Consider the following 71,152-nt stretch of genomic DNA (forward strand, 5'->3'; position numbering starts at 1 on the left):
CAGTGAGGAACCAGCTCAACAAGAGCAGGATAGTGATGTCACCAAGAAACATAGGACACTGAAGCATCAAAGCCATGAGTTGTTCTTATACACCTGTGCCCTAATTGTGTCCCCTCTTTCCACTGATGCTATGTATATTTGTGGGAGAATGTGTCCTAAATTTATGGGGAAAATATTCTATTGATATTTTCTTTCCTTTCCCTTCCCCTATCTCTTTTCCCCTTCTTTCACTTTCCCAATTATTGTTACTTCAGTCATTTCTTCATACTTCCACCTCCACCAAATAAGCTTTCTCTTGTAACAAAGAATAACAGCTACAGTACTATTTTTTTTACTATGTGACTTCATTAAATGCCTTTGCTTTGAACTAATTATGTTCTTTGAGTTGCTAGGAATAGTAAACACATCAATGGGGGTTCACGAGCTATGGTTTTGAATAGATGTGGAACCACAGAATACCTTGAATCTATGAATCTATGGCAGCTTTGGAGACTGGAGTGGGCATTGAGGGGGGTACACTCACATGGTACAAGAATAATACATACATGATCTGCTTACATTGTTGTGTTAGAACAGGTAGGAGGGTCAGATTGAAGAGTGTAATCACTGAGAAGCCTCAATCTTACAATTTCTGGGCTTGGGTGAGCAGATTGTGGTACATCTTGGTCACCAGATCTAGCATTAAGGTTCTCTAGACTATGAGAGTGGAATGTGACCCCTGTTTCTCAGGGTCAACATGGAAGTAAACTGACTCTAACCTCTTTTTTTTTTTTTAACCTCTTCTTTTTTAAAAAAATCATTTTTGGCAGCTAGGTGGCGCAGTGGATAGAGCACCGGCCCTGGAGTCAGGAGTACCTGAGTTCAAATCCGGCCTCAGACACTTAACACTTACTAGCTGTGTGACCCTGGGCAAGTCACTTAACCTCAATTGCCTCACTTAAAAAAAAATCATTTTTACAAAGAAGTGAGATCTTCTCCCTTTCCCTAAGACCTAGCTCATCTAACTCTTAGAATCTTTAGAATCCTTCAAAGTTCAGTTTCCATAAATTCTTCCCTGATTCTTTACTCTTTCCCACTATCCAGTCATTAGTGTTTTCTTTTTCCAAAGCTTACCTTGTATCATAGGCAGACAAACCAATAGATAGATAAAAAATATTAAACACTGTGCTAAATGCTTTGGGATGCAAATACAATTTTTAAAAAGCCCCTACCCTCAAAGAGCTTACATTCTAATAAGGAAAGACAAAACATAAAGAGGAGCTGGAAAGCAGCATGAGAGGATGCTCATGGGACCAAAGCTGCTGCTGAGGTGGTGGTAGAGAAACCCAGAAAGTGAGGAGTGGCCTGGGTACCTTATAAAATGGTAATCTGGGTGGAAGATTTACCAATCAGAATTAAAGGCTGGGGGCTGCTAGATGGTGCAGTGGATAAAGCACCTGCCCTGGATTCAGAGGGACCTGAGTTCAAATCCAGCCTCAAACACTTAATACTTACTAGCTGTGTGACCCTGGGCTAGTCATTTAACCCTCATTGCCCTGTCAAAAAAAAAAAAAAAGAATTAAAGGCTATAGTGTGGCAGTATTTCCGGGTTGATGGAGAAGCAACAGTAGAGCTGGGAGTGAAGATTATGTTTTATTATATTATCTTTGTGCATGTTGTATTCTTCCCTAAGAGCAGGGACTGTTTCATTTTTTATCTTTATATTCCCAGTGCTAAGCATAGTACCTTGTACTTTTTTTTTTTTTTTTTGCTGTTGTTGAACCTATGATTTTATTGGTATAAAGAATGTTCGGTCAAACTGCTACTGTACAGTTCCATCAGTTTCCTACTATGCTGTTCATTAGGAAGACCTCACTCATCTCTGTCTTTGCCTGTTGAAATCCTATCCATCCTTCAAGTCAGTGTTCAGCAGTGAAGAGAGGCTAGGACCTGGCATCAGAAGAGTTGGAATATTGACTCAGACACTTAATAAGTTTAAGATCCTAGAAGGACAGGTCACTTAATCTCCCCAAGCCTGTTTCCTCAGTTGTTAAATCAGGATAAAAGTTGTTAGTACAACTTTTTCTGATTCAGACAGTTGAGGGAAGTACTTTGCAAATACCATATGAATGTAGTTATTATTAATATGAAATCTTAACTCAAATGCTACCTCCTTCATGAAGCTTTCCTGGGTTCCCCCATTTCCCTCATCCTCACTGGTCAATAAGGAGCTTTTCTTTCCTTAGACCTCAAAAAGCACTTTGTTAATATTTCTCTAATGCACGTGTGTATTTTGTGTAAGAGTTCTCCTCTTGTATAAATAGATCCTGAGCTTAATGAGGGGAGATTTTGTCTTCTTTCATTTCTATATCCCATTAGAGGCCAGCCCAGGGCTCTGCTCCACAGTAGGTGCTTAATAAAGGCTGAAGTGAATTGAATCGAGGCAGTTAGGGTCCCTCATGGCAGACATCTGGTAAAGCACGGGTCAGCACACTGCCAAGAGAAGGAGTGATTGGGAGTTCTGTTTCAGATACGTGAAGGACAGTGGAGATTAAGGTGGACGTGAAAGTGCTTTCTTGGCGCACGGGAGGCAGGTGTTCCCACGGGTACCATTGGCTCAATGTCTAAAGCACAGCCTGGGACCAGACCAAAGGCACTGTGACCTAGACGCCTTCCCCAACCACACCAAAGGACACCCACTGTAATTGCCTCGGAGTGCCTCCCTGTGGGTTGGGATAGGGGAAGGCTCAGGCCACCCCCCCCCCAATAATACTGGTTGACCTTTAGGCTGCTCCCAATGTGATTAATCCCCCCCACCCCAATCCTTCTAAAATAGCACGAGTATTATCATTGCCGTAGATATCATTGCCGAAGGGTCAGTGTGACTCCAGGGCCAAGGGTCTTTTCACTATGTGCGTTACCTCTCAGCCTACCGGGCCCGCATCGGGCGCTGACTTGACTGGGGGAGATCTCTGGGTAGTGTCGGGTCACCGGCGCATCCACCCACGCGGTGGGAGGACCAGAGGATCAAGGAACAATGGTTCCTGCTCGCAGCTACCTTAGACAGGGACTCAGGTGTCCTGACCCTGGCCAGCGTGTCCGAGCGCGCACGCGTGCGTGAGTGTGTGTGTGTGTGTGTGTGTGTGTGTGTAGGTGTGAGTGCTCCCGAAGCTTTGGGCAGCCAAGGTCCCACAGGTGACCGGCCCCCACGGTGCGCGCTCCCGGACTGCCAGTTTCCCAGCGCGCAGCCCCGCTCCCGGGCGCGCGCGCGCGGACACGCACGTACCGAGGCACCGCCTTCCCTGCTCGCGCTCCTCGCCGGCTCTTGGAGAGGGAGAGACCTCCGCGGGGCGCGCGCGCGCTCTCTCCGCCGCTGCCTAGCGAGGAGCCGCGCGCTTCTTCTTTAACCAAGGGCACTCCCGCGCACCTTTCGCCCCTCCCTTCGGGGGTGGTGGTGGGGAGGGGGGGGGGGGCGCCAGCTCTCTCCTCACGCACGCGCGCCGCGGGAGGGCCCGGCGCGGCTGCCGGGACAGCACGTGCGGGGAGGAGGCGGAGGCGGCGGCGGGCGGGCGCGCGCGCGGGGCGGGCGCGGACGCGCGCCGGGAGCTGCTGGGCTGCGGCGGCGGCGGCGGCGGCGGCGGCGGCAGCGGCGACGGTTACTATGGCGGAGTCGTTCGGAGCCTCCTTCCTCCTCCTGGTCTTCCTCCTGCTGGAGGGCGGCGGCGGCGCCGGGCCCCGGGGAACCCAGGGTGAGTCCCGGGGAGAGTGGGGAGGGAGAGTGGCGAGAACGGGCGGAAGCCGGGGCGAGGCCTGGAACCGAGGCACCCCCTCCCTCCCTCTCTCCTCCGCCCGCCGGGCCGTCAGCGGGCTCGGCTCGGCTCGGCCCGGCCCCGGCGGTCCGGGGAGCTCTGCTCCGCCTGCCCGACGAGGCGTGGCCGCCGCCCTCCGGGCCGGACCCGGGGAGGGGAGGGGGCGCCAACCCTGCCCCCCGCCCCCAGGGTCCGGGGGCCGCTGCCCTCTCCCCCAAATTTCCCGGGGCTAGGGTCTCCATCGTCTTCTCTACCTGCCTATGTCTTAGGGAGGGGAATAGCTTTGATGCCCTCCCCCATTCACCAGGAACCCCCCCCCAAATTACACACACACATACATACATACATACATACATACATACATACATACATACATACATACATACATATATACATATCCAGGAGATGATGTTTGGGAGGACTGGGGAGGGTGAACCCAAGGCTGGAAACTGAGAAATGCTTCGCATCCCACAATAGGGAAACGAATTGACGTGTGTTCGAGTTGCTCTCCCCCCCATTCATTTAATTACTTTGTGGATTCCTTTTGTGCAAAATCTTGATAAAAATCTAAGATCTACCTTTAGCCTCCAAGATTACATAAAGATCCTAAGGGAGGAAGTTCTCCCACTGCCCTTGGCCAAAATTTCCCTCCTCCTCCCCAAGAAAAAAAAATTAACAAACAAAAAACTTACCTTCGATCCCAAACAACCTTATGCCTTCTTGACAGACATCCCCTTCCGCCACAACAGGAGATGGGCATGTTTCAGCAGCACTATCTCTTGTTTGTGAAAACCTTCGGGTTTGAGAGGCGCCATTGAAATCCTAAAATATTGTTTAATTTAAGGGATAATCGATTCAAATGGGGTTTGCCATAGGGATGGTAGGTGAAGATTCTGTCTGAATTGAAATGATTATTGACCTGCATATTTATCTGGGAGGGAATGATCAGGACTCCAGGCTAATAACATAGAATCTACTGCTTTGAATTCTCAGCAACCACCTAACCTTTCAACAATGGAAGATAAAGTGTGTGTGTGTGTGTGTGTGTGTGTGTGTGTGTGTGTAATACATTTGCTATTTTCCCACTAAAGATGACAGTTGTGGCTTTCTTAAATAACCCAATCAAACAGGAAAGGGAGTCTGAAAAACAATTTTGTTATCTTTAGCTTTGATATTTGGTCTTGCTGGTAGCTGGTGTGTGCATTTGGTCTTTGTTCATTTCCCTAGTGCTTCTGTTCAGTGTTTGTTTCAGTGTTCTGTGTTTTCTTCCTTATTGCTGTATTGTATAGGCAACTACTCTGTGTATTTGAATTCTTGAACACAGTGTAAAGGTGTGTGAACAGAAACTGACAGCATTCGTGGTGAAATGATGACTTCCATGAATAAGGAGATTTTGTGGGGGTGGGGTGGGAGGTAGTTACAATGGACCATGTTTCTGGAAGATATATTGTTATTAAGAAAAGGAGCTTGATTTAACCTCTGGTTTGCTTGTTGAGATATTATGAATAACTCCTTAAATTTTTTTCATAAGGATTTTTATTGTATTCCTAATGTGTCGAAGATTGTAACAAGCCTTTCCCTAATATCTTTTTAATGTCTGTTTTGCAAAGCCTGAGTATCTACCTAAAATGTTTAATTGATAATCCACCTTGTTCTGAATGAAACAATTCGGTTTCCTTACTCTTTCCTAAAAAGAATGTCCGATAAGAGAGGGGGTTGGGCGGGATTTAGTTTCTTCTACCCCCCCTCCCCCATTTCTTTTTTAAATTAGAAAATGGGTTGTATGTCCAGCAGATATTCTCCAAGGCCTTAAAACTTCTTGGCCAGACACTACAATTTTTTCCGGGACACATCTAGTTGCCCGCAGTGAATGCACCGGAAACCACTGTTGCAAAAGGATTAGAGTAGAACGTCAGTTCTGGGAAAGCAAACTATGGGCCATGGGGTGACAACTAGTTGAATGTTTTCTCCTATGTATGTCAATCATACATTTGTTTTATCTGTATTGAATGGACTAGAAATAGAGCCGGGTAGTTCTAAAGCATTTCAAACCTTGCCTAGGACCCTGTAACAGAAGAATGAGCAGTGTGGGAGGATGTCTATTTAATAAAGAGAAGCTGGCAGGACACTGGGACCTTTGCACCTTAATAAAATGCTGACGGTGGAAAGAGGAAGGAGTTTGTGCCCTGATAAAGTTGTGGTACAGAACCCATTTGATTAGGAACAGCATCCTTTTTTCAGATTCATCTGTGGAGTTCATATTTCAGTGCTGTAGTATTTAAAAATAAGAAATTATTTGATTTAGGAGAGGCAATAGAAAATTACACTCATTTTTCAAGATCAGCAGAAACCTTGGTAGTAAAAATACTGGAAATTCTGATAGGAAGATAATGAAATTTAGGAAACATACTTAAGACCTCATTCGAATCCAGATGTCCACTTAGCAAAATAATACATCCAAGTAAAAGTGGATTCTTAGATCAGAGAATAAATCAATCCTTCGTCTGGCCATGACTTTTACCTGTCCAGAAAGGCTTATGGGAAACATGTATTAGTTGGAACTTGGAGTGGAAAGACATTTGCAATACCAGAACTTTGCTCCCTCACAGGTTGTCCTTGAACAAGTTTAACCTCTGTGGACCTCAGTTTTTCTTTCTGTATTGTAAAGGAAATGATACATGCTGTTCTTTTGGGGGCATTTGTGAGACTGAATTGATATCCAGTTGGCTGAGTATTTTTAGATACAGTTTCTGTACTTATGTGAATAAGCAATGTTGGATTACTTTTTATCTTATCAGGGCAGAATAACTGCTTTGTGATTGAAGGAAATACCATTTGTCACAGCGTTATTTCTTTTTATTTATGCATTTTGGCAGGCTGCTTTCAGATTCTTTCAAGTCAATCTCTGCCTTATAGAGAGGACAGGTCTTTAACATTTGTACAACTAGCAGTGTGCCTGGGCCATCTGAGATTCTGGAGGGAGTGACCTGCTTAGCTTTATTGGTTTGGCACCATATTATTTATTATGCAACTCTGGGTATGTTTATGGCACTATGTAAATGTTACATAAGAACATACAGCCATAGATTTGGGCCAGTTGGTAACTGAACAAGAGGAGGTTAGACTGAGAACTTCATCTTAAAAGGTTCCTTGGAATGTCAGAGACAAGGGCGTGATTAAAATTACTCCTTTCATGGGAATTTTTATTATGTCTTTACTGTGTCAGAGATTTTAACAAAACTAGAAGGGACTTTAGGGGACATCTGGTCCAATCCCTTCATTTTACTGCAAGAAATTGAAGCCTAGAGAGTAGTGCCCAAATTTACATGGGGAGTAAGGGACAGAGCAAGAATTTGTCTCACTTTTCCTCATTTTCAGTCTTGGCACTCTATTTAACCAGTTCAACTTTACACTGTTTTCCATCCTTGAATTCCTTACCCCATTGTCCTATTTTGCTGCTTATCCTTCTCCAAACCCCAAACCTGGATTTCCATCACCATTTCTCATCTTTAGTCCTACCTGGTGCTGCTGATCACTGCTGGAGGAAATCACACATCCTGGATGCCTGAATCCACTACAAGTTTATTTTATCTTATCTCACTTGGGCCCTCACTGCCTAAAGGGCAAAGCTTTAAATTATCTCTGATTCACCTTTTATCATACTCTCCACAAGATCTGTCCCAGATCTTTCCTTCTTCCCTCAAACTATTTACATCATCCCTCTCCACTTCATTCTCCAGGGAAGACCTCATACTTAACCAAAAAAATTGAGGCTATCCTTCATGAGCTCCCACTTGTTATGAGTTCTACATCTTTATCTTCTCATCATTCCCCATTGTCTCTGAGAAAGAGATGGATCTTCTGCTTGCCAACACCAAATTCTTCTTATTCCCTAGATTCTTATTCCTTCCTTTCTCCTCCAGGAACTTGCTCTGTCAATCATCTCTTCCACTCTCCAGTCTTCAATCACTCTTTCTTTATCCACTGACTCCTTAACTACTTTGTTTGTTTGGGTTTTTTTAGTGAGGCAATTGGGGTAAAGTGACAGGGTCACACAGCTAGTAAGTATTAAGTGTCTGAGGCTGGATTTGAACTCAGGTCCTCCTGACTCCAGGGCCGGTGCTCTATCCACTGTGCCACCTAGCTGCCCCAACTCCTTAACTATTACCAATAAACATGCCCAGATCTCCCCATCATAGAAGAACAACCCTTCATTTGATCCTGCTATCCCTTCAGGCTTCTAGTCCTATGTATCCTCCTTTTCCCTGTCAAGTTTCTTGCAAAAGCTATCTTTACCCTTTGCCTTTACATTCTTACCTCCCTCTTTCTTGTCATTTTCTAAGCTGACTTCTGACCCTATCTTATCACTTGACTGAAATTGCGCTTTCCAAAAATCTCTTAATTGCTAAATCCAGTGACTTTTTCTTAGACTGTTCTGCTGACCCACCCTGTGCTCATAGATACTCTCTGTTCCCTGGATTTTCATGACATTTCACTCTCCTGTTTCTCCTCATACATATTTGACTACTCTGTAGTCTCCTTTGCTGGATCATCATTATCTATGTTCTATCCTCTATTTCTTTGGTATATCCTGGGCCTTTGTGCTGGATTTTCTCTAATCTCTGGGTAATCTTTATTATTCCCTTGGATTAGGTTTTTTGGGGTTTTTTTGGTGAGGCAATTGGGGTTAAGTGACTTGCCCAGGGTCACACAGTTAGTAAGTGTCAAGTGTCTGAGGCCAGATTTGAACTCAGATCCTCCTGAATCCAGAGCCTATGCTTTATCCTGGAGTAGTTAGCTTTATGCAGATGACCAGTTCTATATATCCAGCCCTCATCTCTCTTCTGAGCTCCAACTAACCAACCTGTTGGGCATCTAACTGAATGACCCATAGACATTGTAAGTTCAGTTTGTCCAGAAAACAAACAAACAAACTTTCATTACCTTTCCCTTTAAACACATTCCTCCTTACTAACTCCTTGTGTCTACCAAGGGCAGCACCATCCTTGCAGTCACCCAGCTTCATAAACTTAAGCATTGCCCTTGATTCTTCCATTCCCACCCACCCCTTTCTCCCATAGCCAGTCAGATGTAAAGCCTGTTTTTTTACCTCCACAACTTCACCCCCATTTGTCTCCTCTAACACTTGTGTACAAACTCTCTGGTTTAGGTCCTTCATCTCTGCCTGACTGCTGCAGTAGTTTCCCACTGTCTCCATTTTCTGCCTTCTTCAGTCTGATATTTTCAGGAGCTGCCCCTCAGTGCCAGGAGGGAACACTCTCCCTCTCCTCCTCTCTGATTGCCAGCTTCCATGGATTCCTTCAAATTTCAGCTAAAGTCCCACTTTCTGCAAGAGGCCCTTCCCAGTCCCCTTTAATCCCTCTGTTGATTATTTGCAATTTATCTTATGTGTGTGTGTAATGTATTATATTTATTTATTTGTATCTAGTTATTGCATATTGTTTCCCCATTGCATTGTGAACCCCTTGAGAGCAGGGGCTATTTTTTTTGCCTTTCTTTGTATCTTTAGTGCTTAGCACAGTGCCTAGAACATAGTAGGTGCTTCATAAATGCTAGTTGAAAAGACAGCTTCCAAAAGATATTCCTGTTTGACCATTGCTTCCCAGCTCATTAAGCCTAAGTGGCCTCTGCCATAAAATACAAACTCACAATCTGCCTCCATCCTCTTTTTCACATTATTCCCCTCACATATTTTGTTCCAGCCAAACTGGTCAACTGGTTCCCCATACATGACATTCCATCTCTTGCCTCTGTGCCCTTCACCTAGTGGAATTCCTGGCTCCAGGCTAGGCTCAGCTGGAGAGCAACCTCTGACAGGAGGCCTTTTCTGGATGCAGCCAGGGCTTCCTGCCTTCCTTTTCCATCCCTGAAATTACTTTGTATTTACTTCATGTACATTTTGAATTTGTCTCTGTATATGTTGTTTCCCCAGGAGAATGTAAGTTTCCTAGGGAAAGAGATTGTCTCTGCACCTGGTCCAGTATTTGAGTCTCTTAATAAATGCTCAATGACTTGAAATTGAATGATATTCTTATGAAAATCCTGTTTGAGTGACTGTGACTTTTGGTGGGCTGTGTTGTTATAGCCAAGCTAATTCCATCCCAGGGAGCTCATTGCAACCCTTATTGCCACCACATAAATCAGTGAATTGGTGAGATCTGCTGCGCCGGCGCCACCACCACCACCACCACCACCACCACCACCTAAGCCTGCTGGAGAGGCTTGTCACCTTGAATTGCATTGCATTGCAGTCTGTTCTCAGGAGTACCTGTAGTTCATGCTTCTTTCTATGGACTTTATTCAGTCCAAAGGTGCAGCAGAAGTCAAGCCAACATTAAGGTTCATCTTTGTGTTGTGAAGGTTTTCATTTTTCACATATGTCCTTTACTGCTTATGGATAAAATCTTTACTTGGAATATTCATCTTGGAATCCTACCCTTGTTTGGACTCCTTGTGCATTTTTTTGGTAAGCTGGAATTTTTTTGTAAGATGATCTTATCTCATTTTATTTTTGTATTTATTTTTGGTTTTTTGTTTTGTTTTGTGGGGCAGTGGGGGTCAAGTGACTTGCCCAAGGTCACACAGCTAGTAAGCGTCAAGGGTCTGAGGCTGGATTTGAACTCAGGCACTCCTGAATCCAGGGCTGGTGCTTTATCCACTGTGCCACCTAGCTGCCCCTTGTATTTTTTAAAAGTATCCTAAGCCTTTCTTTCCATGAGTCTCATTGACAGTGATAGTGCTGCAGGCATCTTAACCCAGTCTAAGCAGAAGTAATGGGGAACAGTGAAACCTTTAAAATAGTACCTCCAAAGAGAGAAGAGTAGATTTCACTCCCAGCCACTCCATGAAATCTCCCAGGGTCTTCTTCATGGCGCGGTGCTAATGTCTTTTCTTAATTTTTGCTTTCCTCAATATGTTTACTGAAGACATAGTTTACTAAAATGTTCTTGAGATCTCTTCTAATTTAAGTTTGTTCCGACTTGCTGTATGACCTCAGACAATTCCTTTTTTTTAAGTGAGGCAATTGGGGTTAAGTGACTTGCCCAGGGCCACACAGCTAGTAAGTGTTAAGTGTCTGAGGCCAGATTTGAACTCAGGTACTCCTAACTCCAGGGCTGGTGCTCTATCCACTGCGCCACCTAGCTGCCCCCAGACAATTCCTTCTTATTGGGACTAAATGAAGATTTTGGGCTAGATGGCCTCTAAGGTTCTTTTCAACCTTAATATTCCATGAACCTATGGGCTTGTGCATACCCTTAGACCCAGTAATACCACCACTAGGTCTGTATCCCAAAGAGATCATAAAAAAGGAAAAAGGATCCACATGTACAAAAACATTTATAGCTGGTCTCTTTGTGGTGGGAAAGAATTGGAAATCGAGGGGATGCTCATCAATTGGGGCATGGCTAAACAAGTTGTGGTATATAAATGTAAGGGAATACTGTTGTGCTATAAGAAAGGATGAGCAGGCAGATTTCAGAAAAACCTGGAAAGACTTAAGTAGACTGATACTGAGTAAAGTGAGCAGAACCAGGAGAACATTGTATGTAGTAACAGCAACATTGTACAGTGATCAGCTGTGATAGACTTAGCTCCTCTCAGCAATACAGTGATCCAAGACACTTTCCAAAGGACTCATAATGGAAAATGTTCTCCACATCCAGAAAAAAGAACTGTGGAATCTGGATGCAGATTGAACCATACTGTTTCTACTCTTTTTTGTTTTTTGAGGTTTCTCCTTTTGTTCTGATTCTTCTTTCACAACATGACTAATGCAGAAATGTTTAATGTGATTGTACATATATAACCTATATCAGATTGCTTTCTCTCTTGGGGAGGGGAGAGGGAAGGGAGGGAGAGAGAAAAATTTGGAACTTAAAATCTTATAAAAACAAATGTTAAAAACTATCTTTACATGTAACTGGAAAAAACACTATTAAGATTGAAAAAAAATTCCATGAGCCTTGTAAATGCCATCTTTCCAATTTTCTCAATACCTGAAGATTCCTCCATACTTCTCCCTTGATCTTTTATAAACAAAAAGTACAGCAAAAGAGCTTGCTGATCTTCTTGTGCAGAAACATTAGCCAGTTTGACTTAGCCCTGAAATACCATCTTGGTGTGTTGTTCTAGAATCTACACATTTACTTATGCATTTTTTTCTCCTGGTCAGTCTCTTTGGGTTTGTCTCTTTCTGCCTCTCTCACCACCACTTGTTTTATGGAAGCTTAGAGCTTCACATAGTGAAAAATGCTTAACCCTTTGCTTGCATCATCAAACAAAACCTCATTCAATCTGAAGTCACAGATAAGCCAGTCCTCCTGTTTACTTAGCTCCTCTGTACCTGTTCCCTCATCTGTAAAATAGGAGTCATAACACCTCTCCTACCAGCCTCTAAGGATTGTAGGAGCTACAGAAAAGTGGAACTGAATCCCATTCTCTCTGTATGAATTAATAAGTGAAAAGAAGTCATTTGAATCCAGGTTTTATATATTTATCATTCTCATCCTTTTCCTTTTCCATTACTCTAAATCTTTTGGGGATCCTTTGAGGGGAGGATTATGTGGATAGTTAGGGAGTAAATATTTTAAGTTGAGAGGAAGGTTGGCATAATGGACTTGAGTCAGGAATACCTGAGCTTGAACCAGAAATTTATTAACTGTCAAGTCAATGAGCATTTATTCAGCACTTACTGTTGCACTATAGGGCAGCTAGGTGGCACAGTGGATAGAGCTTGGAGTCAGGAAAACTCTTTTTCATGAGTTCAAATCCATCCTCAAGCAGAGTCACTAGTTATGTGACCTTGGACAGGTCACTTAATCCTGTTTGCCTCAGTTCCTCATCTGCAAAATGAGCAATCAGGAGAAGGAAATAGCAACCTGCTCCAGTATCTTTGCCAAGAGAACCCCAAAATGTGGTCATAAAGAGTCAGACACATCTGAAATGATTGAACAACAACAAAAATGGCAGTGTGCTAAATCTGGGGATACAAAGAGAAGCAAAAACTGTTCCTACCCTCAAGGAACTTACATTCTAATGGGGGAGATGGTCTTCAACCAATCATTTGTGGGCTCCAGAGGTCATATTTCAGAGAGGCTACACAACTGATCTGACCCTGGGCAAACCATTTAATATCTCTAAGCCTGTTTCCACTTCTTTAAAATGGGAATAACTATTTACTTCACAGACTTGTTGTAAGGATTAAATAAGATGATATACATAGTACATAAAGCACGAAGTGTTACATAAATATGACCTAAGATTCTTTGGCTTAAATTTTTTTTTTTTTGTGAGGCAATTGGGGTTAAGTGACTTGCCTAGGGTCACACAGCTAGTAAGTGTTAAGTGTCTGAGGCCAGATTTGAACTCAGGTACTCCTGACTCCAGGGCCGGTGCTTTATCCACTGTGCCACCTAGCTGCCCCTTTGGCTTAAATTTTTAAATGACTAATGGTCAAGGAAGCCAAAGGGTATTTTAGCTAATATCTATGGTATACCTAGGTACTAAGTTTCCAGTGAGCACTTATTAATTATCTGTGCATATATTTGCATATTTTAGGCCGGAGGTTTTTAATGGTAGATTGTTGTTGTTTAGTCCAGTCCAACCCTTTATGACTCCATGGACCATTGTGTGGCAGGCCCTTCTGTCCTCCACTGTCTTCTGAAGTTTGTCAAAGTTTACGTTCATTGAGGGGCGGCTAGGTGGCGCAGTGGATTAAGCACCGGCCCTGGATTCAGGAGTACCTGAGTTCAAATCCAGCCTCAGACACTTGACACTTACTAGCTGTGTGACCCTGGGCAAGTCACTTAACCCCCATTGCCCCGCGAAAAACAAAAACAAAAACAAAGTTTACATTCATTGTTTCCATGACACGATCCATCTCATCCTCTGTGTCTCCTTTCCTTTTGCCTTCAAACTTTCCCAGCAGTAGGGTCTTTTCCAATAAGCCCTGTCTTCTCATTATGTGGCCAAAGTATTTAAGCTCCAGTTTCAGTAGTTGACCTTCTGGTGAATAGTCTGAATTAATTTATTTGAGTATTGACTGATTTGATCTCCTTGCTGTCCAAGGGACTCTCAAAAGTCTTCTCTATCCCCACAATGTGAAAGCATCGATTCTTCAGTGCTCAGCTTTCCTTATAGAACAAGCAGTTAATGGAGGTTACCCTATGATGCAGAATTCCTTCTATAAAAGAACCATGAGTTGTCCCTGCCCACCAAGGGCTTGCAGTCAGCTTGTTTTTCTGCTTTTTAGTTGGTGAAAAAACTAAAGAAATCTTAATGGTTCAGTTACAGCTTAGTATTCTTTACCCTCTTCTTCCTTACAAGTTGTTGCATGAGTACATTTTAAAGAAAGCATATGCTATCTTAGAATATTCTTTAAGAGAATTTAAAAATAGATCAAAGCCAGGTTACTATAAACCACACCTGGGAAGTAGAAATAGTTTTGTTGTATGTAATTTTCCTTTGAATGATATGTGCCATATTGAGATCTTACCTATTGCAGTATGTCCCAACTTTCTCTAATACAAATTTTCATATCCATCTTTCTCTACTTACCAGCAGTTAACTAACTTGTTACCTTTTTCCCCCCCTTCCTAGCCCATACATATGTCCCTTTCATTTCTATCCCTTCAGGTATAACATTACATTTGTACTATTGCACTTTTAGTTTCATCTCTCTTCATTGCTAATAATTTTCCCCTCAGTTCCTCTAATATTCTACTGAAGTCCTCTTTTTGAGCCACTTTGAACACGATAGCCGTCTCTTCTTCCTTCTTACATCACTTCTCATCTCTTAGTCTATTATGTATTTATTTTGCTATTATGTATTTATTTTTCTTTGCATCCCCTGCATTTAGCATACTTTCAGATAATAGGCACTTAATGTTTGTTGCATTTATTAAGCTCTATCCCTTTTCTTCTCACCAAAGCAACTAACCTAAGCCCTTTTCTTTCTCAAAACTGCATCCCTACTGTCTCTAAAATACTTATCCTTAGTACAGTAAGTAGGTCAGGAAGAAGATACCTTTCGTAAGCTTCAGTGTCAAATAACTATTGTGGCTCTGATAGACCAGATAAAATAAAAGCCACACAGGTTGGCTATAGAAAAAAGAAAGTATTCTTTGTATAATGTTTTATTGTAGAATAAAGTAAAGGATAGTTGTTTCCTTCCCTTTACCTCACTTACTCCCTTCCCGGTGCATGGATAGTTTATTAAATATAATGGCTGTGTTGATGGTACTGGAAAGACTGGGGGTATTCCCTTATAGTGATTCATTCCATTCCTGTTCCACCATGCCACTCAACCTCCCAGGCAGCTGAGGGGACCCTTCGGGATGGCCATTCCTACCCTGTCATAGATTAAGTTGCACTGACAGTTCTTAGCATAAATGTCAAGCATTTATTTGGGGAAAGAACAAAGCTTTCATTCTGTAGACCTGAGGCTTAAGGTTGAACTTGTTTAAACAGCTCTCTAGGGTTGGGTTTGTTTCCAAGCAAAATGTCAGAAAGGTATTGTGTAGAATGGATGCAGTGGCGAACTGGCTTCTCTGACACCTTCCCTTTCATGTAAACCCCATTTCTAGGCCCTTTTTCTGATGCAAACTAAAGAAGCAGCTTGTCAAGGTCTTATTGTCAAAACTGGGTTTTCCCTTACTGTTCAGCTTACTTTATAAAGTCAACTATATTTTTCTTAGATGTTCTTTAGCTAAAACACAGAATATCTTTGTTGGTTCATGAAAATCCTTTCTGAGATTTTGGATTTCCAAAATACCACCAATTACACATTCATAGTTGACAGTGAGACAGCTTGTCTTAGTCTCAAGGAGCTGTTGATTTTTTCTTTTTAATCCTATTTAGTGATTCTAGTGGGAGGGGAAAGATCATTTAGAAACTACAGATAAAGGAAAGGTAATTTCTTTTCTCCTGAATTTTTTTGATTGTGAAACTTTATTGCTATAAGAATTTCCTATTCATAACCCTGAGCCTTAGTATATGATAGTACCAGTTTCTTGAAAATACTTGTAGTATAGTGGAAAGACCATCTAGCTTGAAATCAAGAGATCCAGATTCAAATTTAGACTCCGCTACTTACTAGCACTGTGTCCAGAGGCAAGTCGTTTAATCTCTCGGGGCTTCCATTCCCTCATCTGTAAACTGTGGATATTTCACACTGTTGTAAGGAAAAGTGCTTTATAAAACTTTAAAGTTCTCTAGAAATGTGAGTTATTATTATAACTTTAGTGGTTCTCCAGTCTTCTATTTCTCAGCACAGCCATTTTTGGGGGTGGAAATTCTAGCATTTGTCTGGGCCATTCCTATTAACAGAGAGGCTTGTTCACTTATCAGTTCTCCTTACTGAGTCATATCAATTTTAAGTTAGTATACCTGGCAGCAAGTGACAATTTTCATGTAATTGTTTTCTGGGAAACTTGGTGGACTAACCAGTAACTTATAGGCTCTGTTGGAAGGATAGGGATGGACAAATAGGAAAATATAGCCTAGTATAACACCAATAATAATGGAATGAAAACCATTACCAAAGTACTATGGAGTTTCTGCATGGTGATTCCATAATTACATGATAAAATGTGCTAGTAGGGATATGCTGCAGACCACTTCGATAGGATAGTGAAATTAAGGTGGAGAAGTTAAATGGGATTGTGGAAGCTACAAAATTTGTCCTGGCAGTAGTAATTGGGAACTTCGGTTATCTAAACATAATTTGGCAGAATTGGAACAAAATGTGGACCTAAGATTTTTGACTTATATAGAGGTGGTAGTTTTAGAACCCACAAGGAATGGAAATATGCCAAACTCAATTCTAAATAGTGAACAAGAACTGGTACAGAGAATTGTTACAACTGATCCAGAAGAGAGAATGCACAGTAGTTACCAGAGCAACTAAAATGTCTTTATTAGACCAATATCTTTATTATACCAAGGATCAAAATGACCTCGTTGGAGGGAGTCGGGACACATATAGTACTAAAAGGAGAGATGCAGAATAAAACAAAAAGGCTCTTGCAGAGGAAATCACAGCTTTCCAATAATGGAAGGCTCTTCCTTTTGAGACACTTGGAAAGCCAACAAACATGAGACATATACCCTGCAAGGAATTCCAGAGCAAGTAATCAGGTTATTTTAAAATATACTAGAGGGGAGGAAACTATCTTAGAGAATCAGTGGTATTACTAATGGTGATCTTGGTACAAAAGGTGCTTTCAGTGATGTAAAAGAAATCAGAAAGCTGCAATTAATTATTTGCTTCAGTTCCATACCCAAATTATACCCTGAAGTATACAGGTTTGAGGCTGTAGACTAAACAGTGTTAAATGCACAGGATTCTCTAGACCTAATCGATAGAATAGATTTAAATAAATTATTGCTTCCTCCCTAGAGTTTCAAAGGAACACAAGGGTAAAATTGTAGAGTAGTACAGAAGTGTGTAACCTGTTGCTATAAATGCAAGGCAAGCCAGCCTAGCTGAAGCAACAGGGTATCCTGAGGGAGAGAAAAGAGGCTGCATGTGCCAGGCAAGTCAAACCACTACCACCACTGTGACCACCATCTCCTATTCGATGCTAATGGAGACATCCCATGGCCATGAACCCAAGAATCCTGAAAATAGTGACATTAAATAATGACATAAAAGAAGAAGCATTAACATATGCTTTGCTGCTGCACCCTAAGGACATGAGACTTTTTCCATCAGACTTGCAGCTGAAGCCTTCCATATATGTTGTCTCCTCCATTAGAATTTGGATTTCTGGAGTAAAGGGAATATCTTATTTTTCTATTTGTATCTCCAGTACTTAGTACAGTGCTTTGGACATTATAAACACTTAATAAATGCTTTTATTCATTCATTTATTCATTCAAATAGCTGCTCTGCCAATGAACTGGTAGATTTTCTTTTCATCAGGAATGCTTGAAAGCCTTCTATTTCATTAAATGTCCATTTCTCCTCCCTGTAGAATTATACTCAGTTTTGCTGGGGAGGTAATTCTTGGTTGTTATCTTAGGTTCTTTGTGTTCCAAAATATATTCCAAGCTTTCCTTTTTTATGCTAGTAGCTGCTAAGTCTTGTGTGATCCTGACTGTGGCCTTTGAGGCCCTTGAATTCTTTCTTTCTGGCTACTTGCAGTATTTTCTCCTTCAACTGAATGCTCTGGATTTTGACTATAATATTCCTTGGAATTTTCATTTTGGGATTTCTTGGAAGGTGAGTAGTATATTCCTTTAATTTCTACTTTGCCCTCTGGTTCTAAGATATCTCAGCAATTCTCCTTTACAATTTCTTGAAATATGATGTTAAGGTGCCTGTGCGCCTCTCTGCCCCCCCCTCAAAACTACCCTTACATGTAACTAGAAAAAATAAAATAAATGTTTGTTGCTAAAAAAAAAAAATGCCGTTATATAATAAATATTTTTGAATGCTTGCTACATTCTCCAAATCTCTCTCTGTCTCTCTCTCTTACATATTCCTGAGTTTCAGATAGTCTAGTAATTTTTTTTGTGGGGCAGTGAGGGTTAAGTGACTTGCCCAGGGTCATACAGCTGGTAAGTGTCAAGTGTCTGAGGTTGGATTTGAACTCAGGTCCTCCTGAATCCAGGGCTGGGGCTTTATCCACTGCGCCACCTACCTGCCCCTAGTCTAGTCATTTTAAAATTATTTCACCTCTATCTATTTTTCGGGTCACTTATTTTTCCTATATTTTACCTTTTCTTCTATTTTTTCCAATCTTTTGACTTTGTTTTAGTATATCTTAATGTCTCATGAATTTAGTAGTTTTTATTTGACCAGTTCTAATTTTCAAGGATTTACTTTCTTCAGTAATGTTTTGTGACTCTTTTACCAAGCTGTTAATTCCCTTTTCATATCTTTCTTCAGTAGCTTTCATTTGGGTTTTTTTGGGGTTTTTTGTTTTGTTTTTTGTTTTTTGTTTTTTTGCGGGGCAATGGGGGTTAAGTAACTTGCCCAGGGTCACACAGCTAGTAAATGTCAAGTGTCTGAGGCTGGATTTGAACTCAGGTACTCCTGAATCCAGGGCTGGTGCTTTATCCACTGCACCACCTAGCCGCCCCTCATTTGATTTTTAAAATAATTTTTGGTGCCTTTAACTCTACTAGGAATACTTTTGGGGCTTGTGTCTAATCTGCATTATTTCTTTTGAGGCTTGCTTATGGATATGTTTATTATCTTCTGTGTTTGAGTCTTGAGCTTCCCTCTCACTATAGTAGCTTTTTATGATTGTGTTCTTTTTTGTTTTTGTTTTTTTCATTCTTCTAGCCTACTTTACTTTGAAAGTTATGTTAGTGTTGTGCTCTGCCTCCCCTCCCCCTATTCTAGGGGGAATGTCTGGCTTGAGTTTCTGCTCTTTTATGTCCTTCTGCTTTCATAGATCAGTCTGGGGACCTACAAATTTTCAGTACTTCCAAAAGCAGTATGATCTGGGGAAAGGTCTATTCACTGTCATCCTGGTCTGAGCTCTACAAATTGAGTCAGTTAGCTTGTGTATAGTTGCATTTCAGTAGACTGCTATTGGTCTCAGTCAATCAGCCCACCAAGGGTTCTTACAAGTTCAGAGGGACTGAATTGTGGGTTCCCCTTTGACCTTAATCTCCTGACCTGATTATTCCACTGGGGCTAATGTGCTAGGTTAAAGGTTAGAACCAAGTCTCAATTCTGCTCCTGGGCTCAGAGCCATACAACTAAGTTTATTGAATTTGTGCCTTGCAACTGTTCCTCTCCACCCTGGATCTTTGACATGGGCGGGTCAATGGATGTCACAGTTGCCATATGGCATCTGTTCCTACACCTAGTGCTAGTTCAGGAGTTCCCTAGGATCTCTTTCTACCCCAGGGCTAGCTGCACAGTCTCTGGCCTCCGGAATGCTCTTGTCTCCTGTATTCCTGCTCAGATCTCTTTGTCTTTCTAAGCTTCCCTGGGCTGGAAAAATGACTTGTTGTGACTTTTTCTTGGTTTTTCTGATCAGAACTTAGTCTGTTGTTTTTATAGCTTGTTGTGGAAGAGATCTGCTGGGGGAGCTAGGCAAAAATGCTTCCTCTCTACTCTCTTGACTCCCACCTTATGAACTAGCAGAATGCCATATGACTTCTAGCTTAATGAAAAGTTTTGGAGAGATCCTGTAATGTATGGTAGAAAATATCACTTAAGGCATAGGGACAGGGAGAGGAACAGGACGTATAATTTAATTGGTACAGGGAACTTCAGTCATAGAAAGTTGCATATACATCTCATTAAGAGGTTCAGTTCAGTTCCCATTCAGACTTGCCCAGAGTCACAAAGACAGAATATCTTAGGTGCAGGACTTGAACCCAAGGCTTCCACCTTCCAGCTGACTCTGTTGACCCCTCACTAAGCACTAAAGCAAATATGTCCTATTAAGACAACATGATTTCCAGAGGAGGCAAGCAGTCTAATCTATTATAGTTCATCAAAAAGGGGTGTGTGTGTGTGTGTGTGTGTGTGTGTGAGAGAGAGAGAGAGAGAGAGAGAAGGGCAGATTCATTTAATGGTAGAAAAATAAAAGGCAAAGCATTTAAGAGGAGAAATATTACCAGCTGTACTGTAGTGTTGAGTGTTGACCTCTGACTTACAACCTGAGAAAAGGACCCAACTGTCATTGTGAGTTGCTACCTGAAGATATCATCCCAGAATGTTTTTGGAGGGCCAAGAAGTACAACAGAATGCTAAGCATTAGAAGAAAAGTTACCAAAAATCAAACAGAAAACATTCTTCCTTTTTACAAAGCCTTGCCTGGAATGTTAGGTGCAGGTTTGGTTGCCCATCTCAAGAAAAGCATGGAATTAGAGATTACTAGCTACAATAGCAGGGGGATGGGAAGCCGCTATATGAATACACAGAGGTGAGGATTCTCCCTCTGCCAGCCAATTACTTGCCAAGTCTTACTGATTCTATCTCCATAACATCTCTTCACTTTGATAGCACCTTAGTTTAGTCCCTCATCAATTCTTACATGGACTAATGTGATAGCTTAATTAGTCTTCCTGCCTCCAGTGTAACCCCTCTCTAATCCATCCTCCATGCAACTACCAAATTGATAATTCCTATATTGTCTAGGTCTGACTGTCACTCCCCTGCTCTGTAATCTTCACTAGCTTCCTGTTGTCTCTAGGATTAATTACAAACACCCCTGTCTGGCACTTAAGGCCTTTCACATCTGCCTCTAGAGACATAGCTCACATTACTACTGTTCGTGCCTTTCTGTTCCTGATGAACTGACCTACTTGCTGTTCCTGGTACTCAACATTCCATTTTGCACCTTGGTTCTTTTTCCCATGGCTAGAATCTTCTTCCTCCTGTCTTTGTTTTGTAAAATTGCTAACTTCCTTCATAGTCCATCTTAGGTTCCACATTCTTTGGAAGAGCTTTCCTGGTCTCATTTTTTTGTTTGTTTTCTCCTTCTTTTTCTTCTTTTTTGTTGTTGTTTTGGGGTTTTTTTAGTGCTCTTCTCCACTGCCCAAAACTACTTTGTATTTTCTCTGTATATATTTTGTATGAAAGAAAGCTGTCCCCTAGGTCTGGGAGACATAGGTTCAAGCCTTGCCCTTGATACTGGACATTCTAGCTGTGTGACTCTGGGCAAGTCATTTAATCTCTCAGTTTCCTAGGAAACTTGGTCTAAGACTGTAAGTTGCAAAACAATTGTTGATCTGTCTGCATGAGTAAATGGAACTTCCTCACTGGAAGGTTCTCTAGACCAATAAAATCTTAAGTATAGACTTTAACATTTTTGTATTCCTATATTTCTTTGTTGTTTTTCCCTAGTAGAGTATATGAATGTATTATTCCTTTTCTGTCTCCATATCCCTAGCACCTAACATAGTGCCTAGCACTATTGAGTGTTTGTGGTTGTCTAGAGATGTGATCATGGTCTCTAAAAATCATAAAAGGATGGATAAGGTGATTTTGTGTGTATGCCCTAAATGGTAGAACGTGAAAATTAGAGGAATTCCTTTGGAACTTGAAATGTTTAGGGTAAATAAAAGATCTAACCCTCTAACATGCTATTGTCTCCTATGTTATATAACAGGTCATCATTTTTTTTTTTAAAACAAAAACCCAAACCCTCAAAAGAGATGTTGGGGGCCTGGTGTAGTGGTCGGAGCTTTGGATTTGGAGTCCAGGGATCCAAGTTCATATTCCAGCTCTCAATTTTATTATCTGGGCGACCTTCGGCAAATCAGTTCCTCATCTGTAAAATTGTGGAGGCTACAGTGGATGATTTCTGAGGGCCCTTCCAGATCAAGATCTGTGATCTCCGACAGACTGCAGATGTTAATACTATAGTTTGCAAAAATCAGAAATTCACTGGCCCTGGATTCAGAAGGACCTGAGTTCAAATGTGACCTCAGACACTTGACACTTACTAGCTGTGTGACCCTGGGCAAGTCACTTAACCCCCATTGCCTGCCCAAAAAAAAAAAAAAAAGTCAGAAATTGTTCTTTGGTGACCAGTATGGTAAACTTTTGGAGTAGATGTCAGGGAAGACACTCATGACCTTTATGCCTGTGTCAAACATAGATTACTGGGTTCGATGGACTATGCCTCTGAGCTTGGTAACGCTCATGAATTTCAAATCAAGCAACAGAAATGATGGATTTCCTTCCAGTGTTTGACAGTTGGTAAGGGAGAGGAGGGTTTTGCTTTCCTTGTTAGTAATTACTTTTTACTGTTTTTTGAGACCAGTAGTGAATTAGATGCTTCAGTTAATATACAACCAGATTCTGATTTTGCCCACAGTGGGACTTGTAAGCCTTTTTCAAAACACTGGCTCACTTAGGAACTAAATTTATACTTTACCACCAAACATATTCTGACCATGTATTGGAACCCCATTCAAATTCTGCTGGGGGCGCTTGTGTCACACCCAGGTTTGGCTAGCAAACTTGTTAATAAGAGGTCTTTGTAAAGGAAACATGAACATTGACCATGTTCCAACATTTCCAGCCAGAGTGGTTTAGTTGGCCAGTGTGTTTCAGATTTTTTACCATAAATCTCATTGTTTGTGAAAATAAGAAATGTGTATGGTGTATGTGTGCTAGACACATGCAACTAGAGATATATGCCTGAGAAACAGATTGTAAGGGTTTAGCATCTATGACTCAACTCTTTTAGTTTCCTGGAGAATCATAACATCTAGGTCCAGATTAGTGAGAATAATGAATCCCAGTGAACTGGTGCCATTATTCTAATTTGCAGTGCATATTTTCATTGGGCTGGAACCAGTTATCATATTTTACATAAACATGACTTTGAATAGTACAATTTGCAACCAGCTTAGTGGTGCAGTGATAGATAGAGTGCTGGGACTGGAGTTAGGAAGACTGAATTCAAATGTGGCCTTGGACAGTTACTAGCTATGTGACCCTCTATAAGTCACTTAACCTCTCAGTGTCTCAATTTTCTAATTGGTAAAATGAGGATAATACCTTGCAGGGTTATTGTGAGGATCAAATGAGATCATATTTGTAAAGCATTTAGCACAGTGCCTACCACATAGTAGGCACTTAATTCATGCTTGTTCCTTGCTTCTTCTCCTCTGCTTTCAGGGGATTTTGAACCAGTTAGGACTTAATTGATTTCGAATTGAAACTTAGTTTACCAGATACATAGTAAACTTAATTTTTAAAATAATTTTTATTATCTTTCATTATATTTATCAGTGAGCATAGCCAAGTTGCTCGACTGAAATTCAAGAAAATATTGGTAAACTTAAAGCACTATTTTCTAGTGTAGTATCAGTGACCTAAGTTGCATAAATTCTTTTTGTGGTTGTTTAAGGCTGAGAGAGTGCTTTGGAATTTTAAACAGTGATGCTTCCTTTTTTTTGGCATTCAGTTTCCCTATCTTGTCCAGATTGAAAGTGCAACAGACTAGCCCCTCTCCTTAGCAGCCTGGTGGCACCCATCTCTAAGGTTCTCACCAACTTTGGTGCCAGACTTAGTGTGGCCATCCAATTGACTTAGCCCACTGTAGCTCAGAATTCCTAAGTTTAAGTAGTCTACCAGCTTCTGCCTCCCCATTGGTGGGGATTTTAGGCTGTTGCCCTGTGTAAGGAAGCTTGATTTTTTTTTTTTTCTGTTTTTCTCAATTTGTATGCAAATGTTTTTGTAAAGAAAACTTTGTCTGAGTTACTCAAAGCACTCCTTAGCACTGAGGCTTTGTTATTCCAATTAAAGTAAATATTTATAGGCAAACTGAGGCCCTTCATGTCTATAGGTACTTACTCAAAGCATTAGGTAGCAAACTCATCAGGGGAAGAAGAATTAAAACTCAGACTTCCTAATTTGCTGTCCAATGTTTTGTCCAATCTGGAATACATTTCACCACTTTTGTTCTTTCCTGCCTTGTGCCAGGATTGTTTTAGGAACTTCCCAGAAATAACAAGCTAAATGTGGGTGTTTTATCTCCATAATGATTCACCAGAAAGAGGCCATGCACTTAACCAAAGGAGAGTAAGAATGAGAATGGCTCTTGTCTGGCTAACTCCAATAAATGATGGACAGTAGAGTGCGTCCTTTTAAAAGGCCACTTTGTTTTTGGTCTTATGTATCTCTCTGTGCTCGGAATAGTTGCATCTTAAAGTTGTTGGTTTTCCCTTTCTCATTCCCCAAAATAGAACAAATGTTGTGACCTATGCTAGGCCCCAAGTAGCAAGAGGTAGCATTTCCAGTCTGGAAAACATTGTGAGACAAGGTTTTCCATTTGATACCATGAATTAGAAGTCAATATCCATAGTTTTTCAGGAAGGAGTATTTTTTTAAAACTTTCACTTTGGATCTCAGAGTACTTTAAGTAATTGAGAGTGCTAATTCAAAATAGTTGGTACCCTCCTAATTTTTCCCTGCATCCTTCAGTTTCACCCAAAAGGCTTCTTTTCTGGTATGTGGCAGAAATCTCTAAATTTCCATTTATGATAAAATTGGAGTGTATGGAAAAAAAAGAATGGGGTACAGGGAAATTAAGTTAGCAGGAAGGATTCAAAAAGGAATGATTTGGACTAGGAGTTGAAAGTTTGAGGGGAATTGACTTTTAAAACCTGTCCTTTTATTTGGATCCTTTAAAGAGTTACTACCTTGAACTCTCTGCCTCAAACACAGACAGGCTTACAAATCATCCGTACTGCACAGACCTTTTAAGCAGGTAGCTGCATGTTTTAGAATTTCTCCTGGGAAATAGGTATCTGATGAAAGATTGGGAAAAAAACACAGAAAGCTATGAAGTTGGCTATGCTTTTCACCAACCAGTGTAATGAAGCCAAGAGAGGGTTTTAAGATATTGGAAAAGACAAAGATAGATTGTTTGTGTCTGAGCAGGAGCAAGATTGGGAGCGGCAAAGGGTAGGGAAAGGACAGTACCTTATGTATGAGACTAGTTATAGGACTTGGTCTGAATTCAGTCCAAGTTGACAGTGGCTGAATTTTACTTCCACTTTATCGACAATCTATGGCCCATTTCCATATGTTAATGGGTAAGTACCTTAGTCAGCACTAGTAGCCTTAGCCTAAAGACCTGGGTAGCCAAGTCCAGAGTCATCTTTTTGTGTTAAGAAGTCAGGATTAGGATTTAGTGTTCAGGAGACAGTATTGTGGGGAGGTCTGGTTGTTGCTGTCTCTGCTATTTCTGTTGTGTGAATAAAGAAAGGATTTCGGATTCCAGCACTGTTGAACTGACTTTCAGAGGCACCAAATTAATTTATAGTACTTTACTGTCTGTAGAACACACTTCATACTTAATAGATCATTAGTCTCTTAACTACTGCACATTCTTCATTTTAAGCTCTTAAGGTAAGTTTTTCAGTATGAGACAAAATGAGATGGGTCTGGATATATGTATGCACGAGGAAAAGATGATCAAGATTTGGTAAACTCAGTGAACAATTTTTTACATAGCTATTTTGCTTTGGTTATTTTCCTATTTTAGTTCTCCCTTTCATGTAGTACAGAAAGGTAAAATTCCTCTCAATCCAATCCAGAAGCTACAAATAAGCATAAGGAAAAACTCTTTGATGGTGGCACTTAAGTCATACTCAAGTATAAGAGGGGAGGAGGGCTTTGGAATGGGAGTTCCAATATAAAACTTTGATCAGAAGCTAATTGTCTTCCTGTCTCAGACATAAAATATGGTACTTTAAGGAGAACAGTAGGGTATAGAGAACTTTGGTTAGTTATTGAGTAAGTCAAAAAGCTGTCACCAGATGAGGCTTGTACCTTCATGTCCCCACATCTGTTCATAATAGATGTGACTCATCTTTTTGCTCTGTGTCTTGTTATATGACTAGGGACTTTAATAATTCAGGATCCCCTTTACCAACAGCTAGTCCTAATTTCCCAACAGCTCTGATATGCTCATGTACAAACTGCGTGCACACCAACTACACGTGCGAAACGGATGGGGTCTGCATGGTTTCCATTTCCAACATGGATGGTATGGAGCACCATTCTCGAACCTGTATCCCCCAGGCTGAGCTGGTCCCAGTAGGAAAGCCCTTCTACTGCCTCAGCTCAGATCATGTTCGGAACACACACTGCTGCCGCACTGACTTCTGTAACAAGATTGACCTGAGGGTGCCCAGTGGTGAGTGAATATTCTCATAGAACCATGGATTATTATATCTTTGGGAGATGAAGGCGGGTAGATATAGAATTTCATCTATTCCTATCGACTGCAACTCCTTCGGTAGATATGGGGAACCCCATGTCATTTCAGTGTCTCCTAGGAGTATGGGGGAAGGGATCTCACAGGTTGAGGATGAGGGATTCAGTGAGGAGGACACCAAACCTTGTCTCAATGGAAGCAGGGCTCAGAAGGAATGCAGTGGAGCAGTAACAAGGAACCAGTGAAAAGTCAACCCACATCAGTCAGTGATAGGGATGAGAATAGACCTTGAATCTATGAAATGTTGCCATGTTAGAGGCAGCAGAGGTGTTCAGTAATAGGGGTAGTTTGAGAACTAACCATTATTAAGAATAGAAATAAAATGAAGAGAGGTGGAATGGGGGGGCAGCATAAACAGGTGTGAGAAGGTACATTATCAAGGGAGAGGGACAATATCTCCCCATTTCTGGAATTATCAGTTTTTTGGCACAAAGGGCAGACTTCTGGAAGCTCCCTTCATTGGGGGTATACTGGAAGCTCCCTTCATTGGGGGTATAATCAGAAGAAACAACAATAGTTAGGGAGGGAGCAGGAGAAATAGAGACTAGTATGAGAGGAAAACGTTAAAATTTGGAAATTCTTTGGTAAAGAGGCCCAAATGTGAAGATGCAGATTTGCCATGTAGTGGGGCACCCCTAACTTTAGTCAGATTTCAGAAGGAATTATTTTCTGAGAAAGTTTGAGAACCTTTGGTCTCGGGCACAACAATTATTTGTTGAGGAGCTGGCTCAGCAGGGACTGAAAGGAGAAGTTGGAGAAGGTGGCGGCAAGATGGGAAGGAGGGTGTGCGTTGTATGGAAACCCTGTCTCCCTACTTTCCTTTATTTCACTTTTGGTTTTGTCTATTCCACCTCTTAAATTTCTCAGGTCATCTGAAGGACACCCCCTCCATGTGGGGTCCTGTGGAGCTGGTAGCCGTCATTGCGGGCCCAGTGTTCCTTCTGTTTCTCATCATCATTGTCGTCGTCTTTGTTATTCACCACCATCAACGGGTTTATCACAACCGCCAGCGGCTGGACATGGAAGATCCCTCGTGTGAGATGTGTCTGTCCAAAGACAAGACTCTTCAGGATCTCGTCTACGATCTGTCTACTTCAGGGTCTGGCTCAGGTACAGTTCTCCAGGGCATTGTGTCTGTGGTTAGCCTGCATTGTTGTCTCCAATCAGGGCAATGTGTAGATGGGGGAGGCTGATCCTCCTGTGTTTGCTTCTACCAGTATGGTGAGTCACTTGATATTTAATAATTCCCTTTCCTCTGGCGCCCCATGTTTAATAAGGTAGTGGGGGGGGGTCACATAATTTTTTTAATTCCCTAAGATCCCCAAATTAAATATAAACAACTCTTCAACCTGAAAATGCGACACTTCTAGAATTTAGCATTTGCGTAGCTATTAATATTCTGCTGGTTCCACCTGAGTGATTATTGCAAAAAGTTAGTGGGTAGAACACTATTCAGCAGACACTTGGAGCATGTGCACAATTCTCATAATAACTAGCTAATCATTGATCTTGCAGTATCTACAAGGTGAATTTAAGGACACTGAGTGTTGAAGCTTTGGTGAATTATTTACTTGTACCAGTTGCCCTAGGATTTTGTGACAGAGGCTTGAAACAAGCAGCCTGGGTTCCTGCTTAAGCACTAGCTCCATATCCTGAGGGCCTTGCTGCTTACCTGACTGAGGCTCGCTTCATCAAAGGAATCAAACAGGAATTTGGACCACAGTATTAAAGTCTTAGGATGAAGTTATTGAAAAAAACTCTTCAGACCTTAGGAGGATCTACACGAGTGATATGATGAGCTGAACTGTTGGGCCTAGACAGAACTACATGGCGCCTAAGAACCTTGGTGATAGTGTAATCTTCCATTGTTGGAAAAAAAATGTCCCTAAAAAGCATTGCTGTCACCTCATTGGATATTCAGTGTTAGAGCTAGAGTAGATCTTAGAGATCACCTAGCCAGACCATCTCATTTCATAGGTAAGAAAGCTGAAGGAGGACTTGTCCAAGATCACTGGGATTTGAGCTTAATTCTTCTAACGCCAAGTCCAACTTTGTGACAAGTTGTTTTTCTCCTTTCAAGGTAAATTTTAACGTCTTATCCCATTGGCAGGGAAGTTGGCATTGACAGGGAAAATGAAACTCAGGCAGTACAAAACTTTTTCCCCAAAAATGGGAGATATTTTTAGCTATCACAGAGCACTCTAAAGTGTCTCACCTTTATATTTTTAGAAAGTGAGAGAAAAGATAGGGCTTGTTCTTTGGAGAAGGGTCCTCTGTTCCACTTTTATGTGCCCCACACCACTGCCCTCTAGTGGAAGAGGAAAGCTACCAGTGGATGGTTGAATGTTTATCCTCCAAGCTACTTAGCTCTCTGCACCCCTTTTTAGAGACCTGATCATCTCATGCTCTAATTCTTCCATCCAAAAGCATGGAGCAGAGGTGAGTGGGTGGACTGGCAGATAACTGGTTGCATCAGCTGATAAATGTGCGTTGTTAAATGCAAATCCTTTGACTCATATACTAGATTAGTTACATTCAACTCTCACTTTTCCTAGGAACAGAAAGAGAAGAAGCATGGAGAGTACAAAACGATGGATGTGTACATTCTTTTTCCACTCTTTTCTTCAGCACCAGTCTCCTCAGCTCAAGCCTACAGTAGTTAGCTTGGAATCTAGCTGGAAATTTGGGGTTTTCCCCATTATTTAGTACTTTTTTTTTCTCAATTACATGTAAAACAAATTTTAACATCCATTTTTAAAACTTTGAGTTTGAAATTCCTTCCCTTCCTCCATCCCTTCTCCCTTTGAGAAAGCAAGCAGTTCAATATAAGTTATACATGTGCAGTCATGCAAAACAGTTCTATATTAGTCATGTTGTGAAAGAAAACAGACACAAAAACCTCAAGAAAAATAAAGAAAGTAAACACTCTGTATTTAAATTCCATCAGTTCTTTCTCTGGGGATGGATAGAATTTTTCATCATAAATCTTTTGGAATTGTTCTAGATCATTGTATTCCTGAGAATATTAGCAGGAAATTTGTGAAGAGATTCTAGATGATTATAAGTGATATTGGAGAACTGAGTGCACTAATGCCTTTCGACATGTGTCACTAAGGTAGACGTTTTATAAAGTGAGATAATGGGCTGGCTTCTGGAAGCTCACAGTTTAGTATCACCTTCTGTTCTTTGCTCCACAGGGTTACCTCTTTTTGTTCAGCGCACAGTGGCTCGTACAATTGTCCTTCAAGAGATCATAGGCAAGGGCCGATTTGGGGAAGTGTGGCGTGGCCGGTGGCGAGGTGGAGATGTGGCTGTGAAAATTTTCTCCTCCCGGGAAGAACGGTCTTGGTTTCGAGAAGCAGAGATATACCAAACGGTCATGTTACGCCATGAAAATATTCTTGGATTTATTGCTGCTGACAACAAAGGTAAAGGACTGGGTTTGGTATAGAGTGGAAGGGGAATGATGCTCCTTTTCTAGCAATGTTGCTAGATGAAAGGGGAACTGAAAAAGATTCATACTTATAGCTTGAGTTTGTTGTTTTTTGCTTTTTTCAGGAAGACAAAGGTCTGAACAAGTAGTTAAGACCTATTAATCCTGGATGGGATAAAATTACCCCAAATGACAATTGAGCATTTGAATGATCTAGAGCAGAGGTGTCAAACATGCCCAACTAGATTAAAACATAATTGGAAAATATTTAACAAAATAAATAAAAATACAATAGAATATAGATAATGTCGATGTGTGGTTTTCTCAGTCAATATTTGGGCCAAAAGGATCCTTAAATGCATCTTACATACAGTAGTCCTGGTTTCTATTTGAGTTTGACATCACCGATCTAGAGTAATTAGCTTGGTGTGGCTAGGTGGCTCAGTGGATATAGCACCAGCCCTGGATTCAGGAGGAGCTGAGTTCAAATCTGACCTCAGATACTTGACACTCACTAGCTGTGTGACCTTGTGCAAGTCACTTAACCCTCATTGCCCCCCACAAAAAAATTTAAAAATTAAAAAAAATTAGATTAATTCACTCTCTATTTTTTTCTAGGGGGGCAGGGAAAGGAGAAAAACAGTCCTGGAAACTCTGCCTAGTTGCCTGTTGGCATAGAAATATGTCCAACCTAAACTGTAGAAGTGATCCATTCATGGCCCTTAGGTATTTCTCAAACACAAGGCAAGTTACTTGGACTTTTTATGCCTCTGTAAAGGCATACCCAAAAGCAAAGGTATACCTTTTTGTAAAGTGGGAACCCTGTTACTATTTTTTCAGCCCTTGAGAACTTCTGAAGTAACTAGGAGTTAGTGTCTGAAAAGGCTTTGGAAAGTGCTAAATATTTCTTGTCTTCGAAAACATTAGCAAGCAGCTATATTCCTTACACTGCTTTGGAAGTTAAATAATATCTTTAGCTACCACAAGGGGGAGGTCTTTAATTCCCAGTCAAGTAAGGAAATGAGAAAGAACTACTTTATTTGAGTATGTGTTCTCTTAAAAAAAATTATCACCAGGGGCAGCTAGGTGGTGCAGTGGATAGAGCACCAGCCCTGGATTCAGAAGGACCTGAGTTCAAATCTGGCCTCAGACACTTAACACTTACTAGCTATGTAACCCTGGGCAAGTCACTTAACCCCAATTGCCTCACCAAAAAAAAAAAAAAAAATTCATCACCACCCATTGTTATGAATTTTAGATCATTAAACAGAAAGGCAGAAGAGTTTTCCTTTGAACTTAATAATAGGATACCCAGACTTTAACTGTGGACAACAGTTATTGGATAAAGAAGTGGGAGCTGGGGGCAGCTAGGTGGCGCAGTGGATAAAGCACTGGCCCTAGATTCAGGAAGGTCTGAGTTCAAATGTGGCCTCAGACACTTGACACTTAACTAGCTGTGTGACCTTGGGCAAGTCACTTAATGCCCATTGCCCCGCAAAAACAAACAAACAAACAAAAAGAAGTGGGAGCTGGTTTTGGGTGGGCCTTCTGTTGGCAATGAGAAGCCAAGAGTTGGGATATTTTGGAAGCCACTCCCTTCATTGAAACTGGTGATTTTGAACAAGGATTTAGCTGTTGAGAGCTTTATTACATCAGAGGAAGAGAAAATCACTTATCTCCTTATTTAGTCTTTATCACTTTCTTGAAAAACCTGGAATTTGGGAGGCCTGGATCTAGTCCACAGCTCTTTCATAGATAGTGGATTATTTATCCTTTGTAGTTGGTTTGCTCTCTCTCGCTCTCTCTCTCTCTCTCTCTCTCTCTCTCTCTCTTTCTCTCGCTCGCTCTCTCTCGCTCTCGCTCTCGCTCTCTCTCGCTCTCTCTCTTTCATGTGTGTGTGTGAACTCAATTCTCAATTTTCCATTTAAATATTATTTATAGTAATCTCAAGTTTCCTCCTCACAAATATTCAGGATTGATTTTCTTGCCTCCCACTAAATTCCACTAAAACAGGCAAACCATTAGTACATGTAAAATGGACTGAAGCCATGAATACTTTTATCATGTGAGGGTACTATATCATTAACAAAATAGGAAATAGATCCTACCAGTTGCAGGCAAGGGCTTCATACTGCTTTTTTGTCAGTGATATCCTTAGCTTCAAGTCACAAAACAACATATTGCCAGAAATTTTAGTGCAGTCATTAAAAAAAAACACACACAACAAAACTTTTAATCCCTAAGTTTATGTTAGATGAAATTGAGGAGCTACTAAAATTTGAAGGGGGAAAAATGAAGATCTTGCCATCATTAAAAATTATCATTTTATGCAAAATCCAGACATTATACCTAACAAGGACAACATGACAACAGCAGCACTGCTCCCTCAAGTAATTTTGAAAAGGGGATGGACATACTTACACAGGAATTCCAAAAAGTTCTTTTTTTAGTTTGACAGCCTGAATACTATTAGCAAACCAATTATACAAAAAAAGAACCCCAGAGTAAATTTTAAAAGCTGGTATCTATGTATAATTATCACAAACAAATTCGTTCTCCATCAGTGTTTGATAGAAAGTATAAAGACATTTCAGGATCTATGCACAGCAGTTGGTGTGACAGTCATCACCACAGTTAAGAACTATAGGGGGCACAGTGGATAGAACACTGGCCCTGAAGTTTGGAGGAACTGAGTTCAATCTCACTTCAGACATTTGCTAGCTGTGTGACTCTGGGCAAGTCACTTAACCTCAAATGCCTTAAAAAAAACCACCCAGGGCCATCTCTAGTTATCCTGATGTATATCTTGCCACTGGACCCAGATGTCCTTGGAAGAGAGAGTGAGGTTGGTGACTTTGTACAGCCCTCCCTTACTTAAATCCAGTCCAGTGCAAGTCATGACCACCCAGTGTCAAGGTCTTCTTCGAGAACGAAGGACAAACAAGAACAACAGGAGGAAACACAGAGATCTGGAGCAGTCCTGATAAGGATAGACATTAGACACCAGTGGCAGAAGTGACTTGAGAGAGCTGTTGAAGAGCCACAGAAAGGCAATGGAAGACCACATTAATACCTGGCACTTAGTAGGAAATTTGAATGCCCTGTTGCCCAATTATAGGCAACAAAAAAGAGATAATAAAAATAGAGAATAAAAAAAGAAATCAGGAAAACAAAAGAAAATAAAAATTCTAGGTTTCTGGAGTCAGCCAGTAAAAGTCCTAAGGATAAGGCAATAAAAGTCAGAATAATGCACAGAACAAGCAAGCAATGTAACAGTAACCAAAAGCACAATTAGAGAAGTTTAAAAAGTAAAGCAATCAGAGTTGAAGCAGTTCCTGAAGAAGAATAACAGGAAAGATGACCCTATTTTCTGCTCATAAGGTCCAACCCAATAAAAACTCAAGTTGGACTAAACAAGGAAAGCTTGTTCACTCTTTTTTTTTTTTTTTTTTGGCCAGGCACTTGGGGTTAAGTGACTTGCCCAGGGTCACACAGCTAGTAAGTGTTAAGTGTCTGAGGCCAGATTTGAACTCAGATCCTCCTGAATCCAGGGCCGTTGCTCTATCCACTGCACCACCTAGCTGCCCCGCTTGTTCACTCTTAATGCAGTGAACACTAGAAGAGTAATTTTTTTAAGCATTTATTTATTTATTTATCTTTTTATTTATTTGTTTGTTTATTTTTGGTGAGGCAACTGGGGTTAAGTGACTTGTCCAGGGTCACACAGCTAGTAAGCGTTAAGTGTCTGAGGTCGGATTTGAACTCAGATCCTCCTGAATCCAGGGCCGTTGCTCTATCTACTGCACCACCTAGCTGCCCCGCTTGTTCACTCTTAATGCAGTGAACACTAGAAGAGTAATTTTTTAAGCATTTTTTTATTTATTTGTTTGTTTATTTTTGGTGAGGCAACTGGGGTTAAGTGACTTGTCCAGGGTCACACAGCTAGTAAGCGTTAAGTGTCTGAGGTCGGATTTGAACTCAGGTACTCCTGAATCCAGGGCCGATGCTTTATCCACTGTGCCATCTAGGTGCCCCTAGAACAGTAATTTTAAGGGAGGTGAATGAAATTCCAGGTTTTCTGCAAAACTGGAAATTGCTGGGGCCAGAGAAGATCCATAATTCTTGGCATAGATGCCTCACATTGGCACATGAATTACTAGCCTAGCATTTTGCCAGCTTACTCTCAGACACAAGTCTGATCCTTGTGCCTGAAACCCTTCTTGGTAGAAGGCATTAACATATACTAAAAGGTGAAAATACCAGTTATCCCTCCAAATATAGGTCATACTCCTATATACAACACCTTTTATCTCATGGAATCTTCAATAATATCAAAATGTCATAACATTTTTAAAGTATGTCAAGAAAAAGACTGAATGCTTTGAGCTTAATCCAAAGGTTGCATTGAACAAGTAGAAATTGATACTTACAAATACTTTGGTCTTCTCTGGGCAAGATACACGAAGTATAAATGTATCAAAGCAAAGGCCATGGCTTTGTATGTTAAGATCCTTACTTGGAAATCTTAGTGGAAGCTAAATGGGAAGAACACGTTTAAAGCAATTAGCATCTGTCTAATACTAGCTTTAGTGTACAGCTTTGGAACACTTGAAAATATCCCTCACCAAAACAAAACCCCTGTATAATATTAACAAAACATGGGATCCATCAGCCTACGGTAAAAGAATATTGTTAGACATGCTTAGAGTACATGATAAACATTTTTGGAACAAGCAAACATTGCTTAATTGAGCAAGCTGATAACAGGTACATGCTACTGGATTTGTTTATTATAACTGAAAGTGGCTTGCCTCTGGATGCAGCCTGTGGAACGGCTAAGATCCAAGAGGGGAATCAGAAAGACTTTCGATGGCCCTTTTATATTAACTCAAGCCAACAGTATGTTAATAAAGAAGCATTGGACAAATCCCTGAGTCATACATATTTGTTTATAGAAATAGCAGGATTTATTATTATAACTCAGGACCAAGTCATTGGCACTAGATATTACAGAAAGATTTTATCCTTAAGGAGCCCAAAGTTTGTGATCAATGTAGATTATTCAAAGAACTGGTAAGAGTTATGCATTACTATACACTATAAAAATCTAGTTCCTAGAAAGATAGAATCTGGTGTCTAGAATTATTCAGCAGAAGCTTGTTGTCTTTAATGGACTGACAAAGGACAAATCCTCATGCTACAAATATATATTAATTAATGAATATTTGTTAAGGAACTATGTGTTATGTGCTGTTCTAGGTACCAGGGGTACATGTACAAAAAATAAAACCATTCCTGCTTGCAACAAACTTACATTCTAATAATGGAAGAGACAGGCACATATAAATATATATATATATATGTATATATATATGTATGTGTATATATATATATGTATGTGTGTATATATCTATATATAGATATAGATATAGATATCAGTCCTGATGGATTCACAGATTTCCATTAATGTAATGGAACCTTACTGTGCTATATAGATGGAGGTGTCAAACATTCGACCTACATCAACACTCCCTGGTGTAGCCCAAACCAGATTAAAATGTAATTGGGAAATATTTAACAAAATAAATACAATAAAAATACAATTATGTACAATTATACCATAAAACCTCTATAGCAAAACATTTTAAAATTAAGCCAATATTTGGCCTGCAGGGATCCTTATTTACCAATTAGTGACCCCCATTTCTATTTGAGTTTAATACCCTTGCTGTAAAAAATGAAAATGTGATGACTGCAGAGAAGCATGGAAAGATCTACATGAACTGATGTACAATGAAGTAAGCAACACTAAATAATATACACAATGACTACTACAATAAAGTGAAAGAAAACAATCCCTTCCCCAAATGAAAAATTAATCTTGCAAAATTATGGCTGAAAAGAACTACCTCCTAAACTATGTTATGTTATGTTGGAAGGATGAGGAAAGATTTCATTCAGAAGATGGTGTGTGAGCTGTGTCTTTGAAGAAGAGAGGAACTGGTTAAAGTGGTGGTAAGGAAAGAGTGTATTTCCAGGGATGGGGGAGTGACCAGTGAGAAGGCACAGGGATGAGAGATGGAGTGTCTTGAGATGAGAACATCGAGAAAACCAGCTTGCCAAGATCAAGGACTGTAGGAGAGGGAATAATGGAAAGCTAATTTGGATCGAGATTGTGTAGGGTTTTCAAAACTAAACAGAATAGTTTATAGTTTAGAGGAGTCATGTGGTCAGTTCTGTACTTAAGAAAAATTTCTTGGCAGCTTTGTGGAGGCTGGACCAGAATGGGGAGAGACTTGAGGCAGGGAGACCAATTAAGAGGCTATTGAAATAACCTAAGTGAGAAGTAATGAGGCATCTTGGAGATAGGGAGAGAGAAGGGGTCAATTGTGAGAAATATTGTGAAGGTAGAAATGCCAAGGTTTTGCAGGTGACCATATATGGGTCGAGGAAGAGTAAGGAATCCAGGATAATGCCAAGGTTATGAATTTGAGACATTATAAAGTTGGTGATGCTTTCAACGAAACACAAAGTTTGTAAAAAGGTAGAATTTTGGAGGGAACATGAGTTCAGTTTTGGACATGTTGAATTAAAGATACCCCTGGGACATCATTGGTAGTTTAGATTTAATATTGGAACAAAATTAGACACTCGTAGGTCATTTAACAGTTAACAGAAAGAGATTTATTTAATCATAGCAGGAGATGGCTATTCAACAGGGATAGATAGGCTTTGATACTTTGACAAAAGTACATTGGATATATGTCTGAGTCTTGCAGATTTGTTTGTGATAGCAATTCAGATCACTTGGTCATTGCCATCAGAAATAATAGAAAAATCTCTCCTTTAGGGAGCCAGGACTTGCTAATGAATACTGATTGTGCCTGGAAGTGGCGGAAACTGCAGGTTGCAGAAATTTAGCATCTACTGTATACCTAGAAAAAAAGTGATCAGGTGCCTAAAATTTGTAGCAAAAGCTCACTCTCCTTTATAAATAAAAAGGATGACAAATCCCCACACTAAAAATACCAGCCCCTCAAATAACATCACAAATTTAGCAAGTAAACTGTATTAGAACCAGAACATCATTCTAGACAGAACTGTTGCCCACAACTATGTGGACATAAAATTAATCTATATAAGTTTAAAAACCAACCAAATAATCATAACTTTCAAACTACATGGGATGAAAAGTGTTTAAAATATAGAGACCAGAATTAAAAAAAAAATCATGTGGGAACAGGTAAGGTAGATGTCACCCCTGTCATCCTGTCACCTACTGGAATTTTTCCAAGGTTACTTTCTACAGAACATGAGCTTCATAATCTTCTTATTTAGTTAGAAAAAGTCATTTTATCTATTTGTGCAGTGGTCCACAATGACTTATCCTTAGTCTGTTTTAGATAACAGTAATGATGTTGAGGATACTAAATTATTCATTTATTTGGTGATTAAAGGTTTACACAGTGTTTCTTTTCACAACAATCCAGTAAACAGATATAGCGTTTTGAGGAAGTTAGCCATGAAAAGTAGGAGTAAAGTCGGAAGGCTTTGTGGCACATGATTTAATAGGTTTCATCAGATTGATACTGTACCATTGATGATCATCTCATCCTTTGAGTTTGTATCTCCAGGTAGTTGTATAATTAGCCAACATTGGTATATGTTGCACAACATATCTTCTTCCTGACTTGCTCATGAAAATTTCATGCAAGAATGAAAGGCAGTTTTGAAGGCTAACTATTTCCTTTTTGGTTTCCTTATGTTTGGTGGCTTCTTGTTTTGAAAATTCATTAATAAAATTAAGGGGCAGCTAGGTGGCACAGTAGCTAGAGCACCGGCCCTGGAGTCAGGAGGACCTGAGTTCAAATCTGGCCTCAGACACTTAACACTTACTAGCTATGTGACCCTAGGCAAGTCACTTAACCCCAATTGCCTCACCAAAAAAATAAAATAAATTAAAAAAAATAAAATTATGTCCTAGTGCACAATCCAAGAACTTAGGTAGTCAGGAGACCTAAAGAATAAGTGAATGAATGAATGAATGAAATATAAAAATATGCTGACTTAATTTCCTTTTCATTGGTTTTTCAGGTAGTCCAATAATTTTCAAATTATCTCTCCTGGATCTATTTTCCAAGTCATCAGTTTTTCCAAGAAGATATTTCACATTTCCCTCTATTTTTTTATTCACTTGGATTTGCTTTATTGTGTCTTGGTTTCTCATAAAGTCACTATTTGTTCAGTCCTAGTTCTTAGTCAGAGAGCTTTTGTATCTCCTTTTCCATTTGACTTTTCAAGATGTTGACTTTTTTCTCATGTCTTTCCTGTATCACCCTCATTCCTCTTTCCACTTTTTCTTCCACCTCTCTAGCTTTATCTTCAAAGTCCTTTTTGAGTGCCTCTATGGCCTGAGACCAATTCATATTTTTCTTGGAAGCTTTAGATATAGGGGCCCTGATGTTGCCAATGTAAGGAACTCATTATGATTTGGGGTTTCTATGAAACCCTGGCACACACCTGTGCTGGGACTTCTAATTTTAGCCAAAGATGGGGTCATAGAAACTCCAAATCTTAATTAATTCCTTACACCATCCTCTTCTGAGGGTGCACCTCGATCCTCCTTGTCACTAAAGAAACTTTATGGTCCTCACCTTTCTCTGTCTGCTCATCTTGCCTTTCTTTTACTTGACTTTAGCTCCTTAAAGTGGGGCACTGTTTCCAGGATGTACTAACCCAAGCTTCAGGGGTCCCAGGTGGTATGATTTAAGGAGGGGCAGGTTATTCATTCTCCTGGCCTGTGCCCTGGTCCATAGATAACTCCACGCCAACTTGTTAATTAATCAGACAGCAAAACTTTATGTGTTGTGGTTGTTAGCTCCGATGAGCCTGCACCCCTCCCCTACCTGGGCCACTGCTACTCAAGCCTACCTCCTGGTTCCCAGCAGGGGTGAAAAACCCAAGTTCTGCCTCAGCACCAGCATAGACCCCTGTAATCTTCCCCCTACCAAGGGCTCAGCCCTCTCACCAGACCATAAGCTTAGTTCCAGACGACACTGGTGCTGCAGCTGATTCAGAGGCTCTGGGGGTCTCCCTCTCTGGTGAGGCCTTCCTGGGACTGGATCTGTGTCAGGGTGACTGTGGGGCTGGGCTCCTGTCTCAGCACAGCCGCTCCCTCCTTCTGACCTCCTAAGCTGTCTTTGGTTGGCAAATGATCTCAGCCCATTCTTCTGTGGGTTTTGCTGCTCCAGGAATTGTCCTGTGACATTATTTGGAGGTTTTTTGGAGTGATCGTGTCATGAGTTGGAGAGCTTGCTGCCTTTCCTCCGCCATCTTTTCTTTGGTTTTTCAATGAAGCTGAATTTGTGAAGTAAATGAATGAATAAGCATTTCTTGAACTTAGTATTATTATTATCTTACTGTGTGCTAAGTGCTGGGGATACAAATACAAAAACCCTTAGGGAGCTTAGACTCTAATGGAAGAAACAACACATGTGGAATGTGGTTTCCAGTGAGTAGCATTTTTGATCTGGAAAGTTACAGAGATGGTGTATAGAGTATTAGAGGAGGAGACTGGCACAGGCACAGCCCTTTCAAGAGAAAAAGCAAGGTTGATTTGATCATAGTTCCAGAACTGGAAAGGGTATGGTGAGGCAAGGCAGCTGGTGAGATGACAACCATGAATTAGTAAGTAAAGTAGAACTGAGATGGGGTTTTCCTGAAACAGCGTTCCAGTTAGGCAATCACCAAGTAGGAAGCAGAGCCCTAGGGTTCTTCCAAGTCCCCTTCTCTGGTAGGAATCAGGGAGTTGAGGAGGCTATAGCTGAGGTGATATGAGTCAGCTTGATTGTGTGGACTGGGTGCACTACAAATGTATATTCTCTGATCTTATCTGGGCCTTCACTGGAGCAAGGCAACCATTCTGTTATTTCCCAATTGCTTGGCTACCCACTCACCAAAGTGACAGTTCCAAACACTCACAACACTGCTTGAGCTTCCCACAGCACCCCCTGCCACCACCACCCTTTTAGCTGAAGACTTTGCTTTATACTTCTAAAAAGTCTAGAGTATTCTTAGAGAGCTCCTTCTCCTCTCCTACTCCTCAACTCACATCCTGTCATTCAGATATCTACCATTTTCTCCTTGTTCACTCCAGTCTTGAGTGAAGAGGTGACCCTTCTCCTTACTAAGACAACCCTTCTGCATGCACCGTTTGATCCTATCCTTGCAGTTGCTCATGCTATAATTCCCACATTCATCTTCAATCTCTCCCTGTCTACTGACTACCTTCAAACATGCCCATGTCTCCAAATCCTTAAAAAAAAAAAACAACCCCACCACAACCCTCATTCTATCTATCATCCCTGTTCCCACTATTTACCATTCTAAAGCTCTCTCCCCCATCTTGGCTAAATTCCTCCAGAAAAGCCATCTATACAGGGTTCCTCCCCTTCCTGTCCTCTTGTTGCCTTCTAACTCATCTGGCCTCCCTCCTCCCTATACAAATCTCCTTGGAAGGCTCTTCAGTGACATCACTTTTACTAATAGTGGGCTCTGTACTGGGCCTACTTCTTTTTTTACTCTGTACCATCTCACTTGGCAATCTTATCAGTTCTCATGGATTTTATCCAATGCCTGGTTTCTGTCCTGAACTGCTGTCACACGTCAGCAGCTACCTCTTAGACATCTCCAACTGGATGACCCGTGAGCAGCTTAAACTCAACATGTCCAAAACAGAACCCACATTCTTTTGCCACAAAATCCTCTTGTCTTCCTAATTTCTCTGTTATTGTTGACCTCTATTGGGGTCACATATGAGCCTCAGAATCAGCTATCAAATATTTCCTTACACAAGCCACCATCTCAATAATAATATTTGCCATTATCTACAATGCCTGAATAACAAACCAATGAGACCTGTTCCAAATTTCTAACCAATGAGCCTCAGTCATTATGACCCTGGTCCTTTTTGGGTGCCTCTATGACCTGAGACCAAGTCTCACAACCTCAGTGTTCTCTACCCCTCTCTCTCCTTTACCCTGCATATCCAGGCCATTGCAAAATCTTGTCCTTTTTTTCTTCCACAACATCCTTCATATACAGTCCCCTTCTCTCCACTCCCACTCCAGGCTATCACCCATACTACTGTGATAACCTAACTCCATAAGTGCCTCCTCTCAGAGATGGCCCTCAGTTTATCCTTTCTAGATCTTGTTTGTACATGGTTGTTTGCATGTTGTCTCCTCCATTAGACAGTGAGATTCATGAGAACAGGGGCTGGTTCTTGCCTTTTTTGTTACCCTAAGAGCATAGCGTAGGTACTTAATAAATGCTTACTTGATTGACCAACTGGCTTGCCACTTCATCTTTTCTTCACTTCAATTTATCCTCCACTCAACTGGCAAAGTGATTTTTATAAAGTGTAGGTAACTGTAAAACATGGAAGGAATCAGTGTAAATTTTGCAAGCTAATACAGTTTTCCTCTCCCTCCCATTCCTCATATATTTCCTTTTCTGTTCCCTCTGTCAGTAGCTGTGCCTTTCTAAAAATCCTTCCTTGCTTCTACCTGCAGATAATGGTACTTGGACTCAACTGTGGCTTGTTTCTGATTATCATGAACATGGTTCCTTGTTTGATTACCTTAACCGGTATACAGTGACTATCGAAGGGATGATTAAGCTGGCCTTGTCTGCTGCTAGCGGGTTGGCACACCTGCACATGGAGATTGTAGGCACTCAGGGTAAGTGGCCACAACCAAGGAGGAAAGAAGTTAGGTAGTTCTGGAAAGGACTGTATCTTCCTGATTTTTATCCCCAGCGTAAAGGTGTATACTGCTGAGTAAGCAGCAGTTACCAAAAGAACTAATTTTGCCTCTCACTCAACTGGACTGTATGAACCTTATGCCTGGTATGAAGTAGGCTAAGGGTTGATCTTCCTATTACTTCTACTTAGACTTGCCCTCAGATAATTACATAGCTTAGCTATTTAGCTACCCATCATTTTGTAGTAAGATTTTAGGATCTGTCAGCAAATATTTATTGAATGGTCTCATGTATAATTCTCTAGGAAGCCTATTAAAGGGTAGAAACTTATAATCTAATACTGTAGGTGAGACTGATGAAGATGCAGTCAGCAGAGATATTCATGAAGCAATTATTTAAATGTGTCAAGAGGCAAAGCTAGGTCAGGAATATATTGGTAGCTTGGATACTGCTAATCAAAGAATACTTGCTAGAAAAGATAAACACAAACCTCGAGCTATCCTGCTCAGTGATGGGCCTTTTACTGTAAACTTGTCAGAAAGCCCTAGTCTTTTGCAAACTGATGGGTGTCTTCTCTTGTGGTTCAGTTGATAATCAGGGAGACAGCCACTGCCAGCCTTGATAATGGACACATTTATAGAATTTAAGATTTGGAAGGGAACTCAAAGGGTCGTGTAGTCCAACCCTTATTAGAAGGAAGCATGAGTCATCTGTTAGGTCTTGGTTCCATTCTTGGCTTAAACATGCCAGAGAACTCCCTCTTGGCCCAATCAGGTAGGAGAACTTAACCAACAGTGTTGGCATTGTCCTGTTAAGAGATCCTGTTTTCATTGCCAGGGAAGCCTGGAATTGCACATAGAGACTTGAAATCAAAGAACATCTTGGTGAAGAAAAATGGAATGTGTGCAATCGCAGACCTGGGTCTTGCTGTCCGTCATGATTCGAGCACTGATACTATTGACATCGCCCCAAATCAAAGGGTGGGGACCAAGAGGTATGGAGAAAAGCATGGTTTTAGACTTAATAAATAGAATTTATTAACTGGTCCCCTCTGTGAAGAGCTTCATCAAAGGGAGAGAAATTAAATATAGAGAAAGATGTGGGTCCTGCTCATAGAGAACCTAAAATCTAGTCATGGAGACAGGATACACATGCAGTGGGGGTAAAGGCATGCTATATTCAAGAAAAATATGGGTAAATTCAGTCAATTCAACATAAATAACATTTAGGAGCTAAAAAACTCTAGTCAGTAGTACCATGTTATCCAAGTCATAGCTGCTCTTTATATCTCTTTCCTGTTGACAATTGTATCTTGTAGGGGGTTGGGGAATTAAGTATCTTGTGTAAAAATGAAATGTATCAATAATTTTTTTTCAAAGAAAATGTCAGTTTTCCAGCTGCACAGTGTTACTATATAGCTGAATATGAGAGCAGTTCAGACAGAAGGAACAGCATGAGAAAAGGCATGGAAGTTAGAAAGCTCAGGCTCAGGATATAGCAGGTAGTATAATGTGACTTTTATTTTATTTCATGCCAATTCCTCCTCCTCCCCTCATTCACCCTGAATCATTTCAGCCATGTCTGCCTAGTAGTGCCCACATCAATGTTTTCACAGTTGGGGGCCTGAGAAGATCTAATATTCTCTACCTTGGGAGTGGCAGCGTAATAAAAGCTTCCAAAAGTCCACAATGAAAAGACCAAATTTAAATCCAAAATATATAGGTGTTTAAAAAATTCAGAAATTGACTATCATTCAGAGCCTTTAGAATCCTGTGAAAATGGAGAGAACAGTCATGTTCTTCCCTATATTACCAAAGGGTCCTTGAAAATACCTTCATTGTAAAAGAAAAATCATCAAATCGACAGTGTTACTGAATAGAGAAGTATATTAACTATATCCTTCCAGAAATCACCATGTTCTTTTCCTTTTACTATTTCAGATACATGGCCCCTGAAGTGCTGGATGAAACCATCAACATGAAGCACTTTGATTCCTTCAAATGTGCTGATATTTATGCCTTAGGGTTGGTGTATTGGGAGATTGCCCGAAGATGCAATTCAGGAGGTATCATCCCCTTTTGGTTTCTTCCTACAGAATTCCAAAACTCTTAGTTCAGCTGTACTTGATGATATTTTACTGCTCCCTTTAACACCTTTCTTTTCAGGATGTATGCTTTTGGGGTGAGAATCATACTCCCAGCTCTCACCAAAGGGATGAGGTTCTTGCATCCAGGGTTCTCTAACAAACTTTGTTGGGGCAGCTAGGTGGCACAGTGGATAGAGCACTGGCCCTGAAGTTCAGAGAACTGAGTTCAAATCTCACCTGAGACGCTTACTAGCTGTGTTACCCTGGGCAAGTCACTTAACCCCAATTGCCTTAAACATCCGGGGCCATCTCTAGTTGTCCTAATATATATCTTGCCACTGGACCCAGATAAGCTCTGGAGAAGAGAGTGAGTTTGATGACCTTGTACAGCCCTCCTTCACTTAAATCCAATTCACTGCAAGTCATGACATCACCCTGATGTTATGGTCCCCTTGGAGAACAAAGAACAAACAACAACAGACTTTGTTAACGTATTATTGCAATTCTTGCATTAGGTCACTATATTATATACAACATTGTCTTTATTAGGCCACAGCTACCTGTCGAATTTAGGGATTATTCTGGGTGAGTATGGCATAGTATTATTTTAGAGATCTTCCCTGGATCCAGTATTGCATACTCTCATTTATGGATCTCCAAGCTGTGGATATTGTGTGTCTTAATACCATTTGGCCCTGACATAAGTTTGGAAGAGTGAAAGATAACTGATTGATGATGAAGATGAAAGAACCTGAGAAGTCTTTCCTGCCCTAGGATGCCCAGCCCCTCTTCCTGCACCTTCCCTTCTTGCTCTCAGGCTCTTAGCAGAAGCCTCTCCCCATTTGTGTCCTGCATCTTGAAGCTTTTATATTCTGGAATTAATGAGGAACTGTAGTCATAAGTTACAAATGGCTTTGATATTCCGGAACAAAAATGGGTTAGACAAGTGTACTGGTACAGATTTTTTTTTTGGTGGTGCAGTGAAGGTTAAGTGACTTGCCTAGGGTCACACAGCTAGTATGTGTCAAGTGTCTGAGGCCAGATTTGAACTCAGGGCCTCCTGAATCCAGGGCTGGTGCTTTATCCACCGTGCTACCCAGCTGCCCCCAGTACAGATTTTATATAGTTAATTATTAGAACATTTTATTACAAGGTGCCTTTATTCTATGCAAAAGTTTAGCTGTGGAAAAGCTACTTATTTATTGTGTCATATACTGGCTTCATCTTTGACACTGAGCAAAGGATATACCTGAAAGAGTGTATCTTTCGAGATTATAATACCACCTTAGAATTATATAGTGCTTTAAGGTATATAAACAACTTTGTTTTAACACCAATCCTGTGAGGTAGGTAGTGCTATTATGATTCTTATTTTACACATGGGGAAATTGAGGCTCAGAGAGGTTGTAACTAACTCAGGGTCATGTAGTATTAGATCTGGGAATCCAACCCATATATCCTGAGAATCAGGACCAATTCTCTGTTTATTCTGTCTCCCTGCCTCATTTCTCAGCAAAGGCCCTAGATACTGACAGCACATGCTTCAAATAATTCAAGTGCTTCCCTCAGAGTGGTATCTCCTCCCTGAGCTTAGTATATCAGCTTGTTAGCTTACTTTCTTGTTGTTTTCCTAGAAGATTCCTTAAATTGTCATGTTGATTTTTGAAGAAACGTCAATTTGCTTTCTTGCTGACAACTCAGGTAAATCTCTCCTTCTACCCAGGAATCCATGAGGAATATCAGCTGCCATATTATGATCTCGTGCCCTCGGACCCTTCCATTGAAGAAATGCGGAAGGTAGTGTGTGACCAAAAGCTGCGGCCCAACATCCCCAACTGGTGGCAAAGTTATGAGGTAGGGAGCTTTGCTGTTTCCTCTTGTACAGTCTGTGAAATAGTATACAGCAAAAAGAGAAGGTGGCCCATGCTCTTCGACCCAGAGACTCCCACTGTTAGACATCCCAGGTAGGTCAGAGACAGAAAGTAAAGTTCCATATGGAAAATTGAAAATTGAAAGTCATTTATTAAGCACTCACTGTGTGACAAACATGTCAGATTATGGGGATACCAGTAGAAAGCATGACAGTCTGTGCATGCCCCCAAGAAGCTCACATTCTCATGGAGCAGACTAGGGAGTGGTCATAAAATTATTTGCGGTAGCAAAGAATTGTCAATAAAGTAGATACCCATTGATTGGGGAATGATTTCCTAAAGTGGGATACATGAAATGTAATTGGATATTACTGTGCCACATGAAATGATGGCTCTAAAGAATTCAGAGAAACATGGGACAGCTTATGTGAACTCATGTAGAGATGAGAAACTGAATATTCAGTGACCATAACAATGTAGATAGAATCAGCAAAACAAAACTGAAACCTGTGATTAGAATGACCAAGCTTGGCCCCAGAGAATGGATGAGAGAACAGCTCCCTCTGCTGCAGAGGTGGATCGTTTGGTTCTGCTGAATGGCTTTTTTTTTTTCTGTTATTTTTGGCTAAAAATGGCTAGCTGGATAGTGACCTGCTGTATTTGGAAATGAAGGCAATGAAAAACAGTGTATCAACAAAAAAAATTTAACTGGAAACATTTTTAAAAGTTGGTTTGGAAAGTGAGCGATGAGGCCCTAACTCCCTGGAGTGTGAGATCAGAGGCATCACTGGGATACTGGATGCAGATAAGATCCTAAGTAGGACAATAGTGCTCACACCACTTCATCTCAAAAAGCTGGGCCAATAATATGATCATGCCTTTGGCGACCCCCTCCCAGGCTTGTTGGAAGACTGAAATGAAGGTATAAGATGTAAGTGACCACTGTTGTTATTATTATTCCCATTTGAGGAAATACAGGGAATAAATGACTCAAACAGCATCCCTTCACTTTGTCCATTTTAAGAACAAACCTCAAGGACAGAAATTCTTGGCTTTTTTGTGTCTTGGAACCCTTCGGCAGTCTGGCAAAGTTGCACAGAATCACAGAGGAAACCAATTCTATTGAGAGACAGTCATCAGAATATTTTTAAAAATAAATTTACCGGGGCAGATAGGTGGCGCAGTGGATAGAGCACTGGCCCTGGATTCAGGAGGACCTGAGTTCAAATCCGACCTCAGACACTTAACATTTACTAGCTGTGTGACCCTGGGCAAGTCACTTAACCCCAATTGCCTCACCAAAAACCAAAACAAAAACAAAAAATAAATTTACTATATGGTTCATAGAGCCCCTAAAAGAGGTTCCGAATCCCTGCCTGCTCTAGGGGCTATTTCTGAAGTGAAGAAGCAATTTCATCTTGGCTTGCATTTTAGACTGTGTGTTCTCATTGCATTACTTGGGAAAGCAGGTACTTCCCTCTTCAGCCAGGGAAAGTCAGGACAACAGCATTCTGCCTCTGGCACCTCCTGCCGCCCAAACCTACCCAAGGTAATAGGCCACAAGTTCAGCTGAGTTCTGAACAGCCCGTAGTTGTCTCGCTTAATGTGGAATATATGTAGTGAGTTTTTTAAATCCCAGGTGACTTCCCCCACTTGCTAGAGTGTTTCTAGGCTGTGTGTGTTAAAAGGAATTTGTTTATTTTTTTAGAATTTTATTTTCCCCCCAAGTTACATGTAAAAACAAATTTTAACATCAATTTTAAAAACTTTGTGTTCCAAATTCTCTTCCTCCCTCCCCACTTCCTCCCTTAAGAACTCAAGCAATTCAATATAAGGTATACATGTATAGTCATGCAAAACATTTCCACATTAGGTTGTGAAAGAAAACTGTCTTCTACTTTCTCTTAGGTTGTGGCATGGGACTTTAGATTCATTTTTTGTTGTTGTTTTTGGTTTTGGTTTTGGTTTTTTGGGTTCTTTTTTTTGTTTTCGGTAAGGCAATTGGGGTTAAGTGACTTGCCCAGGGTCACACAGCTAGTAAGTTTTAAGTGTCTGAGGCCGGATTTGAACTCAGGTACTCCTGAATCCAGGGCCAGTGCTTTATCCACTGCGCCACCTAACTGCCCCACTTTAGATTCATTTTAACTTTAGCCTAAGCAAAACAAAATTTAGGTGAATTATTTTTAAACTTAATAATATGTAATTCATTCCATAGTCCAAAAGAAATACTTTTTAGATGATTTGATATTTTAGATCATTCAGTTCATAAATACAATTACTATGGGCATGAGAAGACTCCTGTTGGACCTTCAAGATTGAGGATGTCTCTCCAGAGACAGGTTAGCTTGAAAGCTGGTTGAACCAGAAGTGTTAAGGAGAGGCTGACTCATACATAGGCACTAAACTGAGGAGGGATGGCAGTAAGAGGACAGGTCTCTCAGGCGGTGACAGACGTGCATCTTTTGTGGTCTCTTTCTTCCCCAGGCATTACGGGTTATGGGGAAGATGATGCGGGAATGCTGGTACGCCAACGGTGCAGCACGTCTGACTGCCCTGCGCATTAAGAAAACCCTTTCACAGCTCAGTGTGCAAGAAGATGTGAAGATCTAGTCCCTTCCCTACCCCATCCATACGCAGCTCTGGGCATCCAGAACCACACAGAAACCTGCCATGCTAGAGGGTAATGGAGGCCTACCTCTCATTTCTGCCTGGCCCTGGGTCCCAGGCTAGCCTGGGCCATGGGAGGGAAAGAGCCTGGGAGAGACGCTCTCACCCATTTGGGCTTTGAGACACATACCTTTTTATGTTCACCTCCTGATGGCATGGAGACTGGCAAGCTGTGGTACAGGGGACGCGATGCCAAGCTTATGGCTTTCTTCCCGTGGAAAGCTAAGTCCGTACAGTACCTCTGGTAGTCTGGCTGGGAACTGTTACAGGGACAGCTTGGAAAAGGGCCGGGAAAAAGCCAAGCTGTGTTACCATGGCCAAGCTGCTGGAGAGTTCTCTCCTGGAAGCCCGCACACGGTCCATAGCAATGGCCCAGAGGAACCGAGGTGGTGCCCCCTCCGAGGGGCAGCTTTGAGCCAAATGTTCCCCTCCTCCCTTGCACGAACATCTGGAGGAGTCATCCACAGAGAGGGAAGGGGCTGCCTGTTGTGTTCGCTCCAGCTGTGTGTGCATGTGTGAAGGTGTCTCTCCCTGTGCCGGGTCCATGCCATGCCCTTACACGTGTGTGTATGTGTATGTGTATGTGTACATGTATGTGTATGTGTATGTGTACGTGTGTTTGTCTGTCTGTCGGTACGCCCTTAACTGCTTGAGCTTACTGTGCATGTGCAAGTCTGGGTTGCAGTCAGTCAGTTGTCTTTCAGTTTCAGTGTGCTGGTGCCTCTTTATTCAGTAGTGAGCAGAATCTCGTTCCCCAGGCTTCCCAGCGAAGCTTCTTTCTCTCCCTTCCCTGGACTAGCCCCCTTCACTGGGTGACCCTCTCTGCCTAGGGACAACTCCTTGTTCCTTTACAACTGGCTGCCCTGCCTCACTCCACTCCTCCATTTCAGACTTTGGAACCAAAGCTGGCACAAATTGGCCAATTTTGTGTGGTGCCACACAATTGCCTGTAGGTGGGGAGAAAATTTGAGGTCAAAATATGGGGCAGGTGAAGGGTGAGATGGGAAAGACTGGGGAGGAGAGGTGAGGGAGGTAGTGCTGGGGCCAGTGGCAACTGAAATTCAGCCAGACAAGGAATTTTCTCTTCCACAGCACAGAGAATGAGCTGTGGACTAAGGATGCAGAGCTTTAGAATCAGATTGGAGTAGCCCATCCTCCTTTTGTAATCTAGGTCCTGGAAACAGCAGTGTATATTTTTGGTGGTGGCTGGGTTAGTTTTGGGGGTGGGGGGAGGGAAGGAAGGGTACTGCATGGGTTTTGTTTTACTGGATTATTTGATCAAGGTGGAGGGCAGATGAGAGATGTGCATCCATTTCAGGGGCCCCTGGTAAATACAGGGAATAGTTTAACAGGACCCCTTTTATTTAATCTGAGCATAGCATTTAATGAAGTCTAGAAGCAAGGTTGTGGGTGGTGATTTGGCCTGCGTCTCTTCCGTATATAATAACTCTGAAGCCATAACTTTTAACTGGAGTGGTTTGATTTTTTTTATGTTATTGGGAGGGTCTGGATTTTAACTTTTTTTAATATTGTTAATTGTTTGTAAAAGAAAAACCTCTATGTGTGTGATTACCTCTCAACCTATTTGTTTTTAAAGAAATCACTGAAAAAGAGAAACCATCCAATCAGATGCACACAGCTTAATCACACTGGAACTGTTCGTTATGTGTACCTGAGCCTGTACTCAGCATTGAGAACTTCCTCCCTGCTTTGGGGTCCAATCCTCCTTCCCTACTATTACTCCCCCACACCCCCCAAGCTAGAGTGGAGTTTCCTGAACTGTGGCCAGAGCCCTTTGCTGGTCCTGTGACTGGTTACACCCTCTCTCCTGAGCCAGGAGGCGGACCTACATGCAGACTGAACAGACTGATTTTTGTGGAGTGGCGGCTTTGGGACAGAAAGACACTTGGCTTTAAGAGCTTTTGGAACCAGAAGTTACTGCTCATATTTGACCAAGCCCTAGCCATTGCTGGAATCCTTTAACTTCTCATCCCTCAGACTGGCCAAGAGCCAGTCAGCAGCATGTATTGAGTGCCCAGTGCCCACTTTCTCCAGCACCCTGTATGCCATGGGAGACCACAGAGCAAATAGAAGACAGCAGCCAAGATACCAAAGGTGAGATGTGTGGCCAAGAAGATTTAGCTTAGTGATCCAAGCCTCAGGTTGGACCTGGGACCCAGCATCCCAGATTAAATGCCAGCAGGATTACTTTAAGGGTTACCAATCTCAATAGGCTACATTCATGCAAAGGTCTTCCCTCTCTCCCTCCCTTCCATCCCCTACCTCGAAGGGGAAATTTCTTTGCCTTTGCTGATCAGTCGAATCCTATCCCCTACATCCCAGCAGGCCAATGCCAAAACTGGTGTGTGTGGGAGAGGTAGACCCTCTCCCTGTTAGATCATTAGGGTGACTACCCTGAATCCCTCATTTTCTTCCCCATATTTATTTTTCTGTCGTGTTAATCCTTTTCTTACATTATGGAAATTCTCCCTGTTCCCTAAACACTTGAGGCCATTTGGCCAAAGACAAATCTTTTAGCACTTAACTTTGTCATTAGGGGCATCAGTTTACCCTGGTTCTGGCCTCTGCTTGACCTTCCCCATAACAGAGCTTTGGGAGATGGAAGCCAAGGGTAATGATAGAATTTAATACTCCTAGGTCTCCATTTATAGCTAGATAGCCTTCAGGGTCTGTCTGATGCCCTTTCTCCAACCAATGATATCCAAGTGGATCCTAAAGCACTTAACCAGCTTCCCTGGTCGTTTCATTTTTGCTCACCAACCCAGAGTTCAGCCACCTCAGGGGAAGAATGTGGCAGCTGTTTGGGGCAACCCCACTAAAACACCACCTGAGAATTAAGGGAGGAACTGAAGCTGTGTCCTTGGATGAACCAAGGCTAACCTCGATCCTTAGGACTTCCCTGCACCTTTGGGTCCGCGATTTACAGACCAAGTTCAAGCCCGTTCTTACGTTGCCATCAAGCCCTGGAACGGCTCCTCGGTACTTGTTTGTTATTTTGTACATTTCGTTAGAAAGGATTGTAAAATAGTCACTTAGACACTTTACCTCTTCAGTATGCAAATGTAAATAAATTGTAATATAGGAAATCTTGGGTTTTAATATAAGAACAAGCCTGTCCGGTTTCTGCTGTACATTATTAAAATGTTTTATTCACAGGGCTCTTCATTTGCTCTCAATCAGATGCGTGGAGGGTTAAATCGTGGTTTCACAATTGACTCTGGACCAATCTCTTAGGCTTTCATAATCATTTTTTCTCCAGCCCTTTGGTCAGATAGGCATTTCTCAAATCATAGCACTCTGCTGTTCAGTGTGCAGAGAGTAAGAAGATGTACTAATGGCACATCCAAAGGACCTGCTAATATTGTACACCGGGCTTCTCTGACCTTCCCGACCCTTCCAAGGCCAGGAGCACCAGCAGCAAAGAGCTGAGCTAAGGAGGAAAGTCAAGCATCCTAGTTCATTGTTTTTCTGTTAGCTGAAACATTTTACAGGCCTTGGGGCAGAACATAGGACTTCTGTTCCTCAGTTTGTTTTTTTCTCTGAATAATTATCTTCTTAAACGAGAAAAGCATTTCCCAAGTTTGTGGGGAGTTGCCTGGGTGGGATGAGTGTATTTGTAGGCTCAATGTCCTTTCTCCTCTCTATCTCTAGTCTCAGGAGCCTAGAGCAGTGAGTCTAGTTTGGGTTTGACAAGCCCACAGTCTCCCTGCTGGGTGGCCTGCATTAGACATTTACCACCGGGAAATCAAACAGCTTCAAGGATTGTACACATCCTAGTGCACCATAAGATGGCCCCATAGGTGGAAATGGGTCATAAAACTGATGTGACTTGTCATAACCAATGAACACTGGCAGACCTGAGATTTATAAATCAGGTCTTCTTATCTAAGCCAGCTACTGTTCTTAGTTTAAAAAAGAAAAGAAAAAACTTTATGCTTAAAAAAACAAAACAAAACACTGTTCTCATTTCCTGGTGACTGCTCCCCTTCTCCACCAATAGAGCCTTGGCATGTCTATGATGTTAATATACTGCGGTTCAACCATTTCTCAATTGGTGGACACTTAATGCTCTTTAAAAAAAAAATACCATAGAAAGTGTTACATGAGTATTTTATAAAGGACTCAACAAGTCCTATGTAAGCTCCAGAGTGAAGCTCATGGGTCAAGGGATGTGAATCTTTTGATTCCCTCTCAGATGATTCTAAGCTGTTTTCCAGAATGATCAGACCAAGTTACAACTCTTATCGGTGCACCTCTCTTCTCACGCCCCTTCCAGTGTTGACTCTTTTCATTCTGCATCATCTTTGCCAGTCTGAGTATGAGGTAAAGCCCTACCTGTCTGATTGTGCATTTCTCTTATTAATTGGGCACTTTCTCATGTACATGTGAATCACTTGCATTCCCCAAGTGCTCTTTCCATTGGAGTCAGAGGCCTTAGTTTCAATTCTCATTTCAGGCACATACTCCCTGTATGATCTTGATGAGTCCCTTACCTCTGGGGGCCTCAGTTTCTTGATCTTCAAAATGACAGTTGAACTAGATGATCTTGACTTTAAAACTGATCTCTCCCTCCCAACTCCAAACCTGTTGTTTCTAGTCATCTGGGAGCCGTGTCAGGGAAGGCTCTACATGTTGTAGTCACCATTCAAATGCAATATTCAGACTGGAACCTTGTGGCAGATTTATTTCTGAAGCCTGTGCTCAGCACATCCTTTCATCAGACCAGCTTTGTGCTCTTCTGATGTCTTGTTCCAGAGGACACGGATAAACACCCCATATTTTCATCCTCTTCCCATTCAGCCACCCTTCCTCTTCCCAAGTCCTTATTTCCCTTGGAACCTTTACCTGGGAGTTAGAGTCAGAAAGGAATATGTGAATCTGCCCCCTTCCTCAGTTTCCCTTCATATTCCTTTGGGCATAAGGAGTAGGAACCTGGTGCTTTCCATCCCCCTTCTAGATACTTAAGTTTCTACACATCAGAGTTTTTAGTATTTTAGTGCCTGCCTTTTTAACCCACATAACTATCCATCCCTGCGTATGGATTAAAATCTAAATTTTAGTCATGAAATTTGTGAGCTGAAATAGACTTTTGAGGTCCTCTGGAGCATTGGTGTCAGACTCAAAGTAGAAACTGGCAACTAAAGCGTGCATAAGGATCCCTGTAGATGGCATGTTGACTTGAGAAATCACAATGTTTGTATTTTCTGTTGTTTTTTTTTTTTAATACACTAACACATTAAAATCAGGAACTACATTTTAACCTGGTTCAGGCCCCACCGGGGAGTGATGTGGGCCACAGTCACCCTTAGCCGATCATCACAGTCACCTCTAGGATTGGTCCCTGTATCATGGTCCTCCAGCCTCTGCTTGAACACTTACAGTGCCAGGAAATTCACCAAGTGATTTATCATGCCCATAAATACTTCAGCACCGCCAGGAGGCAGCAGGCTTTCGCAAATCCCATTGAAACCCAAATTTGGACACTAACAAAGGGGTGACCTAACAAATAAAAGAAATTCAGGCTGCCCCTTGCCATTTCTTAAAGGGAACAATACACATGAACAGAAAGCTAATACTTAAATCATGGATGAAACTGAAAGACAAGTGACTTAAGATGGAGGAACGTTTAGAATTAGAAAACAGACGGGTTAAATAATTTTACCAACGTCATACAGGTGAATGGTTTCTGACTTCAAAGCAAGTACTTCTGGGGGCAACTAGGTAGTACAGTGGATAGAGCACCGGCCCTGGATTCAGGAGGACCTGATTTCAAATCCAGGTTCAGACACTAGCTGTGTGACCCTGGGCAAGTCACTTAACCCCAATTGCCTCACCAAACAACAAAACAAAAGGCAAGTACTTTTTTTAAAAATTCATTTTTACTTTCAGGTCCACATTTCCTCACACTCCTTTGAGAAAACAAGGAACATGAAACCCCTTACAAACAAGCTTTCTTGAAATACTACTTTGATTCCTTGAAGTGGGATGCTGGGGTGTGGCAGGAGAAGGGATGGGGCCATGATGTCCTTGCATAGTAACATTTATTCTGGGATCCTGAAGTCCTAAACCTTATAGACAATAGGGTGTGAGCCAGGGCCAGGTGCAGTCTTGGCTTAGGTACCAAAGGAGATCCAGACAGGGACACACACACCCAAAGGTAACGTGGTAGGGCCGTGCTGTTTCTCTGTTGTCGAGTCATTTTTCAGTCATCTGACTTCATGATCTCATCAACTTGCCTGGGGTTTTCCTAAAAGATATTGGAGTGGTTTGCCATTTCCTTCTCCACTGTGTCCCCATTTTATAGATGAAGAAACTCAAGGCAAACAAGGTAAAGTCTCTTGCCCAGGGTCACACAGCTTGTAAGTGTATGAGGTCAGATTTGAACTCAGGTCCTCCTGATGCCAGGCCTGGCACTTTATCCACTGTGCCATCTTCTTCTCTAACCAAATGGAACCACAGAAAGCCAAGACATATAGATGATGGGAGGGCAGCTAACCAAAAATTAACCCTATTTGAGCACAGTACAGTTCAGAAAGTTATGTTCTGCTCTACGGGGGCTTACAATTTGAAACTGACTCAGAGAAAGTCTTTCCAGACACCTTGAATTAATCCAAGAACGAGCAGTAAGATGTTCATCGTCAAGGACCTCTGCATGTTTGCAGTGGTGAGGCCAAATAGCCTTGGGTGTTCTGTGGCCAGATGGTGGGGCTAGGTAAAATCAGATCACTTGCCTTGCATCAGTCTGATATAGCTCCTTAGGGAGGGGTGTGGCAATATCATATAGTGGCTCTGGAGGTGCAGGACCTGAGTTCAAATCCCACACCTGTCAATACCTGTATGGACTTGGCAAGTCACTGCAAAATAAAGTTAGACTCGATGGCATCTGAGGTCCCTTCCAGCTCTATATGAGCTAAACTTTTGAAGAACGATTGTAATGACTAGATGATGGGCTAAGAACATTTCAGGCAGATGATAGCTTGGAGGGATGAAAGGAACGAGTAGGTAATGACATGAACAGGTGGGCCTGAAGAGAGTTGAGAAGCAGCTGAAGGACCTGAGTTTGGGGACCAGACTGTCCTTGGATGTTTGGGGCAGGAGGAAAATGTGATTGGCTAATAGAAGCTGACATCTAAGGCAGACTCCCAGATTTCTCACCAACATTCATACCCAAAGTGGAGTAGGAGAGGTTTAAGTAAGGATGGGCACTGTGGAAGACAGTGGCCCAGGAATGCCCAAAGAGACCCCTACTGGAGATTACTACACAGCCCTAATGTCTGCCTCTATGCCCTCCTCTGGGCTCAGTAGAGGGAAGGAAAAAGAAATTAAGCCCCAGGGCCAAGATTCTTAGGTCCCTCTAGGTTGAGTAGAATTTATAATAACTTCCCTCTCAGAGCCCACCACACACACACCCACCCTCCCATGGAAGTTTTTGGCCTTAGGAAGTCATTGAGGAAAACAAAAAAACACAACAGCCCCCAGTCCACCCAGCTGCCTACCAGCTGTCACTGCCTCCCTGGGTTGGATGCAATAGAAAATGCCATGCAACCCAGGACCCAGCCCCTCATTCTTGGTGGAACTGGAGACCCAGCTGCTTCCTAAGGCCCTCCTCCAACTTCCTTCCAAGAAGGGGAAGCAGCCAGGGGCTGAAGCAGTCTGGAAGCCAGCATTGGGGTCTTCTGATCACCTATTCAGAGCTCTGAGAAGACCAGATTCCCCTGTCATTTGACTCAAACTATAGTGGGAGAACGAGTTGTTAGGGTTCCTTAAGAAGCCAAGGAAAAGATGGGCCTGGGACCCAAGTGTACAGTTGACCTGATGATAGCAGAGTGCTGCAGGCAGTTTCCAACTCCTAATCCCATTCTAGGTCTATTTCCATTCTCTAGGGTTCAGTGCCATCAAGGGTAATACAAAAACATCTGGGTATTTTCCAACCTTGTCTTTTCCCCTCCCTCCCAATCCCAACCCCCTATCGTGAGGTTTCAGTGGTACTAATGAGGGCCCATTGGGAAAAGAAGACATGCCCCTTCCTTTGAGGATTCCCAGTTTGATGGGAGAGACTGAACACAGAGGAATCCATCTTATGAAGCACAGATGTGCTTAAAGGACATAGCATAATTGGGTGATTTATAGATGAGCGATTTATAAAAGTAAATCTGAAAGAAAATCCACTCTAGACAGCACATTCTACTTTTTCCTAACTTAGACATATCTAAAGCAGCTTCTGCAATTTCTATCCCTTGCTTCTAATTCTGCCCTTTGGGATGGAGGAAAGCAAGTGAGAACCCTGTTCCAAATGACAGCCTTTCAAAGGCCTGAAGATAGCTATCATGCTACCCCCCCCCAAAAAAAAATACCCTGCTCTTCCCTAGATTAAAAATCCCCAATTCCTTCCTTCATACTTCATGTTCTTGAGGCCATTTGCTATCCTGGTTGCTAGAAACTTTCCAGTTATTTCACCATACCTTGTTTATATTGAAGTACATCATGGAAGTCTTCCTGAAAAAGAGCTTTCAAGAAACAGTGTTTACTAAGCACTTAACATGCGTTATATTATTCTGTTCTCACAAACCGAGGAAGTTAAATGGGAATTACAGCATTTCATTCGCACTTCCTCTCTCTGGGGAGATTGGAGGAGAGGCAACAAGGAAGAAACTTCTGTCAAGAAGATGAAAAGTGAGTTGTTAACTGTTGGTTTCTCTTCTGGCCTTCCCATGTGCATCCTGGGGCCTGAACCCTGGGTAGGTAGGTAGTACAGATATCCTATTTTAATAATTCAAGGATCTGTGGTTGTACTGTATGGGTCTTCCCTCCCCAGAAGATTGCAATTTGCCCTAGGGGTTCAAGTTGAGAAGCCTCTCCAAATTCAGCTGGGCCAAGCTTCATGGGAAGGGAAGAAGAGGGAGGGAGGAGGGCAGCTGGATGGTAGAGTGCAGTGGATAGAACACTGGGCCTGAAGTCAGGAAGACCTGAATTCAAATCCAGCCTCAGAGACTAGCTGTGTGACCCTGGGCAAGTCATTTAACCTTGTTTGCCTTAGTTTCCTCATCTGTAAAATGAGCTAGACAAGGAAATGGCAAACCACTCCATCATTTTTGCCAAGAAAACCCCAAAAGGGATCACAAAGAGTTGGACACAACTGAAAAAGATTAAACAACAAAAAAAAGTCCTCATGGGAACAGACCCTAAATCCTTCACTGGATTCATACTTAAAGCTTTTACAGATTTTTTTTTTTGCAGGCAATAGGGGTTAAGTGACTTGCCCAGGGTCACACAGCTAGTAAGTGTCAAGTGTCTGAGGCCAGATTTGAACTCAGGTACTCCTGAATCCAGGGCTGGTGCTTTAACCACTGCACCACCTAGCTGCCCCTTTTACAGATTGTTAAGACCTTCTAGAACTTGTACTTCACCGAGGAAACTCCTTCACCTCCACACCATGAATCAGAGGTAGACTCAAGTATAAGTATTATTATTTCCATTTTACAGATAAGGAAACTAAGGTGCAGAGAAGTTACTAGCTAAAGATCTTACAGCTTAAGTATCAGAGCCTAAGTAAATATGAGTCCTGATCTCCTCCCTCCAAGATGCATCATTCTTTTCAACCATATAATGTTTAAAGACTGGGCTAAAAGGAGGAGAGAGTGGGGCAGCTAGGTGGCACAGTGGATAGAGCACTGGCCCTGGAGTCAGGAGGACCTAAGTTCAAATCTGGCCTCAGACACTTGACACTTACTAGCTGTGTGACCTGGGGCAAGTCACAACCCCAATTGCCTCACCAAAACAAACAAACAAAAAAAGGAGGGGAGAGTAGCCTGTGTGAATCAACATTAGGAGTATGTTGGACTCCCCAGCTTCAATGATATTTAAAGGACATGAGAAGGGATGAGGAGACTGAGGTAAGTAAGCAAGAGAAAGGGAATAAAGCACTGGTAATCCTGGGGAAGAGAAAGCTATGGAAGCTGAGTGACAAACTCCAAGAACTGCCCAGGATAGAAGCGGTTATCTCAAGAAGGTTGACCTACCTCTCTTCCCCTTGCTGAGCACAAAGAGAAATTAACCTGAGCAACAGCAGGGCGCAATGAGGTAAGACTGAAAGAACTTTCCAAAGGTAAAGGAATCTCTTGGCCCTTCACATGGAATCACAGAATGTCAGAAGTAGAAACTTAGAGATCATTGTAGTGCAAGTCTAATATTTTATAGATGAGGATGCTTGAATCCCATGGTGGGGAAGTGACTTGCCCAAAGTCCCACAGATGATTAGAGGCTGATGGTGGAAAGATCACCCAAATGCCTCAGGAGATCCAGATGTAGGGCAGCTGAGTGACCCTGGTCACCTGTCTACTCTGGGTGTCCATTTCCCCATATGTAAAATGAAAGGATTGAAGAAAATGAGATACCTTTCAGCTCTAAGAATCTCCAGTTCTATAAATGTCTCCAGAATTAGGTGACCAAGAGAAGCTTAAGGACCAGTGTAGATGTCTAATCATAAAGCCTCAGGTCAGGGTAGAAAGAGGTGGAAGGCTATGATATATCTTTAAAGACAAAATACATTCACAGCTGTCTGGCCTGGGTGGAGGCAGAGAGATAGATGGATGAAATAATTCCATAAATCCCCTCCCAACTAAGGGTTTAGTGTTTCCTGCAGAGGGAGCCTGTGGCCTGCAGAGGGAGCCACTCCTCTATACCAGCCCAGTCCTTGGCAGTTACGGCCTGTCTCAGGCTGGGGAGCTTTGTTTGCCATGCCGAAGGAAATGAGAAGAGGTGAAGATGGCGGGAGGGAAAGGAGAGAGGGAGGAACAACAACTCTTCTGACTTCTGGCATAGGCCCCAAGATGCTCTGTGCCCTGAAAGTAGCCAGGATCGTCAGCATAGCTTGGGAACGAGGCGGTGGCCCAAACAAAAATGGAGTCTCCTTGCCCTGCCCCCACCCACCCACCCACCAGGGCTTTCCCCGAGGTCCTTCTGTGGGTAAGAGGCTAACTTTGAAGCTATTGTTCTTTGACTTCGTGGGATCATACACTTAGAACTAGAAGAAACCTTAGCCATGTGTTAGTCCAAAGCCTTTCCTTTTACAGATGAAGAAACTGAGTCCCAGAAAAAGAATTTAACTTGTTCAAGGCAACACGGTTAAAAAAGAACTGGAATTGGGGCAGCTAGATGGCGCAGTGGATAAAGCACTGGCCCAGGATTCAGGAGGACCTGAGTTCAAATCCGACCTCAGACACTTGACACTTAGTAGCTATGTGACTCTGGGCAAGTCACTCAACCCTCATTGCCCTCTGCAAAAAAAAAAAAAAAAAAAAAAAAGGAGTAGGTTGGATTATTAAAAAAACAACAACACACCTGGAATTTAAGAATACTTCAAAGGACCAAACTGCTTCAATTGACCCTGCATTTTTTTTAATCCATAAGGCAAAGAAAATAGAGATAGGATGAAAATTTTTATTTCAAAGTAAAATTATAATAAACATTTTACATTATTTGACATATCTGGGAAGTGGAATGTTAATAAGTGGCAGCACCTCAACTTAAACACCTCGGTATCTTCTGATACCAAGTCCATCGCCCGCTTCACTCCTCTCACCCTGGCTTCATGCCAAGAGAATGGGTAAAAATCACTTCTTGAGGTTTCCTTTTAGCAAATTTGGAATATGGGTTCAGGCCTCAGAGTCCACCAGGACAGTGGGAAAACTAGAATAGAAACCAACTTCTTCCTTGGCTGCTTTTCCTCCTTCTTCTCCCACCACCTCCCCCCACACACATACACACAACCCTCCTAACACAATCTGGAAGTGGCAGCAGACATCTGTGAGGACTCTACTCTCACTACCAACACAACAGACCTTCAGATTGCTTCCATCAGCCCTCAGCCTGATGGCCACTTGGTAGCACCTTTGGTGAGGAGGAAGAGGAATAGGAGAGAAACACTGAACACCCCAGTCATTTCCAAATCCCCATAAACCCCACCCTGTATCCAGGGCTTCAGCCATCGATACCTTCAGCTCCTTAAAGGTATAAGGAGTAGCCTCTGCTCCCCTGCAGACACACCTGAAAAGAAAGGAAAGGTTTTTCTTTCCCAGTTCTGGGTGCCTTGAGACTGACTAGGAGAGAGACAGAGAGACAAGCAGAGAGGCAGTCCAGCTACTCTGCACACTTCCCTGTTTCCTGGCTGAGGCCACGTTCTGGTGGAGGTTGGGTGGGGATGGGCTCCCATTTGCTCTGCTCTGACACCCTCTGGCCTGTGGCCACTGGCTGTAACCATCATCTCTTCACCCCCAACCCCACTTGCCCTTTTAACTTCTTAGTGAGGGTCCACATAATAGAGTCTACTGAGGTGCCTCACTCTATCCAGAGCAGAATGGCATGCTTCAAGAACTGAGTCTAGAACAAGGTCAGAGGCAGACCAGACCTCCTTGCCCAGCCCCCGAACCTTCCCCCGACCTTCCCTGTCATCTGCTTCCCCAAGAATTTAGTCACAGGACTTCAGGCTCTGTGCATCTAACCTGTGGGAGCTCTGAGTAGCTCTGTGCAGGAAATTCAGTTTATTTAAAAACCTGTTTATTTATTCACCACCCCTCTCCAAGGTAGATTCAGCCTGTTCTCCCTCAGGGTACAGATCTGATATTTCCAAGGCACAGCCCAACCAGGAGCTTTTCCAGGTGGGGCCAGGCCAATCTGACACATGTAGGGACTGAACTGCTCTTGGATTCATGAAATTCCCTCTCTGGACCTTGGGTTATGACCTAATTGGTGATATCTGGTGGCACAGTGGATAGAATGCGGGGTCTAGAATCAGCCTGAGATACTTTCTAGTTGAGTGACCCTGGGCTAATTACTCAACTTCTATCTGCCTCAGTTTCCTCCATTGTAAAATGAAGATAATAATAGCACCTACCTCTCAGGGTTGTTGTGGGGGTCAAATGAGATATTTGTAAAGTGCTTAACACGGTGCCTGGCATATGGTGGGGGCTTAATAAATGTTTATTCCTTCCTGCCCACCTGGCTCTTTTCTCCCCTTCTCTATCCTCCCTTCCCAGATGTAAGGAATTCCTCCTAGCCTGTCCTTCTTCCCCGTCCCCACCCCCAAGCAAGGCTTTGGCACCAGTTAGCCCTCTCTGCCATCTTCAGCTTCCAATCCCGATCCAGGAGGGTCCTCCTGGCTTCAATGTCCTTTCTGTTTTCACCCTCCATCCGCCTCTCCTGGTGTTCCATCCCTCTCCCAACTCAGCTTCTCCCTCCACCACTTTCATCTCGGACCCCCCCCCCCAAACCAAGCAGACCCTGCCACCTCCCCAGATTTTTGATCATCCCTCCCAGGAAGCCCCTCCTTTCCCAACAACAGCCCCCTCTCTAGCCTCCCACAGGCCTTTCCAGGGAGCTTCCCCTCCCCTCCCTATCCCTCAAATTTCCTCCCAGAGAGCCCCCAGGACTTCATACTTCTCCATATAGACCTCAGCCTCCTCCCAAGAGCTGAGGAGTCCCATACCTCAAACCCAAGCCCAGCCCCTTTTTCTGCCTTCGCTGCTTTCACAAGGATGGAGGGGTTTCGAAGAGTGAACTGGTCGCTCAATTTCCCCACAAGTGGGCGGAGCTTAGCCCACGGGCCCGGGCCTTAAAACGCGGTGGGCTGGGCTTCCCTTGTCGGCGGAAAGGAGTGGGGAGGAGCCTCTGGCTCTGGGGCGGGGCTCCGGGCCGGCCAAACTCCGCCCCCTAATCGTCTCGAGGGGCTTATAAAGAGAGCCCACTAAAGAGTCTGGCCCCCGTCTCAACCCAGAGGAGAAACGGCCGAACCCGGAGAAGATTGAGGAGCGGCGCGTCCCGGAGGATCGGCCTTCGGCCGCGTAGACCCCGGAGCCCGGCCGCAGCCATGACCCTCCGCCACCTTAGGAAGCTGCAACAGAAGGAAGAGGCAGCGGCAGCGCCGGACCCGGCGGCCGCTGCCCCGGATCAAGGGGCGGCCCCGGCCTCGGCTCCGGCTCCGGCCCCGGTCCCGGCCGCCTCCGCAGGGGAGGAGCTGTACGCCGCGCTCGAGGACTACCACCCGGCTGAGCTGTACCGTGCGCTGGCGGTATCCGGGGGGACCCTGCCCCGCCGCAAGGTGGGCTCGACCGGCCGCTAGCGCCCGGGACCCCCTCGTCCTCGCGCTCCCCCTCCCTGCCCTCCCCCGTGCTGCCGCTGTGGCTGCTGCTCCTCCTCCTCCTCCTCTCGCCATCTGGCTTTCTCCCCCACACCCCCTCTGTTTCCCCCGAGCCCCCTCCGCCTAGTCCCCTCTCCTCCCATCTATCTCGCCCGCACGCTCTAAATGTCTCGGCGGTCTGGGACCTCGCCCCTCCTCCCAGGGGACTCTGACCCCCCTCACCTCCCTTCTCCTTCCCCTGGATGTCTTTTCTCGACCTCCCCCCACCCCTTTTCCTTCCCTGCTCAGAACTCTTTCCCCTACCTATGCTCCGTCCCTTCCTTGCTCGGGACTCTTCTCTTCCCCCCTTCCCAATCTTCCCTGCTCAAGACTCTCCTTTCCATTCCTTCCTACTCGGGAATCTTCTTTTCCTCCCCCCTCCCCACTCAGGGCTTTTCTTTCCCTTTCCCCTCCTTCCCCACTCCGGACTCTTCCTCCTCACTCGGGACACTTCTTCCCCTCCCCCTCCCCACTCTGGACTCTTCCTCCCCCCTCCCCACTCAGCGCTTTTCTTTCCCTTTCCCCTCCTTCCCCACTCGGGGCTCTTCTCCTCCCCCTCTCCCCACTCGGGACTCTTCTTTCCTTTCCCCTCCCCACTCGGGACTCTTTCCCTCCTCCTCCTCCCCACTCAGGACTCTTCTTTTCCCGTCCCTTTTCCGCTCGGAACTCTTCTCTAACACCCTGACCCCTTTCGTGAGTGTTGGGTTAGAGAGCCTGGTACTTGTGTAACCCTCTCCCGAGGTGCTCTAAGCTAGGACTGGGATCCTGCAGGCTTGGTGGGGGGAAGAGTCCTGGGGGTCCCAGAAAACCTGGCGGGGACACCTCTCTAAAGATCGAGATGCCAAAGGAGGCAGCGGCGTCTGTTTTGGATGTGGGCGGGAGGGGGGGGGGTGCAGGGAGTATTGGAGCTTTAGCCTTTTAGTGTCCCCAAGGGCTCTGTGTTGGAGAAAATCTCTAGCCTTGAGTGTAGGGAAAGGGACTGGAGAAGGGGCATCCGGCCTCCGGGGCTGGATGTTCTGGCCTGCTGACCCAGGGCACGGGTGGGGGTGGGGTGGGGTGGAGATCCGGAGCCGCTAACTCCCCAACAGTGGCCCCTAGTCTCCTCTCCAGAGCCTCCGGGAAGGCGGGGGGCGTCTTTGGAGCAGGAAGGATGCGAACCACGCCCTCCTTCACCCCGGCCCCACCTCCAGCCCTCAGAAGCTCTTTTTAGTTCTGGGTCTGAGGAAACTGGAAGACCAGAGAGGAGGGGGTTGCTAGCTAGTTAGCTCCTCAACGAGTGCACAATTCAAGTTAATAAGGTGGAAGGAGGAGGACTTAGATCTGGGATGGGGGGCATTCACAGCACAAACCTTGTCTCTTTTCCTCCCCGCTACGGGTGCCCCAGCCCCGCCCCCACCTGCACCGCCCCCTCTCCCCTACCCCCCACAATGAATGGCTTGTTACAAGTTGAAAATTTGCATTTTATGAAAATCAGATTGGGGAACAAAGAGGGCTCTCTCTGCCACCCCCACATCGAATTTAGAGGGACCCCTGCCCTGGGCTACTTATTTCCGAGACATTTCAGTGAGATGCAGGGAGGGGGCAACTAGGAGGGGTGAGGGAGAGGAGGGAGAGGGAGGTGGTGTGGAGTCTGGGACAGATGTGGTGAGGGGAGGAATAGTGGAGTGGGGGCAGTGAGCTGTTGAGAAGCATTTTAAAGCTCGAGTGGGGGTGGGCATGTCGTTCACCAGCCCCAACTCCAATAAGCAGGCTCGAAATTCCACCTCCAAACAAAATCAGCTATTTGGGTGAGGAACCCCCTGAGTTGGCTGCATTTGCCTGGGTCTTCAGAGCTGGGTTTTCCGAGAGCTAGTTTTTCTCAGTGTGGCCAAGTGAGTCAATGGGGTAACATGGTCAAAGGGAGCTTGCGCCTACCAGGAAGGTAGAAAGCCTGGGTTCGGGTTCGGGTTCTGGTTCTGGTTGCATTGTAGGGTGACCCTTAATCTTTGAGTCAGAATCCTGCTTCTTTCCCTGCCTCATCTGGGAAATGTTCCCTTTCACTATTCCCCGACTTTGGAGTCAGAGGATCCAAGTTTGAACCCCGGCTCTGCTACTCAGTAGTTGTGTACTCTTGGCAAATTATTTAATATCTCTGGGCCTCTGTTTCCTTATCTAATAAAACAAGTGGGTTGGACTAGACCAACTCAAGACCCCTTATAGCTCTGGACCCTATGACCCTTCCCCTCAGCCAGAGTTTCTCCTGTGATAGAGGCCTCTTTGAAAAATGGCCTAGAAATCATCAGGGTAGTTAGCTGGTGGTTTGGGCAGCTGGGAGCCCAGAGGGTCCGAGGCACAATTCTGTGCTTCTGCACATGCCCTGAGACAACTGTTGGTCACAGTCACTCCAGAAGCACTTGTTGAATGGGAGCACACTTGGCGAAAGATGACCTCTGAGACTAAAGAGCACAGGGGAAGGTTTGGTTGGTGATCCAGCTTTGGCCTTTACTTTCTCCATTCTTCAGCCCTGGGTTCATGTCTCTTTCCCCTAAACTCCATCCTAGGTAAAACCCAGAGGTAGAGTGGGTAGATGCTAGGAGCAGAGTCCTGAACAACAGTGGTGTCCTGCTCCCAGGACACAGCTTGGAAGTGAGGTTAGATCCTTGCCTAACCCTCTCCCCACTGCAGTGTCCTCCTCTGACCCCCTGCTCCTTCTCCCTTAGGGCTCAGGATTCCGATGGAAAAATCTGACCCAGAGTCCGGAGCAGCAACGGTGAGCTGTCCTCCCCTTTCCCTGTCTCCTGTCCCACTTCTCCCCATTTAGGGAGGAGTGGGCCAGGTGGAAGAGTGGGCTGACTGAAGGGGGTGGCAGAGAAGAAGGGAGTGGGAAGTTTTGAGTCACTGGGTGTTCTACAAAACACCCTTTTCTCCTCCCCCCAGCACTTACTGCCACATCCCTTTGGCAACTTTGGGGGCTGGAATGAGAGGTGGAGAAGCTGGGAAAGAGGGAGAAGGGGTTGCCTGCAGAGCTCTGGGAGTGGGGGCAGAGAATGAAAACAACACTGACTGCCTGCCATCCACCCACCCTAGATGATCTTCCCAGAGCCAGTTCAGCATGAAATCCTACAACATTGGACTGGGGAGTTCTAGGTCTAAGTCTAGTTCGAGTTCTGCTACTTTTATGAGCTGTGACCTTGGGCAAGTCATTTAACCCTAGTTGACAGATGAAGAAAGGCAGTTTCATGGAGGCCACTGTTGACTGGCTACTTCATAAAAGTGAGATGAAAATCGAATTCGTTGATGTATGTGAAACAGGAAATGATACCAGGCTACTGGGGGCACACTGTTGGTCTCTTGGTGCCTCAGGCTGTGGTCCCTTCCCTAACCTCACAAAGACATCCCACAGACCAAAGGCCAGATAACGGTTTGCGCTCTGGTTTTCTCTGCCTTTTTCCCTAGCCTCTGGGGATTGGGGGGCGGCAGTGGGGGAGTAACTGTAATTGGAGCTGGGGGGTGTCCCCGTTGGAGATAAAATGTCCCAGCCAGTAGGAGGCTTTTGTACTCAACCCAGGGCTTGGAGGGGGGCCACCAAGGCAGCTTTAGTTCTTCTGTGGAAGGCGTAACAGAAAAGAAAGGGGGTGGACTGGGGGTGTGTGTGTGCAAAGGAAACTGGTGGGTCTGGATCAGCTCCAAGCCATTGTGTCCAGCCATTCAGCTCCCCCACTGTCCGGGAAGGGGCTGGCGGAGGCTGTTCTCCTCCCAGCCTGTCACATCTGGCACACTTCCCCCACCCCCCTCCTGCTCTCACAGTGGGAAGGCCCAACCACAACTGGGCAGGGCAGGCTGGGAATTGGGCTGTGGTCTCCTGACAAGCCTGAGTAGGGGCCAAAGCTGTGCAGCAGACACTCCAGGGAGCTCAAGTCTGGACTCTTGTTTCTGGGACCACTGATAAAATGGGTGGGAACCCCAGGGGCAGTGTCTAAAGCCCCCTGCCCTCCCTCCCACCATCACAATAGCCCATTCCTGACCCTGTTGTCTCCTGCAGGAAAGTGCTCACATTGGAGAAGGAAGAAAATGAAACCTTTGGCTTTGAAATCCAGGTGGGAAAGGAAATGGTATTGGATGGGTGTGTGGCTGGGTGGCTGAGTCGGGCTCTTTAAGTGGGGGAAGGTGAGGCCTGGGTTACGGTGCCCAGCCTGGCATCCTGGACTTAGGGGCCTTTGGGCTATTTCAGACTTATGGCCTTCACCATCGAGAGAAGCAGAAAGTGGAGATGGTGACCTTTGTGTGCCGAGTTCATGAGGCCAGCCCAGCCCAGTTGGCAGGACTCACTCCAGGTGAGGATTCAAGATTGGATTTGGAATCAGGGAAGGGGGTGCCCCAGGGAAAGTGGCAGGGCAGGGATGTGGCTCTGTTTCCTTCCTATTAGAGCATGAAAAATAGGGTGTAGGAAGAGTGGGCAATAAGGGTGAATCCTGTTTGCTAATGGTAGTAAACTGAGTCAAGGAGCCATCGCAATCTCCTTACTCCTGGAGTTGGAATGTCAGCCAGCCCTTTCTTTAGGAAGGCCTGTCTTTCCCTGACACACCCTCTCCAGCACCCGCTGCTGCATGAAATATATTAATAAGCATTTATCTTGTACTCAACAATGGAGTTAGAAAAAAGAAAGATAAAAGTCTGTCCTTGTTTTATTGGTACCTTTGGATTTTACGTCACATTCATTCCCAAACATACTCACCCTCTCCTAAGGCCTGCCTTGTAGAGATTTTTCAATCGGCAGAACCAAGCAACACATCTACTATGTCTGACCTCATGTGGAACACTCCCATAAACCCCCACCTCTTCAATGGAAAGGGGAGGTTGGTGCATTGATTTTCTTTGAGATGTTTCCTCATACATCATTTCATTTCTCCCTGTGTGACCTTAGGCAAAGCACTCTGGGTCTCAGTTTTCTCCATGAAGCATGTAAAAAGAGGACTCTAGATTAAGTATCTCTAAAATCCCTTTTCCATCCTGATCATACAGTTCTGTTTCAGTCACAAGCATTTATTAGACCCTTACTGTATGCTATGCACTATGCTAAGCAAATTTACTTCCTGCCCGATGCAAGGTAGACAGGATAATGCTGCATCTTCATTTTGATCATTAAACCCTTCGAGAGGGCTGCTGGGGTCATTTGGTGAGTTAGTGGAAGAGAAGGGAGGAAATGAAGAGAGTTGGAGAGCAATCTGATCTCTCTTTTCTTTTCTTTCTTTGGTGGGGCAATTGGGGTTAAGTGACTTGCCCAAGGTCACACAGCTAGTAAATGTCAAGTATCTGAGGCTGGATTTGAACTCAGGTCCTCCTGACTCCAGGGCTGGTGCTCTATCCACTGCACCACCTAGCTGTCCCAGCAATCTGCTCTCAAAGATCCCTTCCAACCCTAGCTTATTTAACGAGGCATCTTAGGTGTGAGTGAAGCAATAGATAGATCCTGGAATCAGAGAGCTCTGAGTTCAACTCCAGCCCCTCCCCCCCCCCCACACACCCCTAGTTATGTGACCCTGGGCAAGTCGATTCATCTCTGTCTGCTTCAGTTTGCTCAACTATAAAATGGAGGTAATAGCAACTACCTCTCAAAGTTAGCTTTTAGAGTGCTTAGTGCAATCCCTAGCACACAGAATTTTGTTGGTTTTCTTGGCAAAGATACTGGGGTAGTTTGCCATTTCCTTCTGCAGCTGTTTTTTACAGATGACGCACTGAGGCAAATAGGGTGAAGTGACTTGCCCAGGGTCACATAGCTGTTACAAGTCTGAGGCCAGGGCCAAAGGTTAAGGGAGGGGCGACGGAGTACTTCCTTGTGTCCTTGGATTGTCAGTGCCCGACAGGAGTGCCAGTAGCAGAAACTCTGTGAATAAAACAGCAGAAAAACAAAAACTCTTCCAGGAAAACAATGACCTCCTAATCCACCTGAAGGGTAGAGGCACAGACAACCTCCTGAACAAATTTACGATGTTAACACGCTTGGGAGGCACTTGCTACTGTTTCTACTGCCTCGGCTGGGCCTCCTTCCCCCACGAGAAGGAAGACTGAACATCAGGATCAGACAGAAGGGGAGAGACCTGGCAGGGCCTGGAGCAAGGGTTAGGGTTGGACAGAAATAAATGCCCTAGTTGGGAGAAAGCTAAAAACAAAAACAAAACAACCCAAGTCTGAGGCCAGATTTGAACTCAGGAAGATGTCTTCCCAACTCCAGGCCAGTCACTCTATCCCCTGGGCTACCTAGCTGTCCAGCACATAGAAAACCCTTGGGAAATGCTTTTTTTCCCCTTCCCTGTGGACTTAAGGCCCTGGTCTTTTGCTTCCCAGTCTAGAGTTCAGCTATTTCTTCCTTCTCCCCAGCCCCACCTAGAAATAGGTCTCAACGACCGGTTGTGGGCTGAGTAGAGATAACCAAATCAGCAGTTTGGGGAAAGGACTGGAAAGGACTGAGCCATCAGGAAGAAGGTCCACCGTTTAGCCTGCTCTGGGTAGGCCAGAGGCAGCATATGGCCCCCTGTTCTCTCAGCTGGGAGGCCCAAGTCGGGAGAAGCAACTGAGAAAGAACCTAAGGCCGAGAGAAAACAGCAGCTGTTTGGCCAGTGCCAGGTGGGGGTGGTTGTGTTTTGTGTGGGAGAGCTTGGGAGGGGGTGGGCCAGGAGCTGACTTCCTCAGACAGGTGGTAGAGGTGAGGACTTGCTCTGGGCTAATGTCCAGGTGGCTTTTAAATAATCTCCCTCACCCTTTTCTGCTGAAGAAAGAAAGGAAAGAAATATTCTGGGGTGGGGGGAGATGGTTGTTGTTCAGTCTTTTCAATCATGTCCCAGCTCTTCCTGACCTCATTTGCAGTTTTCTCGGCAAAGATAGTCGAGTAGTCTGCCTTTTCCTTCTACAAGCTCATTTTACAGATGAGGAAACTGAGGCAACCGGGGTTTAATGACTTGCCAAAGGTCACACAGCTAGTAATTGTCAGGCCATATTTGAACTTGGGTCTTCCTGAATCCAAAGTCCACACTCTGCCTTTTTTTTTTTCCCTACAACTCCCCCTCTCCCCCATGCTTAGGCCCCGGCCTCCTAGCCATGCTACCATCTGTGTGGTAGTATTCAGTCAGAGCACTTGTGTTTAAGCTCTGACTCTGTGTGTATATGTAATGTATGTGACCCTGGACAAGTCATTTCCCTTCCTTTCTCAGGTGTAAAATGTAAATAAATACTCCCTGTGTCTCTCTCAAAGACTGGTTGTGAGGAGGGCATGATAGGTCGAGTGTAGTAGGGCTTTGTAAATGGAAGCTATTTTTTTCCTATCTGTGCTACACAGGAGACACGATTGCCAGCGTGAATGGTCTCAATGTGGAGGGAATCAGGCACCGGGAGATCGTCGATATCATCAAAGCCTCGGGCAATGTCCTCAGGCACGTTCAGGCAAACCCTGAGCCCCTTTTCGTAGGGCACTGCTCTCAGAAAGACCCGAGGGAGATAGAGAGCCCAATGGGAATACAAATACCCAAAATGGAGTGAAAGGAATGTGAACAAAATGCCTTGGGGTGGGGGGTGGGGTCTGGCTGGGAGGATTGGGCTGCATTTCAGCTGGACCTTTAAGGACCGGTAGGGACTTTAACATGTGGGTGGAGGGGCTTCGGAATACATTGAGAGTGTAAGCAAGACTAGGACAGGAAAGCTCAGGGTATTTGATCCAAGAGGACTGAGGAAGTTGGGTTTGGCTGAAGCCTAGGGATGAGGGTGAGAAAAGAGTAGAAAGGCAGGTGGGGGGGGGGGAATGGAGATATGGAGGATCTTAAAGCCAGACCTAAGGAGAGGTGAGGAATAATGGGTAGGAAATGCTGTCCTGATCCACAGATTCATTGCTCTGCTCAGCTCTGGGTGGTTTGAATAATTCCTGATAATTTACTGGGCTCACAGACTTTTAAGATTTCTCCTTACATTTCTCCTCTTCCCCCCACCCCCAGACTGGAAACCGTGTATGGAACCTCGATTAGGAAGGCAGAGTTGGAAGCCCGGCTGCAGTATCTGAAGGTAGGGAAGGCCCAGACAGTCCTTACCCTGGTCGGCAGTCCTCATGGAGCCCTGGCTTCCTCAGCCTGGATTTCCCTGGGCCCCATCCCTTCTGAAGGGAGCCATCCGTCCATCCGTCCATCCTTCTATCCATCCTTCCTCATACCAGAGCGCCCTCTATTTATGCAGTTCTTGGACCCTTCAATCCTTGCTTCCATTGCCTCTGTCATTCCCCCTTTCTCTAGGTCTGTCTGCCCAATCTAATGGGAGGGGGGTACCTTGTTTTGCAGCAAACTTTATATGAGAAATGGGGAGAATATCGATCATTGATGGTGCAAGAACAGCGCCTAGTGCATGGTGAGTTGGGGTGAGGTCTTGCCTGGTTGCTAACCCAGACCCCCACCCCCACCCTTACCCCTACCCAGACCCTGCTGTCCTTCTGAGGGTGCGGTAAGTTCTGGAATGTTTGTTTACCCAAGGCCCTCAGCTTCATCCGGGTCTTTCCGAGGGTGGGAAGGGAAGGCAACAGTTCTGTCATTTAAGGAATGGCTTCCTTAAATCTCCCTTTGCTATAGCAGAGAGTCCCATCACTGCTTTCCTTTTCCCCACTTCA

General features: G+C 43.5%; 2 protein-coding genes across 3 annotated transcripts in view; both read left to right on the forward strand.

The window, feature by feature from the left end:
- Positions 1 to 3,601: 3,601 nt before the first annotated feature.
- On the forward strand, positions 3,602 to 51,524 carry ACVR1B (activin A receptor type 1B). Its single transcript, XM_043966256.1, has 9 exons — positions 3,602 to 3,728; positions 26,198 to 26,437; positions 27,386 to 27,628; positions 29,716 to 29,946; positions 41,525 to 41,692; positions 42,552 to 42,708; positions 43,655 to 43,779; positions 45,524 to 45,654; positions 48,156 to 51,524. Exons 1-9 carry the CDS (start codon positions 3,641 to 3,643, stop codon positions 48,279 to 48,281), a joined length of 1,509 nt encoding a protein of 502 aa, XP_043822191.1. The 5' UTR covers positions 3,602 to 3,640; the 3' UTR covers positions 48,282 to 51,524.
- A 10,383-nt stretch (positions 51,525 to 61,907) lies between these two features.
- Positions 61,908 to 71,152, forward strand: part of TAMALIN (trafficking regulator and scaffold protein tamalin) — a 9,817-nt gene continuing 572 nt past the window's right edge. The window contains exons 1-7 of one of the 2 annotated variants that reach the window (XM_043969222.1): positions 61,908 to 62,454; positions 65,232 to 65,281; positions 66,554 to 66,608; positions 66,743 to 66,845; positions 69,845 to 69,938; positions 70,494 to 70,560; positions 70,830 to 70,896. In XM_043969222.1, coding sequence (XP_043825157.1) covers positions 62,224 to 62,454; positions 65,232 to 65,281; positions 66,554 to 66,608; positions 66,743 to 66,845; positions 69,845 to 69,938; positions 70,494 to 70,560; positions 70,830 to 70,896 — 667 coding nt within the window. In that variant the 5' untranslated portion in view covers positions 61,908 to 62,223. Of the gene's footprint in view, positions 62,455 to 64,344; positions 64,404 to 65,231; positions 65,282 to 66,553; positions 66,609 to 66,742; positions 66,846 to 69,844; positions 69,939 to 70,493; positions 70,561 to 70,829; positions 70,897 to 71,152 lie in introns of those variants that run through there. The other variant, XM_043969223.1, reaches the window with a different exon arrangement.

The sequence above is a fragment of the Dromiciops gliroides genome, chromosome 5 (genome assembly GCF_019393635.1).
Source record: "Dromiciops gliroides isolate mDroGli1 chromosome 5, mDroGli1.pri, whole genome shotgun sequence".
Classification (NCBI taxonomy): Eukaryota; Metazoa; Chordata; class Mammalia; order Microbiotheria; family Microbiotheriidae; genus Dromiciops; species Dromiciops gliroides.

Coding starts and splice junctions, on each gene's coding strand:
- ACVR1B (XM_043966256.1), top strand. CDS start 3,641: ATGGCGGAGTCGTTCGGAGCCTCCTTCCTCCTCCTGGTCTTCCTCCTG. Junction 3,729..26,197: donor CGGGCCCCGGGGAACCCAGG/GTGAGTCCCGGG, acceptor ATTTCCCAACAG/CTCTGATATGCTCATGTACA. Junction 42,709..43,654: donor CAAAGGGTGGGGACCAAGAG/GTATGGAGAAAA, acceptor TTACTATTTCAG/ATACATGGCCCCTGAAGTGC.